This window comes from Mesocricetus auratus, unplaced genomic scaffold (assembly GCF_017639785.1).
Source record: "Mesocricetus auratus isolate SY011 unplaced genomic scaffold, BCM_Maur_2.0 Super-Scaffold_100011, whole genome shotgun sequence".
In the NCBI taxonomy this organism is placed as follows: Eukaryota; Metazoa; Chordata; class Mammalia; order Rodentia; family Cricetidae; genus Mesocricetus; species Mesocricetus auratus.
The window spans coordinates 48,901,512-48,973,600 of NW_024429195.1; the positions used below are offsets into that span (position 1 = coordinate 48,901,512).

Genomic DNA, 72,089 nt, shown 5'->3' on the forward strand with positions numbered 1-72,089 from the left:
CATGAACACTTGTACTTGGACCAGAGGAAGGCTTTGCCAGTTTTCGTGGGTCTGAGGGTTTGGCTCTTAGCATGGTCATGCCATGTCAACAATACAGAATCACTCGGAATTTCACCCACACCTAATGCATTCATTCAGGGATTCTTCATCTCCCCACAATCAGCGATTAAAGAAAAATACATTGCAGAGAAATCCCTTCACAGAAATAATGATAAATAATATCATAAAATAAACACCACGCAGAATGTTCGTACCAACATCAATAAAGTTACAAAATTTTAGTAGGATCTATAAAATAAAATTTATCAGGTATAAAAGGTTTTGCATAGGAAAGTAGTATTCCTTTTTTCAGTTTTAACTTTTTTTAATTTTTATTTTTAAATTTAAATCTAAATTAGAAACAAGGTTGCTTCACATGTCAATCCCAGGTCCCTCTCCCTTTCCCTCCCCTCCTCCCACGCCCTCCCACCTACTCACTCAGTGCCCTTTCCTTTCCCCAGGGAGGGTGAGGCCCTCCATGGTGGTGCCCATAGTCTGTCATTTCATCTAGTGCAGGGCCTAGACCCTCCCCCAAGAGTCCAGGGTGAGAGTGCATCTCTCATTGTTGGATGGGAGTCCAAAGTCCATTTGTATGCCAGGGATAAATACTGATCTACTACCCAAGGTCCCATAGATTGCCTAGGCCTCCTTACTGACACCCACATTCAGGGGGTCTTGATCAGTCCCATGCTGGATTCCCAGCCATCAGTCTGGGATTCAAGAGCTAACTCTTGTCAGGTCAGCTGTTTCTGGGGGTTAAACCAGCCCAGTCTTAACCCCTTTGCTCATTAGTCCTCCCTCTCTGTCACTGGGTTCCTTGAGTTCAGCTGAGTGTTTAGCCGTGGGAGTCTGCCTCTGCTTCCATCAGCCATTGGATGAAGGTTCTGTTTCCCAGACTCCCTGGATGTGGGATTGTAGGCTAGCACTCCCCAGATCTATGTCTAAAATCCATATATGAGGGAGTAGATGCCATGTTTCTCTTTTTGTGACTGGGTTACCTCACTCAGTATGGTTTCTTCTAGTGCCATCCATTTGCCTGCAAATTTCAGGTTTCCATTGATTTTTTCTGCTGAATACTACTCCATTGTGTCAATGTACCACATTTTCTCTATCCACTCTTCAGTTGAGGGGCATCTAGGTTGCTTCCAAGTTCTGGCTGTTACAAATAATGGCGCTATGAACATAGTGGAACAGATGTCCTAGTTGTATGAATGCACATCTTTTGGATATATGCCTAAGAGTGGAATTGCTGGGTCTTGTGGTAGGCTGATTCCCATTTTTCTGAGGAATCTCCATACTGATTTCCAAAGTGGCTGTACGGGTTGGCACTCCCATCAGCAGTGGAGGAATGTTCCCCTTTCTCCGCATCCTCTCCAGCAAAAACCTTTGTTGGTGTTTTTGATTTTAGCCATTCTGACAGGAGTAAGATGGTATCTCAGAGTTGTTTTGATTTGCATTTCCCTGATGGCTAGGGATCTTGAGCACTTTTTCAAGTGCCTCTTAGCCATTTTTAGCCTCCTCTATTGAGAATTCTCTATGTAGTTCTGTAGCCCACTTTTTAATTGGTTCCTTTGGTGTTTTGGAGACTTGCTTCTTGAGTTCTTTATAAATTTTGGAGATCAGCCCTCTGTCAGATGTTGGATTAGTGAATATCTTTTCCCATCCTGTTGGCTGCCTTTTTGTCTTGTTGACTGTGCCCTTTGCCTTACAGAAGCTTCTCAGTTTCAGGAGGTCCCATGTATTAATTGTTGACCTCACTGTCTGTGCTACTGGTGTTATGTTCAGGAAGCTGTCTCCTGTACCAATTCGTTCAAGGGTACCACCCACTTTCTCTTTTAAGAGGTTCAGTGTGGCTAGATTTATGTTGATGTCTTTCATCCATTTGGACTTAAGTTTTGTGCATGGTGATAGACATGGATCTATCTGCATTCTTCTACATGCCAGCATCCAGTTATGCCAGCACCATTTGTTAAAGATGCTTTCTTGTTTCCATTGTATATTTTTAGCTTCTTTGTCAAAGATAAGATGTTCATACATGTATGGCTTAATATCAGGGTGTTCAATTCGATTCCATTGGTCTATCTGTCTATGTCTGTGCCAATACCAAGCTGTTTTCAGGAGTATAGCTCTATAATAGAGCTTGAAGTCAGGGATGGTGATGCCTCCAGATGTTGCTTTGTTGAATAAGGTTGTTTTGGCTATCCTGGGTCTTTTGTTTTTCCATACAAAGTTGATTATTGTTGGAAAGTAATATTTCTAAGCTATTTTTTCCTTAGCTAAACATATAACACTGACACAATTCCAATGACAATATCATCACTGAGCTTTACGAAGAGCTTAAAATTTCATCTGGAAAACAATATGCTAGCAGTCACACCTGGAGAGCAAAGGAAGTTGAAAAGTAAGGGAACGGAGAACAAAGTTTATTTCTTTCCATTTATACCTGAGTAAGTTTCCATTTTTTACATCATGATGTAGGGTTATAATCGGCAGGAGTGGATAAGGTGATTAAGAGTTTAGAGTCCAAGCCCTCTCATATACCAGCATAATATGAGGCCACTGCAAGGATAGAAATACAAAACAGTGATGAAATTGAATACACATCCATAAACATTTTATTTCATAGTTTAGAATAGTTTAGTTGACATTTATATGATAAAGAAGAAGCACAGTAAGGAGAGAAACCACTACTCTCACAAAATGTGCTAATATGATCACTTGGCAGGTCACAACAACAACAATTTTGTGTCTCAACTCACTCCGTGTTCCCAAATCAAACTTGGGAGGACTGAGAAATGAAGAGTTAAGGAAGATAAACTTGAGCCCTTAAAAAGTTTGGATTGAAGGGAATCTTGACGGGAAATGTCACAAACCAAAGAGGAATAGATTTGACAACAAATGCTTTATATTTTCTCTTAGCAACCTGCAGAAAAACCCAGGGAAATAAAGGCATTCACAAACATCTTCTACTCTCCAATTTGATTCCCTGACTGAAATTGCGCTATATTGCCCTGAAATGTACTCTTGAGAGAGATAGGCAAGGCAAAGATTGGATAAAAGACACAAAGGCCACATGGCATGCTGTGTGTGCCATTGATCCAAATACATTCAAACTTCCTCCAAATGCACAGATCAAGACATGTAAAATGTTTCATTGGGCTGTGCTTAGATTGCAGAGGAGGAGAGTTGCAGGCAAAAACACCCCTCCACATGGGATCTTTAGCTGGCAAGGACATCTAACAGGACTCAGGTGGCCCTTGGGCATATTTGGAACACCAGTCCTTTTTCCCCATATGACCTCATCTGGTTATGTTATATGAGCATTTGGAGATACAGCTGTTTTTCAAATAGAAAACTTGAGTTTTATTCTAGACAGTCATGAAATTCTCTCTGTTGGGCAGGTGGGATGGCTCAGAGGGATACAGCACTCACAGCTAAGGCTGACAGCCTGAGTTCAGGAGGAACTGCAAAGCATCTTGAAGCTCACGCTGGCTCTGTGGCATGAGCCCCTCCCCTACACACACACACACATGTATGAGTATACACACGCATGCACACACTTGAGTGTACACATGCATGAACACATTTACACACATGAGTGTACACAATATACATACATGAGTGTACATGCACACACATGAGTGTACACAAACATAAGTGTATGCACACACACTTGCACATGTGCACACACATGCACACACACTATAAAACACATTCTGTCTCTTGTTTTCCCTTTCTCTCCAACTTATAAGAGTTAAAAGACAAATATACCCTGTTCAAATTCATATCTAAAATCAAATTTAGCTGTTTCATATATACTTACTGACTTGTCATGCTTATAAATTTGATGGGATATAAAGCTGAACAATACTCTAAGTGATAGCTTTTCATTAAAAATTGTTTCAAGAGGATTTATACAAAAGACACATGAATCGGGTCTTTTCTAAATTAAGATTTTTATGTCCTTTGTTAAAAACAGGTGTACTGGCCAAATAGCCTTTTTCCTTTGCACATGTACCCAACATGATTGTACATTAGGAAAGAATTTTAAAGACTGATATTTCCTAAGTAGGTTGCATTGATGACAGTGAGTGAAAGAATAATGAAAAGTTCAAATTTTGAATATAGTATTCATGGAATGTACTTTCTATTAATTTATCTTTTACATTCCAATCCCAGTTCCCCCTCCCTCTTCTCCTCCGCCTCCTCCCATCTGCTCCTCAGAGAGGGTAAGGCCTCTCCTAGGAAGTCTACTAAGCCTGTCCCATCATCTCATTGAGGCAGGACCAAGGCACCTCTCCAGCCCCCAACACCCCTGTGTCTAGCCTGAGCAAGGTATCTCTCCATATAGAATGACTCCAAAAGATACCCAGCCTACAATCCACAATCTAGAAACAGATGACAGCAGATGCAGAAATCCACAACTAAACAATGGGCCATGCTCCTGGAATACAATCGAAGTGAGGGAGGAGAGATAATATGAACAAAGGAGTCAAGACCATGGTGGGGAAACCCACAGAATCAGCTGCCCTGAGCTTCTGAGAGATCACTGACTCAGGTCTGACAAATGGGAAACCTGCATAGGACCGAACTAGACTCCCTTAATATAGGTGACAGTGGTGCGGCTGGGACAATACATGAGGCCACTGGCAGTGGGTCCAAGACTTAACTCACAGAATGTGTTTTATGTAACCCTTAGAGTCTCTAGAGCTCTGTTTGGAATGCATATTTTCCCTTGAAACTGGCGTCTATATACACTTTCATAATGCCCCTTTGGTTTCTGGAGACTAAGCATTCAAGGGCCCTTGTTCTTGAACCTCATCTCACCAGATCTGACGCCTTGGCCATGGGTCTGTTTTGTCCCAGGTCAAAGCACACACTTAATACTTCCTCACAGACTTCATGGCTTGTGTTACTCCCTAACAGGAGTCTTGCCTCCTCTGTTTAGGATATTTGCCATAGACACTCAAGAATGCTAACTCACAATATTTAGCATTTCATAAATTAAAACAGTTATTATAAATTCCAATGAAATATACCTCATTCTAGACAAGAATCAGTCAGTACAAACTGGTGTAGTACAAGGGCAGCAATAAAACTGAGTAGAACTTAAAGAAGAATGCATGGGCAACACAAAACATACTTCATGGCTTAAAAAAATAGGACACAAAGTTGGGTGGATAGGGAAGTGGGAGTGAATCTGAGAAATGGGGTAAATACGATCAAAACATTGGGCAAGTTCATCGAAGAACTGATGAAAATTCTTTAGAAGCTCAGTGATTAAGAGCACTGGCTGATTAGCAAAGGTTTGATTCCCAGCAACTTCATGACTGCTCACAACTGTCTGTAACTACAGTCCCAGTGGATATGATGCCCCCTTCTGGCCTCTATGGGCACTTCACACATGACATGCAGGCAAAACATCCATACACATAAAATAAATAAACAAACAAAATTTAGAAAGCAGTAATGGCTGTGTTCCACTACTCAGAGGAAAATATGAACATCATGAGGCAAGAAATGGAAGATAAAAGAAAGGAGCTAAATGAACATTTCATAGATGAATAAAATAAACTTTCATCCAAACACTGGATAGAATTAGAAAGATTAGACACCACAGAGATAAAGAACAATGGTCTTTAACATAGAAATAGAATAAATGTAAATTAATAGATGAAAGAAAAAAGGCCAAAAATATAGTGAATTGTGGGGTAATGCCCAAAGTTCTAGAGTCCCAAAAGGAGTGGAAAAGAAAGAATACTTGGGCAAAAGCAATAAAATTTATGAACTTACAGATCCAAGAGGCTTATTAAACATCAGCAAAAACAAAAATAAAACCACACCAAAGCATGTCATGATGAAATTACTACACACCACAAAAGACAAAAAGAAAAAAGGGCAGAGAATTTCACAAAGAAGAAGGAAGAAGTAATCACACAAAAGCAAGGACCCAAGGGCACAGCAGCACAGGACATTAGAAGCCAAGTCTGCTAATTTAAACTTTGACTCTTTACCTTATAAAACTTTTCCAGGGCAAACAAAACAACAGAAAATCTGAACACCATGGGCACACACTTCAAGAGTGTGAAATGAGGGGCTGGAGTGATATCTCAGAGGTTAAGAGCATTGGCTGCTCTTCCAGAGGAGATAGGTTCAATTCCCAGCACCCACATGGCAGATCACAACTGTCTGTAACTCCAGATCCTGGGGATCTGACACCCTCACACAGACATGCATGCAAGCAAAACACCAATGCACATACATGTCTCTTAAAAACTTACTAAAAAAGAATGTGAAGTAGAACAAAGGACATGTGGGTAACTCCAAAATATATGTGTTCATTTTTCCTTTATTGACATATATTAAGCACACAAAATAATGGGCTTCATGGGGCTACTTCATGCACATCCAAAAAACACTTCCATGGTGTTTTCCCTCATTACCTCTGCCAATCCCTCTTCCCTTGCTCCCTTCCACCTCCCACATATTTCTCCCTCTATCTTCACACAGTTTTCAAAACCTAGGTTGCCCATGTGAGAGAAACCTGTGCTATTTCTCTTTCTGAGCCTGGATTATTCAACCTAATAGGATGTTATAGTTTGCATAGGAAGTGTCCCAATAAGCTCATGTCCCTGAACACTTGTTTTCCAGCTGGTAATGCTTTTTAGGAAGATGGTGGAACCGTTAGGAGGTAGAGCCTCACTGGAAAAAGTGAGTCATGGCTTGGACCCTGAGTTATAACCCGGGCCACATGTATCTATCCACGCTCTGTTTCCCAACTGCAGATAGAACGGAGCAGACATCTCCAGCTCCTGATGCTGTGTTTCCCTGCCATGATAGACTGTCTCTTTGAACTGCAGGATGGAATAAACCTACTCACCCTTGAGTCGTTTCTTGTCAGGTATTTGGCCACAGTAATAAGGAGAGTAACTGATACATACGATGACCCTCAGATACATCCACTTTCTTACAAATGACATGGATTCATTCTTCATGACTTAAAAATACTCCATTGTCTATATACCATTTTTTCCATCCACTGAAAAGAATCTAGGTTGAGTCCAAGTTCCACAATAAAGGGGCACATGGGTGTGTCTGTTGTATGATACCTTTGATTCCTTCGGGTGTATGCCCAGGAGTGGGGCAGTTGGACTTTTAAGGTTTCTTTAAAAGTCAGGTGATTGCTAGGGGTTGTGGTGCATGCCTGTAATTTTTCTACTGCAGAAGAAGCTGAGACAAATCATGAGATCATGTCAGTCAGAGCTACAGAGTGATGTCCTGACTCTAAAAAAAGCAGAGCAAAGGGGGTGGGGTTGGTTATTTAACACAAAAATGATGGCGAACATTTCTAGGCATGGAACACATAGAAAAATTATTTGTGACAAATAGAATGAAGAATGTAGGGAAATGAAAGCATATGAGTGTGCGTGTATGTATGTTGTATTTTGTGTGTGTGTTATACATGTATGTGTATGTGGTGTGTGTGTATGTGGTATGTGTGTATGTGGTATGTGTATGTATGTATGTGTGTGTGGTGTATATATGTGTATATGTGCATGTGTATGTGGTGTGAGTTGTGTGGTGTGTGTGTGTAGTGTGTGGATGTGTGGATGTCTATGTATGTGTGTGGTGTGTATGTGTGTGTTATATATGTATGTGTGTGTGTTGCATATATGTGCATGTGTATGTGGTGTGATGTGTGTGTGTGTGCACATGCACACATGGTGTGGTGTGTGTGTGTGTGTGTGTGTGTTTCTAGTAAACAGAATTCCTCCATGGTATCTGCTTTAACTCCTTCCTCCAGTGCCTGCCCTGACTTTCCTTAGTGGCAGTGATGACTAGTAAACTGGGAACTTTGAGATGAAATGAACTCTTTTCTCCCCTAGGGTGGTTTTATCACAGCAAACTAGGGCAGTGTGCAAAGAGGAACGGAGAGCAGATGGGAGAAACACACAACTCGTGGTCAAGAAGGGTTAAAGACAGAGTGAAGAGCAGCTTCTGCGTCGACCTGTTTCAGTGCAAGTCTTCGTGTGCTATGTAATTATTATTCTAGTTTTTGATAAACCTTTCACACATCAGCAATATTTTTAAATAGAAATTTCAAAATCTCTTTCTTCCTTTCTGAGCATTCACTGCCTCTAGAATTTAAGCCAACCCCCAAACTAGCTTTTAGTCCATGCTGTTAAGATTCAATTTATAAAATAAAGAAGAAAACATTAGACAACATAGGTTTGAAGTTAATATGATTGGAACCTATTAGCCCCCAGGGAAAAGAACACTTACTGGAAAGACTATGAAGAGAGTGTTTTTGATCACTAGGGACCCCAAAGCCAATTTGATTATTTTTAGAAATAAATGAGCATAAATGACATTTTAAGGACCGGAAAACAGATGTGACCTTGGATACCTACAATTTATGGTGAGTGCCTTAATATAGACTAGAACAGCACTTATTTATTTCCTTGATGATAACTTAGTAAAAAGGTACTTACAAAGTTTAACTTACTCTTGCCATGGTCAAATAGTATAAACATTTTTGTATTCAAATATAAACCTATTAACAACTACAGACTATGGAACAGTTTTTCCCAGTGGTAGGAATTGAACCCAGAACCCTGACATGGGTGGGGGGGCAAGCATTCTACCACTTAGCTGCATCCTCAACCTATTTCTAGATCAGCAGAATTAATATGAAATATATTTCATCATTAAAGTGAGTTATAAAATATTTCAAGCTGATCTGCAACTTGCTTTTATTCCTAGAAATGCCAGTGCAGAATAAAATCGATTTATTTCAATATAACAATATAATAACATATGTGTGATATATATTATGTTATTTAATAATATTCTGCCACAAGCCTTCTTCTATAGAAGACCAAATATTAAATATAATCTTACTATATTTCAATGTCTATGTGAAGCTGAAGTCATACATTAGACCCAGGAAGAATAGGCTAAAATTGTTCTATTCAGCATAAAAAATTGCAGGACACAATATATTTGAAAAATAATTCCAGGGGGTTGGAGAGATGGCTTAGTGGGTAAGAACACTGGTTGCTGTTGCAGAGGTCCTGAGTTCAATTTAAGCAACCACCGGATGGCTCACAGCTATCTGTAAGGAGATCTGGTGCCTTCTTCTGACATGCAGGTATGCATGCAGAACACTCACACATAAAATAAATATAAACAACAAACAAATAAATAATAAACAGAAAAATAATTCCAAAAATAGATGCTAAACACTAGATATTAGTTCATCATAACTTTTTACAGTACTGACTTAAAGTGTTGATCAGCAATATATTTAATTTGGGAATCTTGTGATATAAACATAATGACTTTTGTGCATAGAAATGTTAATTTTTACAGATTACTAGCAATTCTGATGTCAGATTTATACATAAACTTATTTTTCTGTATTTGCTAATTTCATCATAGGATATTAAAAATAATTAATTGCATGAGATTCTGATTTTATTTTATTCAATCATAAACCAATATAGGCCTATATTCACACATTAATTATGAAAAGAAGGGGCTGGTAATAAATTTAGTGGTGAGGTACTGATCTTGAATATGTGAGGCAATCCCTGGGTTTGATTATCAGCAAGTACAAAAAATGGCATTTAAAATAAAACCCTGTAACAATGCATGTTTTATGCTAACAGGGGTCACGAGTGTACATTGTGATTCGTGACAGTGAAGTACAACTAAACGATGTTGTAGCAATATCCATTGGTGCCATATACAAATGGAACCACATCTCTTACCACTCAGCCCATTGGAGCGGTCTTGGGACAACTGTCATGCACTCAAACTGGCTGAAGTCAAACTCTAGTCAGCAATCCTTCTCTAAGATTGATTCTGTGTTACTCATCATCCCCACCCTTGCACCGGCTGGCATTGAAAGTCCACATGCAGGGGGAGGGCTTAGATACCGTGACTGATTCGCTTCTTCAAGGAGTGGCTTCCATGATGTCCCCAATCTACCTTGACTGTCTCTTACAGAACTGCTACTCAGTATGACTCCATTTATGCAAGTGTATAGGACCCTAATCTCGGATATGGGTGGTAAAAGATTATATTCAATTCCTCCCTACATAATACCTAATGATATTTTAGGTGGAGACAAGTGTGTAAGTTGTCAGTGCTGAAATGAGTTTAAAACTCTAGCTTTTAGAGCTTGAGAAGAATAAAGCTTGAAGCCAATTGCATTTCATTAGTTATGAAATAACAGATAAAGCTGTAATGTTTTAAATCACAAGTGCTTGTCTGCTCTAGAAACTGTGATAAGCTTGGCATAGACCAGCAAGTTGTTAAAATGACTTGTTTCTCTTCTTTCTTGGTCTCAACCAAACTTTCTTAGACCTGAAGGTGCTAAATCTTTATTGATGAAGATAATAACTGTGTATTTAGGTCAAATATACAGCTCGCCAATTTTCTGTCCAGTTATATTTCAGAGGAGATAAAGGAGAAATGACTAACTAGTTTCACACTTTAAAAATTCCATTAGGTATTGAATATGTACTGTAAAATGCTTACTTGTCATCATTTGTTGATACTTATCAACTGTTTTAAGAAACCACCTTTCCCTTCCTAGTAGACCTCTATCTAGCATATATCTAATACCCACATAGCACATTAATGTTATAGATCTGCAAGACCCTCCCTTAGATAACCTACAGAATAAAAAAAAATGACATACTTCTGCTGGACTGTAAACTCCATTAAACATACAATAGTTCTTCAGATCTGCCCTTTGGTCAAGGAGAGGAAAGTTTTCTATCCCAGAACATTTCCTGTCTTTAACCTACAGCTTCCTTCTTCTGAGACAGAAAGATGGCCTCTTCTAATGTAGACTGTTTCTTGGGGCTATATGCATGCTGTCTCTGGATGCACTACATCTGGAAAGTTTAGTATTAGCTAGATTACTTAAACCATAGAGGGTTACCCCAGTACCCTGCTTCTTCTTAGGCTTCCAGATCACTCCTTAATCTCTCAACACATTTAAAAGGAGGTAGCAACAGGATGCCATGATGAGCATATACAATAAAAACTATTTTCTGCAAATCCAGACTGCAATATCTATCACAACACTTTTTACCATAGAAAGGGGAGAAAACCCAGGTGAGTTGGTTGATGTCACTTCAGAGACACTCCTAGAAAAGGGGTAAGATGAAAAATGTTTAACTTGGAAGCACATGCTGGTATTTGGAAACAGAAATCATGCCAAAAAGCTTTGTAATGTTTTGGAAATGGGTTTAGAAAAGGTAGGACCTCGTTTATTCTAATCTACAAGCTTTAGTTTTTGAATAACTGAAGAGACATTGATTGTTAAATAGACTGACCATCTAACGGAGACAGGCTTATGGTCATGCTGTTATAACTCAAACAATAAAGACATAGTTGTTGGCATTGATGGCAAAGGTTGAACTATGATTTACACACACACACTCTCTCTCACACACACACACACACAATTTTTTACTTGGTGTGATTATTTTTTTCAGATTAAAAGGCAAGTGCTTTTCCGTGTCTCAACCCAATTTTATTTTAGGAAGAAGAACTCTAAAACCTAAGGGAACAATCTCTCCCAAATGTTTGGAAACAGTTTTTGACCTATTAACCCAGAGATTCCGAGGGCTGAGAACTTGGAAATGCAACAGAATGAAAAGGAGTGAAGCTGGTGATTCAGGTTACTGTGGTACCATCCAGCCAATGGCCTCTTATCTACAGGGTTAAAAAAAAGTCTGATAACACTATTAAAAGCAACTATTACTCTGAGGATTGCTAAATATCTGTGATGCATCATCAAACCACTGCTTGATCTTGAACTAAGTCGACAACAGAATCTCATTGATAAAAAAAGAAATGCAAAGCCCACAGCCAAGGAGTGTTGTAATTTCTCTTAAATGAAAAACGAAAGAATGTGATGATCTTGACTGGCGTTGGCTTATCTGCATGGAGAGCGAGTGCTAGCTCTGTGCTGGAAGACTTCTTTGATATGGGCGAGCCGGGCTCAGTAGTGGCTGACTTTACAGTGAGTCAGCAGATCTATATTTAAGTCTTCAAGTCCTCATCTCAGACACGAAACAAATGCTAGTGGGTGAAAAATAAGCTGGAATAAAAAAAATCTGTAGCTCTGAAGATCCCAAGAGTAAAATGAAAACAACTAGCTTGCTGATCGATGGCACTTTTTTTTAAACACCCACACATTTAATTTCATTTGATCCTCACAACGACCCTTCGAGGTGAGTGTTATCAAGCCCATTGTACAGTCCAAAATGGAGGTTTTACGTACTTTTAAGTATCTTGCTGCAAATCATACGTCGAATGAAGGAACCCAGACTAAGGCTTAGATGCCCTTTCCTTCTCTGTCTCCTGTTTCCCCACATCTCCGCCGACTTTTTGTTCTGGACCTGCTGTACGGACTAGAAATGGGAAAAATTAGTAAAATGTTTTAAATCAAACCTTTGGTGAGCATCTTATGTCTGGAGTTACTCTCGGAGACTTGTTAAAATCTATGAATCTAGATTCACCAAGTAGGTATATGTGGTATTAACATCTGTCTTAGTACAGGATGCCTTATGATGCTGGTCAATGTATGTGTAAATTATCCAAGAGAATGTCTGTAGTTCTCTTCTAGGCCTCTATAAAGTGTGGCATCCATTACGCAAATTATTGGCCTGTCCTTGACATTGTCAAACCTTTGGCCTCTTAGTAAGCATGTTCCTCAAAGTCAATAGAACATCAGGACTGTGAAGGAAGAACTTCCAGGTACCCAGTCATCTCCTTTTCATTGTCAACCCAAGCCTCCTGCACCTCCTGTTACATTCTATGATGTACAAATTGCAGCAGCAACACCGGTCTTTAGATCATGAATTCACTTTGTTCAGAAACAGTGCACATCACATGACTTGAAGCAATCAAGCCTCACTTACGTCAGAAATAAAAATACAACAGCAACAGCAAACAAAAACGTCAACCACAGAATATAAAGTCAGTACAGTTACAAACCAGGCTTACACATTTCAGTGTAGCACATTTTCATTAATAGTCTATGCAAAAGTAATTCAGCTTCTGGTCACAGCAATGAGGAAAACACAGCTAGAAACTATGTATTGAGCTGGTTTGCGGCTATCTCACATAAACTCATCTGCTCTTATGATCTCTAGCTGGATTCAGAGAGAATGGATTACAAAGCTCCCCTCCCCCGAGAGTCAGACTGCAGGGCTGTGCAGCTCAGGTGGAGACCGGGATGAATTTAATGGACCTGGAAGATTTAGGTGAGTCCTTCCACGTCCCTGTGCTGTTTGTTGGGCTTCGGTTGTTAGAGTGAGAAGTCTGTCCTCTGCTCATGCTGTCCGAGTCGTCCTTGGCGAGCTTTTGCACCACGTGCTGACAGCACGGGAAACTGTGGACACAGTCTTGCAGGAGGTGGCCACTAAAAAACATGTATATCCATGGGTTGCAGCAGCTGTTCAGCGAGGCCAGTAAGGCTGTGATGGTGATGGAAGGATTCTCTGAATCTGTGTGAGAATTGTGGGGAGATTATTTAAACAGCCAAAGCAAGACCCCGCATACCGCACTGGATTGAGCTATTTTCCTTCTGACTAATGAGTTAAAAAGTTGCATGTTAGTATAGAAATGAACATTTTATTTGCTGGGGAAACATTGGTGTTTCAGGGAAATGAGGGCTTTTTGGAAATTGGTTGTGAAAGAAAGCATCTAAAAGTTAGTGCAAATAGTTTACAGCAGTTACTGTTAGAGCAGTTCAATATAATGGATAGGAATTCCAAGAAGGTGAAGCTATTGAATAATTTATTTAAAAAACTGTATTCCGTACATTGGTGGGAGACTTTGTGAACAGGCATGGTAGATACAGACTAGAAATCTGAAGTGTTTATGACCACATACACCAAATTGTATTCATGCTAATAACTTAGGCACAGTATGCCACATGGACTGTGTTTAGCAGATGTGAGTGGAAACTCTATACAAGAGGGTAGTGAAAACCAATCTCCAAAGAATGCTAGCTTTAACTGAATGTTTGTGACTCATTAGTTATTTGGTTTGATTTTTAAAAGACCATCTTTGATTGTAGCTTAAACAACTTATAATGAGAGAAACATCTGGATTCTATGTGACCCTGTTCCAAATAATAAAAACAAAACAAAATAACATAATTAAAGCAGACAGCAACAAAGGCCCAAGTAGCTGAATTAGAGATTCAAATAGGACTTTAAAATATTCCATGAGTTACCCCTGGTAAACTACATGACTATCACAACTCTTCAAAATGAAACTATTGCACTGATCATTAAAAAAAAAAACATAGGACAAACCACCAACCACCAGATTGCTCCTGATTTCTATATAGACTTAGGTCATTTCCCTTTTAACATGGCAAAATAAACTTTAGACCAGTGGTTCTCAACCTGTGGGTTTTGACCTCTTTGGGGTTGAAGAACCCCTTCACAGGAGTCACCTAAGACCATCCTGCATACCACACATTTACATTACAATTCATAAAAGTAGCAAAATTACAATTACAAAGTAGCATTGAGAATAATGTTATGGTTGGGCACCATCACAGCAAGAGAAACTGTATCAAAGGGCCACAGTATTATGAAGGGTGAGAACCACTGCTGTAGACCATTTACTGCTTTGTGCTAGGAACTGCACAGGTGACCACAAGCCATGCATGGTATTAAAAATAATAGACATCCTCAATATGCACGGCACAAGCAAGGACCTTAGTAATTATGTCCAAATTTCAATGAGCAATAGAATTTTAAAACTTGCTTGGCACTCTGAGAGGCTTCTAAGCAGGGAAAAGTAAATGAAAAGGACTTTGCTTTATTCCTCATTATTAGCAATATAGCCTACAAAAGTATTCATTTAAATGAAATTTATGAGCATTAAAAAATAATACTCTCGAAATGCATTGCATTTATTCCATGCCTCAATCCTATAATTACAAAAAGATATGGCTTCTCCCAAATGTTTCTATCCTGACCAGAGTTTTCATCAGGAACACTTCTGTAACACACTTGGTTTGGAAAATGTCTTTTTTTATAAAAAGACCATATGTGATAAAACACAAAATGAAATAATAGCCTCTGGGCGGATGGCTTTTTCTGGTTTGTGAAGGAACTAAAATGAAACCGGCCTATGGGGTGGGGAGCTTCCGCGGTGAACTATAGAGCGATTTGTGTGGTGTGAAGAGTTCTGTTGCCAAATAGTGCTGAAAGAGACTAATGAATGAATCCAATGAATTTAGGTGATCAACTCTCCTGCTCTGGAGTACCAGGAAAAGAAAGTTGTTATGGTTAGAAAAATGAAGATACTATAATGAGGAAGGATGAATGAACTAAAGCCAGTTTAGACTTCTTGAACCCTCTTCCAGCCTTTTCCAGAAAAGTGTGTCTGTCTCTATCCTTGACCTTGGAGGAATTTCATTAGAAGTTTTCTGTTAATTATGATAGTTTCCTAAATCCAAGAAAAAGCCACCCTGACACTAAGAATATCCCCTGAGCCTTGATGGGCTTGAAGGTGGGGTATCCAAGAAGCCTAAGTAATTTGGCAAAATGTCACTATTGTTTTGCAACTAGTAGGCATAGTGCATGGCGTTAGGATGGTCATACATGCTGACACCTGGCCCCTAATGTATCTGGGGTGCAGGCCTCAGGAATTTGCATTTTTGCTCATTTTTCCTCCATGATGTAGACATGTAAGACATCAATTCTTATGCATGTAGAAGCTTAATTATTGAGCAGGTACTATGAAATCTCTCTCTCTCTTTCTCTCTCTCTCTCTCTCTCTCTCTCTCTCACACACACACACATACCACACACCACACACACACACACACACACACAACCTCCATGTTCTCACACTCACCGGTCCAGATGAAATTGTCATCCCAGACTGACCACATCTGGACGATGAAGAAAGGCGCCCAGCAGAGGATATAGGCAGTCACGATCACAAAAGTCATCTTCACCGTACGGATCTTGGCTCGGGAAATGGTCTTTACGCTGCTGACACAAGGCGTGACCAGAAGCCCCTTGTGGAAGGGAGCCTTGGCTTCCCCAGAGCCCTTGCTGCCCTTGCTCTGACGCGACGCTGTCTTCCCACGGACATTGCGCCAGATGTGGTAGCAGATGAAGCCATAGCAGGTACCTAGGATGACCACAGGTACCAGGAAGACACCACTGGTCATCCAGGTCACGTAGGCGCGGGTACCCCAGGGCTGGATAAAGGTAGCCCAGCAGTCTTGGGTTTTGGTGCCGTTGTTCACCTCGATTTCGATCATAGAGAAGATGAAGTACTGAGGCGTGCTCAGTACGAAGCTCAGCACCCAGGAGGCGGCTATCATGAGGCGTGAGCGGCGCGCGGGCTGCTGCAGGGTCTTGAGCGGGTGGCACACAGCGATGTAGCGATCGGCGGTCATGACCACCAGCATGTAGGCAGACGCGAACATGGCAAACACCTGCAGGTGCTTCACCACGCGGCACAGCCAGTCGGGCCCGCGGAAGCGGTAGGTGATGTCCCAGCACAGCTGTGGCAACACCTGGAAGAAGGCTACCGCCAGGTCGGCCAGGCTGAGGTGTCGGATGAAGAGGTGCATGCGGGACGTCTTGCGTGGCGTGCGATGCAGCGCCAGCAGCACACTGCTATTGCCCAGCAAGGCCACCACGAAAATCACCGCCAGCACGGCGATCTCCAGCTTGGCCAGCTCCTCGTTGCGTACATCCCCTGGAGGGTCGCTGCCTTCCCGGTGCCCCGCTGCCTCCCGGCTGCTGTTGGCATCCTCGGCGGCGCTCAGAGGCCACCACGGGCTGGAGTTGCTCACCGCTCGATCGTGGGGACCTCGCGGGAAACTCATGCTGTCGGGGCAGTGCCTGGAAAGCCCTGGCCCGCCTGGGCTGCTTCCTTCCCGCAGCCTCTGAGGACCCAAAGACCCGTGCCCTAAACTCCAGCACTGTCCTTCCTTCCTTCAGTCTCTCGGCTGCGCAATCCCAGGAGCGCAGGGCGAGCAGTTGGGGTGGGATGTTCAAGCGTGCGTGTCCCAGCTCCTGCTGTTTCCCTTCCAACACTCAGAGCTCACAACACACTCTTGGGCTGTCAGGACTCTCTCCTCTCATGTCCTAGTGGCTGGAGACTGTCCCTACTCCCCTAACCCCCACCCCTCCCAGTCGTTTGTGATTTGTCCTCTTCCCTGGCTGCAGGGGTGGAGCGAGACTCTTAGATTCCTCCGCAGAACTAGGCGCTTTCCCGCTCTGCCCCAAACTTCTCTGGTCTCCTCCGGGTTTGCTCCAGCCCCATTTTCAAACCCATTTAAAGCCTCACAGGACGTCAACAGGTGCAAATACGTCCTTAGAGATCTGCATCTGCTGCGGCTGCGAACTCTGCGCACCTGAACCCGGGGCTCTGTCTGGTCTCACAAACCCGGCGTTTCCCCTAACTCTGCGCCTAGGCTATTCACACAGGTTGCTTTTATTCCCTGCTTGGTTTCCCTGCTACATGTTGTCTGGGGTAAAATAAATCACATGACTCAGAGCTCTCTCTCTTTCTGGGGACTTCGTCACCCTGCTTTTGCTCGCGAACAGGAAAGACCCGCTCACTTGTACCCTGCCGTCTTCTGGATGGGTGTGCACAGTCTACCCTGGTGACTCCACATGCTCAGCGGGGATCAGCTATGAACAGGGGCTTCTCTAGAAAGCCCGATTCTCACAGCGGCAGGGCAGCAGGGTGGCGAGAATCGGGGGGGCGTGATCTATCTCCATCGCTCTGTGTGTGTGTGTGGTGTGTGTGTGTCCGTGTTCGTCTGGGCTCTTAACCTAGCAGCTAGGGAGAGGGAAAGAAGCATTTAGAACAGACGATCCACCCCCCCCCACCCCCGTAATTGTTTGCTCTACACGCCTAAGTCCAGCTGTGAAGCTTCAGGGAGATGTCAGGTGCCTTAACTCTGGTGAAGGGACGCTACCAAGGACAGCAGGGGGAGCTATTTTGAAGAAGGAACACACAAACTTCATAGGTACAGGTAAAGGAGCCTTGGGCATTAGAACATTAGGGTATTTGTGGCAATAGTACAAATCTGATTGCTTCTGGAAAAATGTGAAGTGCAATCACAAAAATAATTTTTTTTCGGTACAGGTAGCATTGCTACATAATTTCATGCATGCCTGTAGAAACCTCCGGACTGTTACATTAAGAGTGCAGGGTTTGAAGCATGGAAACAGCCTAGTTTCACCGTGGTTAGATAAGCCTCTGTCTATATAACTTGCAATGAAAGTACTTGTTGTTCTCATTTAGGAAGTTAAACGGAGAATCATGTGATGCCATGTCCTGGTGGAGAAATACTGTGAAGATGGGACTCGGTGCTTACGTGGGCTTTTCTCCACGAAGGCCAGGAAAACATCAAAAGTTAGTTTCCAAACCACTCATTTGAGAAAAAGGAAAGCAAAACCTCCAAGAAATTTGATTATAGTCACTGTTCCAGAGTGGCAACACCCCCCTTTTTGAAGACACAAATTGCAGTATTAGAATTTCTCTGCTGCTCTCCAGGGATTTCAGATAGCTTGTTTTGGAGATGGGAGTGAGATGACGAAAAGGAAATGACAGAAAATAAAACATATATGGCCTGGAATCATTGCTGTCTTTCATTTCCTGTTTTTTTTTCTACCCAGAATTCCAGAGGTCCAGTTAATGGAAGCAGCAGTGTCCTTCCCTTACTGAGACTTTGTTTTAATTTTTGAGCTTCAAATGCTTCAATCTATAAAATATTTGTGAGAAATTCATGTATTTGCTTTGAGGATCACATAAGTGATTGAATTTTGGGTATTTAATGGGTGTTCAAAGTATTCATCCCTCTTTTTCAAATACGCAATTCTCGATGTTACCTGCTATCTTGTCACTGAACCTTTTCTTCCAAACTAAAGCAACACACCTCTAAATTGTTTTATATTTAACAGAAGGTTTGAATATGTTGTCTCTGATTAGAATCCAGTGGTCACATGCCATGGGAGAGGGTTGTGTATGCATCTCATCCTCCCGGGAAACCTGTTTTCTTAGTTATTTTTCTATTGCTGGGATAAGACACCATGACCAAGGCAACTTATAAAAGAAAGTGTGTAGCTGGCTTACAGTTTCAGAGAGTTAGAGAAGCTGTAATGTAGCAGAGAAAAGACATGGTGCTGGGAACAGCTGGAGCAGCAGCTGAGAGCTCATGTCTTGATCCACAAGCAAGAGGCCGTGAGAGGGAGCATGAGGAATTCAAGAAGTCTTGAAACCTCAATGCCCACCTCGCCCAGGAACACCCCTCCTCCAACAAGGCCACACCTCCTAATCATCCTCAAAGAGTTCTACCAAGTGGGGACCCAGCATTGAAACATGTGAGCCTGTATGGAGGCCATTCTCATTCACACCACCACCACATCACTCATAGAGAGAATCTGAAACTCTCCCAAAGGAAAACTGCTCAACTCTGTCTGTCAACGTTTCCTCATAGACTCCCTACCCAACACCCCACTGTTTCCACTTCCTGGAAACAGGATTAACATTGCAAAGGCAATAGACATAGTACCTCTAGTCGTTCTCAGTCCAGTCATTCCAGCATCAGGAGGAAATTCACTTAAAGGAAGTATTTCCCAATCAGTATTTTATAAAAATAACATTTTATTAATTATTTGAGAATGTCATAAGATGGGTTTTGATTGTATTCACCTCCTCCCCCAGCCCCATACCACTTCAGGTGCTGTGTTGGTCAACTACTTTAGAGTGTGGTCTATGCACTAGAGGCCACTTTTAGAAGACCAGTTTGTATTTAAAAGTTACTTGGGATTCAAAGCTTTTAAAAACTACATTAAACCGAATGACTATGCTTAAGTCTTTGGCTCTTAATATACTGATATTCACTTGGATTATTTACATAGTCACACTCGGTGTCTTTGATAGTCTTGAATTTGATGATCTTCAAGACTCATTGTCTTAGGCGGCTGGCCATTTCCAGTATACCTTTCTTTGGTCCCTTTTATGAGAAAAGTTGTGTGAGCTAACATAAGAAGTTTTGATGGGATCAATGACCTTTTTCTGGTTTGAATATTTTTTTGTAAAATGAATGAATATTGTCTATTTTTAAATGTCTTATAATCTTCTTACTTTGGTTTGAACAGAGGTTAGTTTAGAAGAAATACATTCTATTTTTGCTTACTCCCTTCTCTTCCTTTCTCTGTCTGACATTTCACGCCCTTGTCAGATATTTCCAATTTCCCCAAAACCTCTTTGAATATGGAGTATGTAACATTTTATTTTGTTAGGATTTTTCAAAGTCATAATTGTATGTTTACAAGCAATTTATCCCTGAACAAAGTAGACATGTTGCTTGAGATGAAGAGGCTAATTCACTAACACAGCAGTTCCAATGTGCACATGAGAATTTCCAACATAATTATCTATTTGAGATGAGGGTATAAAATACCGCTAACTTAAAATATTTGGTGATTCACCTTGATGTTTCCAATTACATTTAATCTGACTTATTTTTACTATGCAGTAAATCAACAGGACTTGGAAAACCAAGCAGGTACTGACCTGGAGGCCTCCTCTCTGCTGGCCATCTCTCAGTGTCAGGCTATGGAGGAGGAGAATTATCAGCAGTTCTACGGAGCTATAAACCCTGCAAACTACAATGAATGCCTAGCAAGTTAGGTCCAAATGGAGCAATATTGGCACTGATATCTTGCAGAGTAGAGGTAGCCAACATCTGTCTGCCTGGACTCAAAACCTACTCAGTACAAGGGGACTCAAGCCTGGGATTATAAACATAGCCAACCACTCCTGACTGGAGAGATCACAGACCATGGAGGAGAACCTACTACTTCTATTTTGCTAATCTGATATAGTAGCCCGCTGAGTTCTAAACACTCATCCCTGACCCACAGGTTAGCACAGTTCTCACCCCTCATTCTACATACTCATCCTTTACCCAGGGATAGCACAGTTCTCACCTGTCATCAGAGAAGCATCTCTTTGCAGCAGATGGGGATGACTATAGAGAACACTACAGAGGAACAACAAATGCAGAAACTAAGAGACTGTGGTGTGTTCAGTCCCACAGGGAACAGCTATACCACAATCCCTACACCTAGGGCTCAGGGGACACAAGACTGTAAGAGACAGAAGTTTTTTCTAAAAAGTAGTATTTTCCCCTACCTAATGATAAGGTTGATGACTTCCTTATATAACATCCTAGAACCTTCATCCAGTAACTGATGGAAGCAGAGACAGATACAGCTAAACACTGAACTGACCTGCAGGAACCCAGTGACAGAGATGGAGGAGTGATGAGCAAAGGGGTCAAGACCATGATGGTGAAACCCACAAAGATAGCTGATCAGACAAGGGGGAACTCTTGAATCCCAGACTGATGCCTGAGAGGCCAACAGGGGACTGAACCAGACTCCATGAATGTAGTGTCAGTGAGGAGCCCTCGGAGATCTCTGGGTCCTTGGGTAGTAGATCAGTGTTCACCATGGCATAAAAATGAATTTTTGGAGCCCATTCCACATGGAGGGATGCTCTCTCAGCCAGGACACATGGGGAAGTGCCTAAGTTCTGCCCTGGATGAAATGACAGACTCTGGAGATCCCCCTAAGGCAGGCCTAACCCTCCCTGGGGAAAGATGTGGGGATTGGCCTTGGGGGTGGGGGGTGAGGGTGGAGCTGGGAGGGAGAAGCAGAGGGAGCTGGGATTGACATTTGAAGCATGCATGTTTCTAATTTAAATAAATAAAAAAGTAGTATTTTCTCAGTTGGCTTTGTCATATAGAAGTCAATCATTTGAGATAAACTATTCAGGTTTTCTTTTTATAGTCATAGTAATGAAACACTGTTTTTTGTTCAGAAGCTTCCCTGAGCCTCTCCTCAAGCTTGTTTCTCACATTAACAATTAAAGTTAGCATAATTCATTCACCTGTATAATAAACCCTATGTTGTATTGATTTTTGTAATAAGCCTTTTAATCACTATAATATATATTATATAACCCTATTGTATATATATATGTCTATAAGTAAATGATATATATTTTAGTTCTTAACTTTTTCTAGTTTCTAATATTTACAACTATGTGGACATTGTTTTAATGTGTACCATATGAATATAAATATCAGAAAAAAATTTTGGTTTTGTTTTGGGATCTGCCTTTAACCATAGACATCTGTGTGATCATTGGATTGGAACCACCACCTGGAGCCTAATAGGCTCATCAGTTGATATACAACCTAATATACCCCGTGCCTGAATCTGTCAGAAGCAAATAATCCAGCAGTTAGGGGTAGGGACCATCCCTAAGTCCCACCTCCATCCAATTCTGATTGTTGGCAGCTGCATTCTTTAAAACATAAAATAGATATTTATGATGAACATATTAGGTACAAAGTCAATGTAAAATATAAATCTATATAGACTACATTTAAAATTATGCTTCATTATTGTATTTTTATTGTGTATCTTTGCTGATTTTTTATTTTTATTTTTTATTTTTAAATTTAAATTTAAATTAGAAACAAGGTTGCTTCACATGTCAATTCCGAGTCCCTCTCCGCTTCCCTCCCCTCCTCCTGTGCCCTCCCACCAACCCCCCACTATCCCCTCATTTCCCCAGGGAGGGTGAGGCCCTCCTTGGGGTGTCCATAGTCTGTCATTTCATCCAGGGCAGGGCCTTGATTCTCCCCCCAAGAGTTCAGGGTGAGAATGCATCTCACATTGTTGGATGGGAGTCCAAAGTCCGTGTGTATACTTGGGATGGGTACTGATCTGGGCCCAAGGCTCAATAGATTACCTAGACCTCCTCACTGACACCCCCATTCAGGGGTCTTGATCAGTCCCATGCTGGATTCCCAGGCATCAGCCTGGGATTCAAGAGCTAACCCTTGCCAGGTCAGCTGTTTCTGGGGGTTAAACCGGCCTAGTCTTAATCCCTTTGCTCATCAGTCCTCCCTCTCTGTCACTGGCTTTCTTGTAAGTATTTAAAAAACAATAAACAAGCTAATAAAGTCCACTGTGTTGTGCATGGTCAGCTTCAGACCCACATAAAGTTGAACACGACAACCACCTCGGGAATAATACAGCCCCCCTCCTTTCTCAGGAGTGCCATTTCTCTCCCGCTGTGTCAGTCTCAGAACAGAGGGCACAGTGCTGCATTGGGGCAGCAAACAAAAGCATCCTCTCCCAACTCAGACAAATGTCCCAGTGAAGACACAGAAGGGCCATGGTCTTTTAACATTTCCAGCAGCTGTAACATCTTCTCTTGAATGCTCCCAGAATGCCTCATTGCTGTGAGAAACTTTAGCTCTTTAGCAAAAGGTGAAAGATTTATACGATCTGAAGAGAAACCAGAGTAGCTTTAGCTCTTTAAAGGTGGAATTTTTACCATGCTGCATCTTCTTTTTCATACTTTGCAAGCATGGTGTAGAAGATACGTTATCTCTAATTAGGCAACCTGCTTCAGTTTTTAAATCAGGGGTTATGAAATCATTGGCTGGACCTTTTGTTTCTTTGTCTTGGTTGTTTTCAGACTTTAACATTCCTCTGATACTCATGCCTCTCTCCTGAATTTTCTGGCTCTAGATTGACACTTGTTTCTTCAGTTTTGACTTCCTGGGTGTATCCCTTGGTTGCATGAGCCTCCTCAATATTTTCTCCCAAGTTAACTTTGTCTTGACTCTTCCTTGTTAAAATATCTATGATTGTGTGTTGCATCTCTTTAATAGGCTGAGACCCTGCCAGAGTGGTCTTCTCGTAGAGTGAGATAATATTTTCAATAGGACTTGTGACTGGTTCAGTACATACAAGTCATATCCAATATTTAACAAGTTTTTTTGTCATCTGGAATATTACGAATCAGGTCATTCAATGTGTCTAAAGTTTCTTCTTTGGGACATCCCTTCTTATTGATCAGGTTCAGGCATTCAGAAATTGTTTGGTTTACTTTTTTGGTAAGTCATCTCTGTTTATCTTCTTCTGCCATGGTAGTCCAAAAGGACCCAAATGGGTTTTCCTTTTGTCCTTTTGACTCAGATTGATTAGCTATTAGGTTAAGAGGCCTTTTAAGCCTTCTTCCTTTGCCAGTTCTCTGGAGATTTTCTCTCTAGTGGCTTCGTTGGGCTGAACTGATCTAGGAATGGTTGCTCCTGCTACTGTGTATCTGTGCCGGTTCATATTTTCTGACTTTTCTATAAGTCTGGTATTAGACAAATGAGTCCTGGTTACACCTTCAGATGCTATGCTTCTTGATGGTGCCTTTTCTCTTTTTGTGTCTTTAAGGTGACATGCCTGGTCTGATGTCATAGTGCGACCTTGGACATCATCTCTGGTTGATAATAACTGCACAGTTTGAACATTATCCTCAAGTATTTCTGAACTGGTTGCTTCATCAGCTTTTAATGGAATGCAGTTTTTTAAAATTGTGTTTTCAATATTTTCTTTATCAGCCATTTCTATTTTGAGTTTCAGAACTTTCTTCCCTACTTGTTTCTTCAGATGTCATCACTTTGTTCTCTCTGAAAGCCGGATGGTCTCTTTTGGTCAGGAGCAGCTGCAGGTCCCGGGGGCACCGGCAAGGTGTTGCTCCCAGTCCAGTCTGGGCAGCATTTCTTGGACTGGCAGATGCATTCTTTTTTTTAATTTAAAAATTCGTTAATTTTTTTATTCCTGGTACCACTACAACAATTTACAGGGCAATATACCTGATGTAACGAAAAGAAAAAGACAAAGTGACAACAGATAAAGACCAAAATTACCTCTGCCACCTCCAAAGTTTCCTCCACAACCTATAAAGTTGCCAGATCCATCTCCACCACCTCTCTGCGATCCAGCAGACTGCATCTCTTGTTTAGAAAGGGCCCTTCTCACTTTACAATTAGGCCCATTAATAGTGTGGTATTTCTGAACAATAATTTTGTCAGCAGAGCCATGATCATCAAAAGCTACAAAAGCAGATCTTTTTTCCACTCTGCCAGTTTTCCATAATTTCTATGGTTTCATTCTTGCCATAATTTTCAAAGTAGTCTCTCAGATTATATTCTTTAATACCACCAACAAATTTTTTCTTCACAGTTAAATGGGCACCAGGCTTTCCAGAATCCTCTCTAGAAACGGCTCTCTTTGGTTCCACCACATGCCCGCCAACCTTGTGTGGCCGAGCACACATTGCAGCGTCCACCTCTTCAGCACAAGAGTAGGTCACAAAGCCCCTGGAGCATTTTATTTGGGGGTCTCTCAGAGATCTGCCTGTCTCTGCCTCCCGAGTGCTGGGATTAAAGGCGTGCACCACCATCACCGGGAATTGTACAAGTATTTTTAGCCATGTGATTTTTCAGTGTATAATCGAAAAGAATATACATATATTGTAGGAGGCGGATCTATGAATGTCAATCCAGTCTAAGTGTCTGATAGGATTGTTCAAAAACTCAATGGTTTCAGTTGTTTTCTGACTCCTTATTTATGAATGATTGACAAAGAGGTCTAGAAATCTACTATTACAATTGTGGGCCTGTATATTTATAATATCATCAACGTTAGTATATTTTGATGTCTGTTGTTTTTACTATGAATTTTTTAGAGCATATTATTTGCAGTGAATCTTCTAATCTAACCCTATAGATTGTCACTCATTCTGGACTTTTTATTTTGTATACAGCAGATTGTGTGGAAAATAAATTTTAATGCAAATGGAAACTGGCCCGTTCATTTTGTTGTGTATGCGAAAACAAATGCACACATTCAGCCTGAAAAGGAAATTGTAACACAACCCGAAGGCCAGCAGGATGGCATAGTGAGTAAAGGTATTTTCCACCAAGCCTTATGACCTGAGTTTAGTCTCTAGAAACCATGTGATGGAAAAGAGGAAACAATACTTGCAAATTGTCCTCTGACCTCCTCATGCATGGTATTGCTCCCCCAACCCAAGTGAATAAACAAATGTTAAAACAAAAACAAAACTCGATGAGTAACATGATGTGAGACAACTCTGTACCACAAATTCCAAGGTGTACTTTGAGCTGGGCAATGAAGTAAATGCCTGTAACCCCAGATCTAGTGGGACTGCTGCAATGGACACCGAGTTTGAAGTCTGCCTGGGCTGTATCACTATCTAAACAAAACAAAACAATCCTGCGTATTTTAAGAGCGAGTGGTTAAATACCACACCCTTCAGAAATACTAAGGAAAACAATATCAAGCATGTGAACGCCCTTCAGGGTTAGTGTCAGGAAGATCACTGGTGATAGGAGTGAAGGCTGGTGTGGACGCAATGAAGGAGGCGTCCGGCTTGTGCTCTGCTGGGGAATAGGTGCAGGCAGTTAGTGCACCGTTTTTCTTAGGGTTCAAATGTCGTGCAAAAAGGCACCCAGGAAAATGACTAGACCATTACAGGTCCTCCATAAATGGCTGTCGTCACTCCTCTCTCCACCACCATCGTTTCCCTTACCAGTTTCCAGCAATTATATGGGGATCAATTGGAGTAAAATCGAGCATTGAAAAGTTAATGGTAGCAATAATAGTAATAATATATAGCTAATTTGTAAAACTCAGGCTTCAAATTGCTGTATAACTCTTTTACGTTGTACAAAAATTCTATGATCCAAGAAGTATTAATAGTCCACTGTGTAGATAAGTTCTGCACCAACAAGCAGCCTTCCCTAGACAGCAGAGTGCTAACCTGAAGCTAGGCATATGAAACTTGCAGTGGTCACCTTAGAGCATACTAGAAATATGACTCTGGGAAAACTATTTAATATTCTTGATTATTTACCTGTACCTGTGTTTGTGATCAAGCAGAAAAGTTCATGTAATCTTTTAATAAGTCCTTAATAAAATTATTTTTATGTATCTCAGTCACCATCATATACATATCTATAGAATTGCATTTTCTAGATGTGCACATACAGCACAAGGGGAAACAATCTCATTGCACAAGAAACTTGGGCAATGGAGATGATGACAGAGCTAACATGAATTTTAAGTCCTTTCCCAAACCAAGGTTTTCAGTACAATTACAGCATGAATAAATGTAGATATGGTGCTTCCCAAGGGGGTTTGGAATCTTTGTCATCACAGAGTGGTGTGAGGGTGGTCTCTCACCTTAAAATATAACATTTGTTGATGCTCTTCTATGCACAAACATTCAGGGAGTTGTTATGTTCCCATTCTTAACAGATGGGAAATCAGAGATCCACTTTTATTAAGGAGTTTATCAAGGATCACACAGCTTCTGTTTTATAGGGCTGTTGGCTTCTACCCATGCTTAGCTGTCCACCAAATCTGTGCTTTTCCTCCATGGCATCTGCAGAGTTTACTGCTGTGGGAAATGGTTGAGAGGTGGGGCCACGCTTAGTCTTTCTGAGAAAACAACATTAGGTTAAAACCTGAGCTTCTATGTCATTATCAATAGGTGAGGCTTCTTCCTCTCTTCTTGTAGGGTTACGATGAATTCTTGGCAAGAAGCCAATGCCCTTATAAATGGAATCAAATCCAAGCTGCTGCCCTTCTCACACACCCCAACCCAACTCCCCAGTACACGAAGTGGTCGCACAGTGAGGCTACAGAACAGACGTTGAAATACATTGCATAAACTTTCAACGCATCTACTATTTAGGAAAAGAGAACAGTATGCTTGGCTTCCTTTTAGTTTGTTCAAGTTACAGGTAAAATCTCTCCAGCTCCAGTGAGGTAAAACATGCTAGAGATGTTGCCACCTATCACTGGAAACATCTGGGGAAATCTGCCGAACGCAGTTTGTTCAATCCAAATGCATTTACAGGAGAATGCAGGCCCCCCCTTCCTCTCTCCTTTTTCTTCTCTCATCTCATAATTTTTTATCCATTGAGAACTTCTCTGTCATAAAATGAAGACTGTGACAATTACCAGGTTGTATGAATACTGGTGGGAGACTAATAGAGATAAATATAGTTATGCCTGGGGTTTATTTATTATGGTTTTTCAGTGACAAAGCACTTCCCATATACATTGTACATTTTGTCTCCACAATAGTTATGAGAGGTATAAGGGTTTTTTGTACAATGACCTATTTCCAGCAAGGTTAATATCAATCTTATTCTTCATATGCTTATTAATTGAACTTCAGAATAAACTTGCAGGCAGAGCCAGCAACTCTAAGCCAACATGTCTGACTGCATGTTTTCCTGTCTACTTTTAGCAAATACATGGATGTTTTGTAGGGAAGACTAGCAGCTGGTGTCATTTGCAGATATTGTGATTCTATAGATAGACATATCTTTTAATTTTCATAGCTAAACTATAACTCTGATAGTATAACTTCCACTTTACAATTATAATTAAGACATAATCGTATATTTAGGGTTAATCCTAAGATCAACAAAGTTATTTTAAAAAGAGCGTAAGTTTGTTTCTGTGCTGTGACAGTAAGTTTTAATTGTCAACTTGCATTCTGGAAGGGAGTCTCAGTGTAGAATCTGTGGAGGATTGTCTTGATTGCACTGATTGCTGTGGGAAGTTCTGCTCATTGTGGGTGGTGGATTCCCTGACTTTGGGTCCTGAGTTGTATAAGAGTGGAGAGAGGGCTAATTGAGCACTAGTCATGCATGCATTTCTGTTCTTTCTCTGCTCTTGGATGTGATGCAATTACCTGTTGTAAGTTCCTACTGCCTTGACTTTGATGGACTGTGACTGTCTTGACTGTGATAGGCTGTGGCCATCTTGACTATGAGGGACTGTGACTGTCTTGACTGTGATAGGCTGTGGCCATCTTGACTATGAGGGACTGTGGCCATCTTGACTATGAGGGACTGTGACCATCTTGACTATGAGGGACTTTGATGGACTGTCACCATCTTGACTGTGATAGACTGTGACGTGGAATTGTAAGCTTGTAAGCTAAAATAAATCTTTTCTCCCTTAAGATTCTGCCTCATATCAGGATATTTCATCACACAAACAGAAATGAAACCGGAACACATGTTTACATAATTCTAAAGTTTGTTCTTCCCATTGTTTTCCAGGTCTTCTTACTGGGAACTCTATTACTAGTATTATCAGTTTATGTTTTTGTTCCTGTTTTATCCCTTTGATGGGAAACTACTTCTTCCCAGCTTCTACTCCATACTCTCTTAGTAATAACCTTCTTTGTTAAATTTTAATTTATTTTGTTTTCTATCTGCAATGCAAGCATGAAACATGGTGATCAAAAGGATAGTAGTGGGGATTTTGGAAATATCTGTCCCTACTTCCTCTGTAGCTCTCTCATTACATACCTATACGTTGATTTTAATGTTCATGTACAAATGCTTTTATGACTAGAAATCCCAGGATCCCTACCATTCTATGAGTTCCCAGTGTAACAAGAATCCTCCATTTGCCAATTGCATATGAGATTTGATTGAAAGGTGAGTTCCCTTTATGACCACTGCAGAGCTAATCACTCAGATTCAACAGCGGACGTGTGACTTTGCTGAGAAATCATTTGGATAAGAGATGCAGTAGAATACAAGTGAGTATAGCTTATCTTTGTTCCAACAAAGTTTAGGGTCTCAGTCAAGAAGACTCCAAGGCTAGACTGAAATCATGTAGCTCTCACCTGCTAAGGCTAGGTTGAAATCAAGCGGATCTCACTTTCTCAGCCCATTGGGAGCTGATGACTTTCACAGAGGGAGATGCTGACTGGATATGTGTCATGGCCTCTCCCTCCATATGGCTATCAGGTTTTCTCACAGCAGTGTGACAGATTAAAGAGGAGACTACAGAAAAACGCTTCTATTTTTGCCACTCTGATCTGTTATCTGTATCTTTCTAATCACAGTCCCATAGAGACTGGAGGGGAGAATTGCAGAAGATGGCACAGGGAATGCAGGTGTCATCATCTTAGGAAAATACAATTCACCCCTTTTAGATATTTGTTTCAGTCAATATCAAAGAATAGCCAGAGTTTTAACTCACATATTAGTTGTATTTAATTATACATTGATCCCCTAGTAATTTACACATAATTTGCCTCATAATGTAGCTGTTCTACTAGGGTGTTTACTTTTCTGGTCCCTTGTGGTTTATTTTTATCTTTGCTGTGTTTCTGCATGGTTCATATGTACTGTATTTGCACATTGAAAGCTCGGTTGGTAATTGGCATGATCAGGTTTTCTGGGAACAACAGAAGAATGAGAGTATTCGCTTCTAAGCTATTATTCTAAGGACTCCTGTGTCATTTTGAAGGTAATAATTTTCCAAATAACCTACAAACAGAATTCAGGAGTGCTAAATGTGACACAGGGACTGCCTGGTGAAAATCTTACTTTCATTTTTGTTCCTTGAGCTGTTACAAATTTGAGCTGGTTCATGATGTTTATTGACCACAACTAGCAGGAAAGTTAATAAGGGTTTTTTTGCATGTATTACCTTTTTAAAAATCCTCATGTTCTTGAAGAGGGTAAACTGCTTACTATATTACAAATGAGGATGGGGGATGGTCTCAGGTAGGCTAAATACATTTTCCAAGAATATAGATTACCTGTTACTGTGATTGTATGATATTCTTGGATTTGATTATGATATGTTAACTCTTTCTGTTTTTGAAGTTTTCCTTTAGAGAGGCAACATTTATTTTATTGATGTAGTTTTTAATCATGTTCATCATGGAGTCTCTTTGTCCTAGAAATTCACTTAGCCCAGGGGACAAGAGAGTATCAGCTAATGCCCCATTACTATAACAAAAGTGCTTAGACATTCAGCTTACCAAGAGAAAAGGTGTATTGTAGCCCATGGTTTTGAAAATCTCTGGCCCTGGTTACTTGGCTCCATTTTCTTTGGGCCTGTATTAAGGGCTGCATCATGGCAGGGAGTAAAAGGCAGAGAAATTGCACACGTGGTGACAGAAAAGCAAGGGAAAGGACTAGGAAAGGACTAGGGTCCTACTGTTCTTTAGGGGGATGCTTCCAATGACCTAAGGACCTCTCACTACCTTCTGCCTCCCAAAGTCCTGCCACCTCCCAATAGCACCATCTTGACCAAACATTTACACGTATGCTTTGAAGGGACATTTAACATATGAACTAGAGCAGAGTCTGAATGTTGACACAACTTGTGGTTATGTGAGCATTATGGGTTCCTGACATGAACAGATAGCTTTCTACATGACAAAGAGCAGTCCAGAGTGCAATTTGTCAGAGAGTAATGAGGGAGTAGGACACCCACTACTCTCCAGGGAATATAAGAGGTAGAATGTGCAGGAAGTACTTCCAGATATTCCAGAAGTATGCCATAAGACCCTCATGTGAGGGGTGGCCTAACATCTGAAGAAAGGAATGCCTTACCTCTGAAAACATGAAGACCTGGAGGAGTACCAGATATAAAAGCTTTTCTAAATTTCCCCCACTTCATCTATACATCTGACCAGCCATTCATCAAACTTCATAACAATCATTTCTGGGGTCTTTATCTTCTGGTGAAGGCCTCCACGTCAAAGACAACTCCAGGACATATTAAGTAAACGTATGCATCCTTTAAAATCGGCTACATTAGGGGACCATATTAAGTAAGCGCTTATTAATTTCTCTTTTGTTGAGTGGCATGGGTCCTGAACCTATGACGGTTGGGGAAAGATCTTGTATATATCTGAAGTAGGCAAATCCAAGAGGAGGAATGCCAAACCTGCAGTGGTTCTCAGCCTTCCTATCACTGCAACCCTTTAATACAGTTCCTGGTGTTGTGCTGACCCCCAACCATAAAATTATTTCATTGCTACTTCATAACTGTAATTGTGCTGCTGTTATGTATTGTAATGTAAATATCTGATATGCAGGATATCTGATGTGAAACACACAGGTTGAGAACCACTGCTTTAGATAACCAGTTCAAGGTATGTGTCCAGCAAAGAGTATAGCAGTCTATGTGGAAACATGAAACCTGTGGAGTCTTCAAAATTAAGATTGGTCCTATTACTGAAAAAAGGATGAGATGGGGCTAAGCCAGTAAATTTACTAATACATATGTATAAACCAGTAAATTACTAATATATGTATATATTTGTATATGTTATATGACACATATTTTATTATTTATTATACTATCACTAATTTGATATTATTTATTACATAATATATTATATATAATGGTTATTTAAAATCAGTGAAAGAATTTTCTTAAAACCAGAGAGAAAACCTACTCTTTGTAGTAGTCAATAAATTTGGGATAGAAGTACAGTGCACTGTGTGAGTGATTGCTGAATGATTTATTTAAAGTATCAACTCTATCTCCTTCAACTGACCACAGATACATTTTAAGCCAGAAAACAGGAAGTGAGCTTGGAGCTCTTTAGAAGAACAGTTCTCAACCTCTTTGGAAGAATTGATGGGGAGTGAATGATGCATAGACACGACATTTGAAAACAATATAAAGAATTCTACGTGGACACAAAGTTTTAAAACAATTTAAAGAATTCTACATCCTTGGTGTACATTCCTCAAGAATCAGACTCTGTGCTGATTTAGCTATGATATAAAAGGTTGGTGTGTTGAGAGCAGGCTGCAGTGATGGAAGGGAAGGGAGATGCCATTCAGGTTTGCTTACTGTAGAGAGGCTCTACAAAATGCTTACATTTAGCACATAGGATTTGTTTGTTTTAGCTACCTCTTGGCTGTCAGTGTTGCTCTTGACTATAGCTTAAAGGGCCACATGCCTAAGGCAAACCATGCTGATACTTTCCACAGTAAAGCCTCATTCAATGAAAATATGGTCCCTTAATGTGGCAGATTTTAAAAGATGCAATTCTTTATTTTGCCTTCCATTGAGTGGAGAAGGGCTCATGTCCTCTTCTCTTGAATCTGGATCCAGTGTGACTGTTTGAACCTTGCAGCATGCAGAAGTGATATTGTTGAAACTTCAAAGACCTGAAGGAACCGACAGCATTCTCTTTTCTGTATTAGAACATTCTTGGAAGCTAGTAGCTCTATAATACCCCTGACTACCCCGGGACCACCAAGCTGTACAAAGCACAAGGGACAAGGAAAAGCCTACAGCGCGAGATGCTATGTGGGGTGGGACAGGGGCTAGAGCAAGGGATCGCATACCTGAGTAGGGAGGCCACTCTACACAGCTGTCCTGGATGAGGGATCCCCAGACAAGATACCCACAGAGCCTGTCCTCTCTTCTAGAGCTGTCAGGTCTTTGGGTAAAATTAAACTGTTGTTTAAAGCTTCTGAGATGTGTGTAACACAAGAGAACCACAGCAGGACTTATGTTATCCAAGCTTACTCTGCTATATGTGAGAAGAGGAAACTTGGATGGCTTAATGGACTTGATAGAATGAGGGCACATGCATGCCACTTGTTGGCACCTACGCTAATCTGAGTGCCTCAACTCTGATCACATCTACTGAGAGGCCATTTATCTCACTCCTTCATCTCTAAATGAACTCAGCTGTGCTAGCTGCACAGCAGTTGCTGAGCTGTTAAACTGTTGTTCTTTCAAGGGTTTCATCAGTCTTTATTTAGGGCTTGTCACTGTGACTAGCATATGGCGGTGAACTGACTCCTTTTCAAAGGATTTCTCGAGTATAGTTTAGGAAGAAGAAGGCATGCATATGAAGGGAATTAGAAAGCAATGATTTTCACAACAAGCAATTTCTAAAATACACATGATGGGCAATAAGCACTTTGCATATAAGGAGAAACCCAGCTGATTACAGTAATAAGAAAGTGTTACACTTTTTGTAAATTACAAGTGATGGCTTTGGATAATGCACAGATAAGATGGAGTTTGAAGGGTAAGGATTTTGAAGTGAGGTTTCCGATTAGCACACCTTACAAGAAGTGTTGACTTTGGGGAAACATCTTCAGACCTTCAGATAATGTTGACTTTCTTCTAGCCACTTCTCTTCTGGAACAACACACTTAACTTAATGCTTAGAAAGAAAAGTTTCCTCTGAGTTTCAGTTGATGGTTGACCTGGACTATCAGGAAAGTTATCCCTGCCTTGATAGTTCTTAAAACTTGCTAGCTGTTTCGTTTCTGCCTAGTCTTAGCACACTCTAGCTGAGCTTGGCTGACCTGGAGTCACTCAGGAACCATCTACCATGATCCCTTGCTTTCCTTTCCTTTTCTCATTCACCAATAGATACTTAAATGGTAATTAATGAGCATCTATTTAGTCTTGGGAATTTAGAAATTCTCCACCATCTGTGCTTGTATTCATAACTTTAAGTTAATTTTAAAGAGATATTTATGAATTACATAATTCTTTAAATATAGAATATTTGAAAAATTAAAATAGTATTGTGTTAGTAGATTTCCACTGGTCCAATCTCAGGATGCTCTCCAGCAAGCCTAAAGTCTCCAGACTTCTTTGAGCACTGGTTTCTGTGGACACTTCAGTAGATACTGGAGGACACAATACATCATAGGCTTCCATATGGGCCAAATGATTTGTTTCCAATAAGTATTATTGTGTAAACTTAACTTCAGAGACTCAATAATTTAAAGCAAATTTAAATTTTAACTGCGTTTGGGATCTCTACTATAAATTATATTTAAAAATAAATTTTTATAATGAAAATAGGTTTTAATCAATTTGGAATATTTTTAATATGAATGAACCGAGATCTAAGTGGCAGCTAGAAGCACCGAAACAGCCTCTGAGCCATGAGGGTGGCACTGCATTGGAATTTGTTTTCATGTGTTAAAACCAGGCAATAACTGTACATTGTTAACAATTTATCTGAAAAACTTAAACTGATTCTTCACATGTTCAAGATAATATGTGAATAGTGCAGGGACCCAGTGGTTCAAAATGTTCATATGACAGGCAAAGAGAAAGATACTAAAAAGAGAAGAAAGAAAGTAAATAAAGATTCCTGAGGAAGAATGCTAAATAAAAGCCACAGAGGGTTGCAATAATCACATGTTCAATCATAGAGACATTAGAGACAGACAGTCTGAGGCACAGGAGAAAAGGTTAAAAGGCTTTTCACAAGGGAGGGACACAATCATCTATATAGCTTTAAAGATGACTCTAGCTCTTTCTGCAAATGATTGAGGATGAGACAAATGCAGAGATACCAGGTTGAGTTACCACTACAGGCTGAAGGCAACCAGGTAGGGTTGGGAAGGGAAAGAAGAATTGTAGAGAGTTGATGGTGAGGTATGACTGGACATGCTGGAATAATGGAGCTTACATCTCTGCTACCCCACCTGAAGATTGCTCCTGTTCACACATCACTGCATCTTGATGCTTCCCAGGCTCTCAGAGGCCCGTGGAACAGGCACTGCCTCTGCAAATGAGGGAGTCCAGACTGGGGAGTCCCGCCTGCCTCTCCAGTCTTCACAAATGGTAAAGGGCACAGTATGCAAAAGCCTGCCTCTAATATGTGGTTCTGCCCAGGGCTTCAGCAAAACTCCATACACTGCCACTACCAAAGGTTCCTTCACAGAACTCAGATAAAGTCCACATCTCCCCCCAACACAAGGCCACCCTCAATCATTCCTCCCCCTCCCCAGAGCTTTTAGTCATAAGCAATTCATCAGCTCTGTGGGTAATTTGAGTTAATTACCTCAGCAAATGATTCCATCAAACCACGTTTAGGGTCTCTAATGTGACATTTCTCCCAGCCTGACTAAAGGCTTTACAGTACATTTTAAAGCTGCGTGTAGGCAAATGGAGAGGAGGTAAAATAGAGCAGGTTTCTACTTCTTGTTCAGAAGTCATGTTGTAATCTCCTTTCCTTCTAACTAGAAGGAAACAGGCAGAACAGGACACAACGGGGCAAAGAATCCCATGGGAATAATGTAAACTGAGAAGGGAGATTTAATTATGATATGTTTTCTTTCTGGATAAGACTCTGAAATAAATTTGAAGGTGTTGATCTCAATAGAAGAATCAAATGAAAGAATTAATTTCCCATTGCAAGCTATTCATTTTAGAGAGTTTTTGCGTGGCGATGGGTAGTTGATTAGAGTAGTGCAGGCTCATACTTTCTCTCACCAGGTGCCCATTACATACATCATTCATGTCTTGTTTTCAGAGCTTCTATGCAGACTACAGAGGTTGGGGTAGCATATACAACTTACCCATCCTAATGTTAAATGCAGACACGTTGTCATTTGACTGGGATACAAAGATGAGGACACAGAATTGACAAATCCCCTTGATGAAGATGTTATTCCAGTGTTCTAAAGTCATAACACACAAAACACCTGTCACCAGGTGGGATGGAATCACCCCGATGGAGCTGGGTGTGGACCAGAAGAGACTGGGAAATCTGGGATTCTGTCCTGGCTTTCAGGTCAGACTATGCGACCTCAGGCAATTATCGGGTACCAGGTTGTCTCAGCTCTTTTAAAAATCTTAAAATCTTTTGGAAAAGAGATTTTTCTGTGAAACTCATAGTGTAATAGAGTCTCAATTAATAGTGTTGTTCTGCTCAGGCGAAATACTAGCGAAAAGGAAACAGCATAGAAAGATGAGGTATTAGGGCTCAGGATAGAGGCAAGCAGGCTATTTATGTGTGGACATTAAAACATTACCTTTGCAAAGTTGCTTTGAAAGTTGCAGAAATGCCATCAACACAAATTACAGTTTGTGTGTGGTGAGGCAAGCCCTGAAATACTTAGGTCCCAGAATATGGCTTGAAATCTGTGATGGCTGATGGACAAGAGAATCAACCCATAGTTGTAAACAAAGAGTAACGATGGATCAGGCAGTGATGTACACCAGTTGCTAAGTGACAGTGAACATGATTGACTGATTGTGTGTATGTGCATGTGCACAAGTATATGTAGAAGCCATAATACAGCATCTGCTCCCCTGGAATTGGACTTACAGGAGGTTGTGAATTGACCGTGGTGGGTGCTGGGAACCTAACTCGGGACTCAACAACAAGCCTTCTAAACCACTGAGTGACCTCACCAGTGCCCAAACTGACCTTTAGTTGTTTCTTAGTGGTGTGGGTGGGGTTAGCAGTAACAAGTGTGCTCCCATGGTTGAGAGGTGAGATAACCTACTCAGCAGGGAACACTTGCAGGGGCTGCACGTGTAGAAAATTAATTTAGATGAGAGGCATGGTGGAGGCAAGGTCAGTCAGCCAGGAGGCAGGAATGGGATTTCTTTCTCGTGATGAGAAGAAATGCCCTAAATCTCAGCAGCTGCAACACTCCAGCAGAACGTCTATCAGAGTTGCGAGAGCAGGACCAGGAAACATAAATTAAGCCTCACCCAGGCACCAATGGGAACCAGCAGTGATGGAAAGAGGGCCCTATCCTAAAGCCTCTTCTGTATGGTAGATGGGATCCCATCTGGAAGACTAGCAAGGAGGAATCGTCCTAGATACGGAATTTGAACTAACATAATATTTACCTACAAGACTAAGCTAATCCAATAAAATTAAAAGTCCTACCAGTGTACATTTTCATATTGGAAGAATTACTCAAGAATTACAGCCACTTAATGGCCAGGATATCCTTCTAGCACTGAGCCTCATGCACCACAAACCTAAAATAAATAATTGCTGGCAGGTTGATAGTATAACTCAAAATGGAGTTTTGGATGTAGGAGCAAACTGATTGCTTTTGTTCAGGCTTGTTCGTTCTTAGCTTAGAGAGTCAAGTATTTTGAGAAAGTTTTGTGTTGTTTTTACATATTATGGTCTCAAAGGTAAGGCCAGATATGTTATTCTGATGTTATGGGTAAGAACAGTGTCTCAAAGAGCATGACATTTGAACTCTCTGCATGTTAAAAATAAAGTATCAGACATTCTTAATGTAACAGGAGCAAGGCATTTTAAAAAATGAATGGGTCATTCACTAATTAAAAATGGCAAACCTGCCACAGTCATGTTTTTGCATTTGCCAAAGAGTAAATTTATTGCCTGCTAATTTGATTTCCTAGAGATGTTCCCCACCACAGGCAGGTCTTTAAGAACACTCAATTGATATGGAGGGTGTGGTCCGAGACCAGAACAGCTGTGGTTTTCCACATTCTAATAAATCTCCCTACCATGGCTCTATTAACATGCAATGGGATTATAGGGATGACTTTGTCTCTTGATGCTTGTTTTTATTTACTGTTTCCCTTGGTGACTCAGCTCCGTTCATCTCTTCTAAAACCCCGCAACTTTGCTGACAGTGATGTTCTGTTTGCAACATTCGAAACTGATCTCTAAATACCTAGAGCTGTGCTCTGCACAGCATATTAACATTAAGATAAATTATATTCGGTTGGATAAGGCATGTTGATTATCAGCCCTGGGTGCACGCGAGAATTTCCTGGGAAGTATTTAAAATTACAGATGATTATAAGACGTTGCTGCAGTTGAGAATTGCTGTCAAAGAGAAATCCACAGACTGGGACTCATTGAGTTTTAGAGAAAGAAAAATCAATATCTCCTTTTCTTTATACATACCTTACTTATTCTATAGCTTTCTTTTTTCACCACCAGTGATTTGAATGAGTGTGTGTGTTTCCAGGTATATATTCTCTTTGAGGACAGAATAAAGAGGGGGTAGAGAAGAGTAGTGGTGGGGGAAATGTTGCAGTGAATGGAATCATCATTGCTATAGTTAACTAGTAAAGGCAGGGGGTTCTGTCTTTGGGAAGTAGAGACAGAGAAATGGATTGGATGTTCAAGATCACCTTTGCCTACATAGCAGATGTGAGACCACCCTGGGACACAGGAAACCATGTCTTAGAGGCAAACAGCAAGTGAATATTTCACATAGACAAGTTATTATAAAATATAAAGACATCAAAGAGAAAATTCTTAACATTTGAAAATAGAAAGACAAAAACAAAAGAATTCTAAAGAAAATGGAGTAATATTGCTATAAAATGTTAGAACAGAGTCATAAGAAGTAGGGTGATGATACAGTATGCTATAGGTGCTGAAAAGGAAAAAATGGACTTAGAATTCTATAATCAGTAAAAAAAAGTAATTTAAGTGTGAATTGCTGTAAAGATAGTGTCTTTGTTACTTTCCTGTTACTGTAAAGACCACATGGGCGAGGCAACTTATCAAAGAAAATGTTTATTGGGGTCCATGACTCCAGAGGGTTAGAGTCCATGACCATCATCACAGCCAGCAGGGAGGCATAGAGCTAGCTGAGAAATTGTATCTTGATCCACAAGTTGGAGGCAGAGAGCTAACTGGGAATGGCTTGGGCTTTGAAAACCACAAAGGCCACTCCCAGTGATCACACCTTCTCCAGCAAGGCCACACCTCCTAATCCTTCCAACACAGTTCCACCAACTGGGGACCAAGTATTCAAAACGAGCCTATGAGGGCCATTCTCATTCAAACCACATTTTGCCCTCTGACCCCCACAGGCTTGTAGCCATCTCATAATGCAAAATTCATTTACAGAACTTCAAAATTCCCCAATTTTTCACAATCTCAACACAGCCTAAAAGTCCAAATTCTCTTCTGAGATTCAAGGCAATGTCTTAACTGTAACCCTCTGTAAAAATCACAAGGGAAATTACATACTGTTAACATACAATGATCAGAATAAATTTTACCATTCCAAAAGAGAATAGGGACATAGTGAGTAAATACTAAAAGCAAGACCAATAGCATGCATGTACCAGAACAGAACCTTCAACTCAACAGTAGTCAGAAGAAATGAGTATTTAAGTTCCAGCAAAATAATCAGTCACCTGCTGCGGATGGGAAAGATGAAAGTTAGGGTGGGAAGGGTACCAAGCACTGCACCAGATGTGGGGGGGTTAGGTACCCCACACCCTGTTGGCTGGGAGAAAAGGCCTCCTGATTCAGGCTTGAGTGTGTTTTTATATTACTCAGTGGCCTGGCTGCAGATTCTGTCCCTTCTTACATTTCTCAAAGGCACATGCATTTCTCAAACATCTCAAGACTGTAGTGCTTCCAACAGTCTCAGCAGACAATTAATGTGTGACACCCACGAAACAAAAGACAGAGTGTATTCATTTCATGCAGCTACTGTTCTTCATTTGAACAACCAAGAAATCAGTTCCTATTTGAAAGTATCAATTACAAGAGTTAATTGTTTTCCTTAAGGAAACTGAGTAATGTTATAGTCAGTGCCTAAAAAAAAAAACCTAAGCTTTCTATAAGCACGAGCTATAGGCAAGATGCATAGGATGTGACAGAAAGTTAGCATAATCACGTTTTTGTAATCTGGAGCTTTTGAAGTGCTTTAGGAAGAATTCACTATTTTGACCCTATATAGAAAAGATGGTCTTTCTACTAGAAGCTGGGAGACCTATGTTAGCATTCAGGCATCTGTACTGGCCTGTCTTTGGAGTTCTGACAGGATACACCCTCAGCTGCAGCCACTAAGAGCACCTGTGCACATTTGCTATGCCCTTTTAAAAGAGCTCTGTCCACCTCCCATCCCTCTCTATCTCTTTCTCCCCTTCTCTCTGTCAGTCGCTGTCTCCCTCTCTCTCCCTCTCCTCCTCTCTCTCACTCTCTTTCCTCTCTCCTGTTGCTCCTGTCTCCAGAGGTTGGTCTCCCCTGTCTCCTTTCCCCCTTTTATGATCCTTTTCCCTAATAAAAAACCCTCTGCTTGAACCCTGTCACACAATGTCTTTCTCTCGCACATTGCTTTTCTTAATTTATAACATCCTACACCAGAAAGGAATGTATTGTTGGATGTTTCCCTGGCCTCCGCTGTCAGGTACTATTCCGGAGAGAAATCACTGGGTCCCATGTTCTGAATTGGGGTTGGAGGCTTTAAACTCCACTCCGAGATACTGAGCAGCATTTGGGGAAAGCCATTGATTTTTCAGAGCACAAATTGCTAACACCAAGACTATAGCAAAAAGAACATTTCTGTAAAGAATAGGGAGTCTGGAAGTGGGCCAGGTATTGTACTGGCAAATGCCTTTTGCATTGACCATAACAGGGTTGGGTCATTTATCAAAGACGCAAAGTAGTAAGTAACAGAATTATATTTCAGGCCTTTTCTCTCTCTAGTGCATTGTATTGCCTAAGAAATAATGTGGTGGTGACAAAAACAGAGCAAATATGCTGAAAAGCCTCCCCAAATATATTAGAATAGGTCCTTAATGTCTTCAACATCATTTTATGGTCTGGCTTCCTGCTGCCCCTGCTCACATCACATTCTCCTGTGAGACCCCATTATATGTGTTTTCCTTCTTAAATATGTGGCATGTGCTATTCTAATGTTTACTTATATATGCCTCATCCCTCTTAGACCACTGGGTCTTTAAGGATAGTCACAAGTTGTCACTTATTTATGTAGCATAGAACTAGATACAGATGGTAAACCTTCAGTGGCATGGTGCCTTAAGTAGCACAAGACTAGTACAAGTTAGTAAATGGGTGAATGAGAGAATTAAAATCACCTGATTTCAGTAACTGAGTCTTGAAACCTTGAAGCGAGGGTAGGAAGGAGTCTACATCTTTCTGTGGTTCTATGTAAACAAAACCTAAAAGCAACATTAGTGATACCAATGAGAAAACAATCTACCTCTGCAGCGTCTGAGCAAATGGAAAGGCTACCAAGGACAGCTTCAAGACGTGGCAGATTCCATCCCTGAGCTGTTGTGGAAATATGACTGGGTGACCAGATAAGGCCTATGCTGAGTTGGCTGGAAGCCAGAAGTCATAAAACCAGCAAATGATTTCTCAACAGTCCACACAGATTCTACAATGTAATATTGAGGAAGGGCATCATACAGGCTTCAGTTATTTGAAAAAACCCCTCCTGGCCTCAGCTTTCAGGATGCTCAGACCCTGTGCCAAGCACCCAGTGACTAAGTCAATACTGTTAGGATGAAGTACTTCTAGAGATGGCAGATAGTGTTTTCCTCTCTGCTTTTTCTTCTCAACTTAGAAGAGAATGAGCTTGTGCTCAGACCTGGAGGACCATTTCCAGGGAAACCCAGTAGGATAACACTTGTTAGGATTAGAATCGTGACTCTAAACAGAGATGTGTTCTTAGTGCACCCCAGTATAGAAGAGCCTTGGGAAAAGGCCTTTGTTTGTCCATACAACCTCCAAGGGATACTCACTCGGTGGCCATCAAAACACAGCACTAAAATAAGATATAGATAGTGGTCATCCAAGCACAGCACTAAAATAAGATATAGACAGTGGTCATCCAAGCACAGCACTAAAATAAGATATAGACAGTGGCCATTCACGCATAGCACTAAAATAAGATATAGACAGTGGCTATTCAAGCGTAGCACTAAAATAAGACACAGACAGAACAGCGGGGCTGTTCATTACCCATTATTATAAAACCTAAAAAAAGTGCACATAATCCTACACTTCATTTTATAATGAAGAAAAATATAACTGAATGAAAGATATTGGTCACAAAGCTTGTCTTCTCTCCCACAGGCTTCATTCAAGTTGGAATTTGACAGCCTTTCTCCCTTTTACTAGAAACATAAAATAATGAGTGTCTCAAGAGCTGCGTGACACAAAAACAGAAGGATGGGAAAGGAGAGGCGATATTCGATGTTTGGCTCAGAACACTCTTATTCCATTTATTTTAATGTATTCTTGCACTTCCAGTGATTTTTTTAAAGAGTTGCACTTCGCCAATTGGGTTCTGTTTTAGCTGTGGAAGCATCACAAGATTCACTGTTGGTAGGAAACGGCGAAGGGTTAGTGAAAGGAAGCTGCTCTCTCCTTGAACCAGATTATGATGAGAAGAATTCCTAGGCTGCCTTTTTGATAAAGAAAAGCTGATCGATCGTCTCCTAGTGCAGTTTCTTCCATTTATCCTCCACTCACACATGAATTCCTAGCCAACTGCCCATTCAGCAGATGTTTGTTTCAGTCTTGATGATGTACAAGGCATCAACCCTGTAAGAAAACAAAAGCATGGCGGTGTGGGAAAGGCAGTATATTGTCTTTACCTTGAACCATGACTTCCTCTCCTTTTGACTTGTCTGTAAATAACACACCGTGGGGGTGTTGTTGAGTTTGCATAGCCTGACATACTGCTATGTCTAGAACAGTTCACAGCATATGGAAACACTCCACGTGTATTTGCCAGTAGCACCCCTTGGCTTTTTAATGAGTATTCTTTCTGACTGGAGTAAGAATTCCAGTCTGAGCTGTAGTTAAGGTGATTGCACACTTAAATTCTGCACATACTATTCCATGGAATGACTGGAGATCTGCTAACTTATGCTTTCAGCCTCTAGGCAGGCCACAAGACCAGGATTCTCTGTCACCCATTTCCATGGCACCACCATCAGCCAAGACATCTCCTTTTAGATACTGTAAATTGGACTTTCAGCAACAGACTTCAGTAGTTTTCCTGTAAGCTTAGTTAGTCCGTTCAGTAGTGGTCTCAGCACATTTCACCTGAGACAATCTGCCCCGTGTATGCTCAAACTTTATCATGACAGAAGTGTAGAAACTATGATAAAACGATGCTGAGTTGAAGGCCTCTGATGCCATACTTTAAAAGTTAAACAGATAAGTTACCAAATATGATGGGAATGACTCAGAATGTTGTCCATGAGCAACTCAATGGATTAAATCTAATGAGCTAGCTGAACTTTAGTAAGAGTATTGAATATCAGTTTTTGAATGTGAATACCAAAAATCCAAGTATTCAAGTAGAGTAAGGAAGATAATAATATGCATGAAAAGTTTAAGTTTTAGCTGATGATGAATTGGATTTTAGTCTAAACTAGAATGACTATATGATTTCTGGAGTAAACTGAATAATAACCCCCCCCACAAAAATATCTGGAACCACCCAGATAATCCCTGACTTCTACTTTATATAGCAGTAGACATTTTGTGGATGTTAGATTAAGGCTGTTAGAGTGGAAAGATGGTTCAGTCAGCAAAGCACTTACCACACGAGCATGAGGACTAGAGTTTGATCCTTTAAACCATATTAAAAAGTCAGGGCTGCACATGATTGTAACCCCAGATCCCTGGAGTTCATCCGCAGGCAAACTAGCAGAATTAATGAGCTCCAGGTTCAAAGGAAGATTTCAGTCTCGTAAAATAATATGGACAGAGATAAAAGAAGACAGCTATACCAGCCTCTGACCTCCACATGTACATGTAAACACACACACACACACACACACACACACACACACACACACACACAAAGTACATATGCCAAATACAGGCAGACCAAGGAAAGAAAAGAAAGGAGATCTTGGGAAAAAAACAGTCTACCGTGTTTCCCCAATGAAGATTTTAAGAATAACTTTTATGAGAGTTTTCCTTATGAGGAAGATTAGAGGGGTTTACCTACAGAAGAGTAACAATGTATTGTAAGAATAGAATCTGGGGACAAGGAAGGCTTTGGGACATGTAGAGGGCTCACAAGCCACATGGGTGACTTTCAGGAGCAAGTACAAACAATGATACAGATTCTTGTCTACAGAAAGGACCTCATGGTAACATCTTGATGTCAGCCCTATCAGGACCACTGTGGACTTCTAGAGATATAAATCAGTGCTATTTTAAGCCAATACATTTGTGGCTGTTTATTGTCACCGTCATAGAAAAATTAATATAGACTTAAACTCCATTCCAGTTAGACCACATCTGATGAGCAAATTCCACTGGGTCATTTGCATGCCAAGCCTGTAATTATATTGGAGTGACTCATGATTATAAAAGAGCTTCAAATCATGTCATGACAATTTTGGACATAGATGATTTTACTAAAAGTAGGGCTGCTTTAGCTCAAAGATTTTGAGTGTCATTATTTTAGCCTTGTCTTGGCTGTCCCTGAAGAGCACAACTAGTTGTTTATACATTTATTGGTCTGATTATTGATTTAATGCCTTTCTCCACCACTTAAAAGTAAACTTCACAGTGACAAAACATACATCAAACTCTTTTTTAAAAAAGCAGGTGTGGTGGCTTACAGTGGTAATTCCATCACTCAGGAACAGAGGCAGATTGCTATGAGTTTGAGACTAGCTTGTTCTACATAGAGCGTCCTTGCTAGCCTGAAGTACAGAGAAACTTTATTTGAAACACCAAAAAAGAAAGAAAGAGGAGAAAGAGGGATGGGGGAAGGAGGGAGGGAGAGTAGGAGAGAAAGAGATAGAGGGAGGACCAGGCAATAGACTGCTATGATTTAAATGTGTCTTCCTGGGTTCATAGGATGAAACTTAGCAAATAGCTTTTGGAGGTGGAGCCTTTGATTAGGATTAGATGAGGTCACGCGGGTGGGGCCTCTACCGTGGCAGTAATGGGTTTTTGAAGGAGAGGAACTCGGGCTGCTCTGTCTTGCCACATGATGCCCTTCACTCTACCATGGCACAGAAGAAAGGTTTTCGACAAAACTGATGTCATACTCTAGGATTTCCCAGCCTCTCTAACTGTACAGAGGAATTCTTTCTAAGTTGCCCAGTCTTATGTGTTTTTCATTACAACAGTAAACAGATTAACACACCAAGTCAGAAAAATTTAGTTGTATACTGTGAGAATTAGATTAAAAAGGAAGCTGTATGTAGCAAAGACAGCTAGTGACACTGGCTTCAACAGATTGGAACTTTATTTTCTTCTTCCCGATGGGTCAAAGGAAGAATGAGCTTTCCGAGGTGATCAGGCCTGTTACGTCTGAGTACCCATGTTTCTTCCTTCTTGCTGCCTTGCCATGTCTGAAGATGGTGTTCTTGCCCTCATGGCTGACTTTGGCTCAGGGCTACATTTATATACTACTTAGTGGAGAATATAAAGAGGCAGGTATCTGATTTACCCAGCAGAGGGCACAGAGATGTTCAGCTCGATCCCTTCACACACCACCAGACTACTAACTATAAGGAAGACTATGAAATGGATTTTTGCCAGGTTGGTGGGAATGTGCCCAGTTAAAATGTGGGGTAGCTTACTGATAAAGAAAAAGAGAAACCCAGATATAAAGGTTACATCAACATTTTATTGCCAACTTAAAAGAAAGCAGATTGAAAGATATTTATATTCTTTATGTTTATTTATGCTAAGTTCTAGCTCACCTTCCTTGAATGTTTCCTTCCTTTTCTTTTGAAAACAGTGCCTAGGGAGGTGGAATGGAAGTTACTTGAAGGCTAATTTTATCTGCTAGTTCTTATAGGTTTTAATCCGATCAGATTGATACTGATTTTTTCAATTACAACAATTAGCATTCACATATACTAGATTGATGATCACTAAGTACATTTGTACCACATAAACTAATCGAAGTAACCCTGCCATTTTAAACCAATTTTGCATTGTTAATTGACCCGATTTGAATAGTACTTCCATTCCATGGCATAGACAAAGTTATTTATTCAGAAGCATAAAGTGATGTGAAACCACGTGACTTGTCACTGTATTGACATGCTACCATGTATTTCAGCAGGCAGAAACTGTGAGTCATTTCAGAAGGTGATGTCAGAGAAAGATAAGAAGTAGTAATGAAATTACAACTAGATGCTTTTTTATCCAGAGCACCTTCTAGGCCAGTGGGTCTCACCCTTCCTAACGCTGCGACCCTTCAGCAAGCCCCTCATGCTGTGCTGACCCCAACCTTAGAATTATTTTCATTGCTTCTTCATGGCTATAATTTTGTTACTGTTATGAATCATAATGTAAATACCTGATACACAGGATATCAGATATGCTACCCCTGTGAATGCAATTGGTTGCTGTAGTATTTAGGCATTGTACTGGCCTGCCTTTGGAGTTCTGACAGGATACGACCACGGGCTGAGAACCACTGTCAGGCAGAGCACTTCATTTCTGCTATTATTGAACTTAGGCATGCCTGTGTGGCAGTCTAGATGCCTGTGTCATCCCCTCTCTTGATCCGTATAACGAGATTTTATCACAGTATGCAGGTGGCACCTTTGTAAGGTGCTCAGGACGAGGGCCCTGAGCCCGAGGGTTGGATGACTGTCCTCATAAAAGTGGCCTCCACGAACACCCCCTTGACCTTCTGACAGGAGAAGGCATAGTACAAAGAATTGTCTGTGAGGCAGGAAGCATGGGCATTTGCCTGAAACCTCACCTGTCCCTTATCTTGGCCTTCTCAGCCTCTAGATTGGGATGTAATGGTTGTCTGTTGTTTATAAATTATCTAATCACAGCATTTTAGTATAGCAATCCCAGAGAACCAACGGCTGTCTTTCAAGATGCATATAGAATGGGAGCATGACAGCGTGCAGGCAGACACCCTGCTGGAGTGGCTGAGAGGGCCTGGTACAACTGAGGAGCATTGCATCTCAGATGTCTGGACACCATACATTGTACAATTTCATTAGATCAATGGATTGGAGGCCTGGGGAAGATCTGAGTGCTTGAGAAAAATTACCTATTCATTGAAATGGTGTATGTCTTAGTCAATGTTCTAATGCTGTGAAGATACACCATGACCATAGCAACTCTTCTTTTGTGTGTGTGTGTTTCAAATTTCCTTTATTAACTTTCTTCTTATTTATTCTTTGTGTTTTTCACATCATACACCTCAATCCCATTAATTTATCCATTCCATCATATTTGCCCTCTGCCCTTGCAAATGCACCCAAGTAAAATGAAATTTAAGAGAAAAAAAGGAAAACTAATCTCATCATGGAAGCTATGTTGAAACACAGTGAGTCACAAAGTAAATTCTTTTGTCATTATATCTTTACTTGCAAGTGTTCATTGCAATGAGTCATTGGTCTGGCTTGAGGCCTCTGGTTTCTGCTACTCTATTGATGCTGGGCCCTCACTGGGGCTCCTCTTGGTTATCCTGTTGTTGCCCTGTGTTGTGGAGATCCTTCCGCTTTGGGTCTGTAGGACTGACCCTTCACATGCTCCAGCAGATTGTAGATGAGGCGGATGGACCTGGCCCTGCCCCTCGCTGCTGCAACACTAAGGAGACTGGTCCTGCCCCTCACTGGCTGATGTCCTCAGGGGTGGACCTACTCAACTCCAGTTCTGGGCTTGGGTAGTTAAAGGTTTGGTCAGTCTACCAGCTCTCCCCTGTCCTCACCGCCAGGGTGAGCTTTCCAGCATTGCCCTGGCTAATTTACCCCTTGCAGCAATGAGCAAGAGGCATGACCAGTTTTGCTTCCATGTCCTCAGGATCAGCACTCCTACACCTGAACCATCAGGGACAGCTCTACTGTGTTGCCCAGGGAAAGTGCTGAGGCCACTCTCCTCAGTGTTGAAGTGCGCTCTCTCTCTCTCTCTCTCTCTCTCTCTCTCTCTCTCTCTCTCTCTCTCTCTCTCTCTCTCTCTCTCTCTCTCTCTTTCTCTCTCTCTAATAGTGCCCATCTTCCCAGTACCACAAGGTGCCTGGTGGACCCATGTTTTCTCTTTGGAACCCCGGGGCATACCAGGGGTCTCCTTGTCCCATTCAGTCTATTATAGCAATGGACAGGACCATGCTTCCTCATCACAGAGAGATTATAATAGTGCCCAGCTGCCCAGCCCATCTGGGGGCTGCCGGTTGGTGCAGAGGTATTGCTGGAATCCTTTCTCAAAGGGGCTAGAAATCCCAGGCTGTTTTTGACCATGACGACTCTTATGAAGGAAAACATTTAATTGGGACTGTCTTACAATTTCTTAGGTTTAATTCATTATCATCATGGCACAAAGCATGCAGATGTTACTAGAGTTTTCTTGTCCCACCATGTTCTGCTGTGTCAGCCCCAGATGAACACACAGAGACACTATATTAATTATTAAACTGTTGGCTGGTAACTAGGTCTTCTTACTGACTAGCTCTGTCTTAATTATTAACCTATACCTACTAATCTATGTATTACCAGAGAATGCCTGGTGCATCCTATCTTCTGGTCTCCTTGAGGTGCCTCTCTGCCTACCTTTCCCAGAATTCTCCTCATCTCCTAGTCCCACCTATTTTCCTGCCTCTGTTGGCCAAACAGTGTTTTATTCATCAACCAATAAGAGAAACATATATACAGAAGAACATCCTCCATTACACAGGCATGCATAAAGACATGATGCTGGATCCATGGGCAGAAGGTGAAGAGAAACTGTGGGCCTGGCTTGAGCATTTGAAACCCCAAAGCCACACCTCTTAATCCTGATCAAGTTGTGCCACTCCTAATGACCAAATAGTCAAGTATTTGAGCCTGTGGGGGGTCATTCCTATTCAAATCACTGCAGTATATTTGTCTGTTTGGATGTGGAATTTGTAAGTCCGTTTTGCAAGTGAGCATTGGAGTTGTTGAGAGAGAAGTAAGTCCTCATTGGAGAATATTCCAAACAAGTTTGATATGCTTTTTTAAAATTAAATTAAATTTTATTTTATTTTATATGTGTTTGTGCCTGTGGAAGGCAGAAAAGATGTCAGGTCCCCTGGAACTAGAGTTACAGATGGTTGTGGGCTGCTTGCTGTATGGGTGCTAGTAATGGAAGAATGGCCAGGGCTCTTCACCGATGAGCCATCTCTCCATGCCTAATGTACTTTCTACAATGGAGATGAGTGAGAACAGGTTACAGAATGCAGCAGGAATGGTAAAGGGACCCCAACACATCACCACTTAACTACCTCTGAAGAAATGGAAATTTACATGGTAGAAGAAGAAAACTTTATTTGGACCTACTTCTGTGAATTCAGCCAATAGCTAAACTTCCTTTTCTCCTATAAGAGAATGACATAAAAATGATTATTTGGAGCTACTTAGTTGATTGCCAGTAAAGCCTAGGGGTGAGGTAACGGTCCCTGGTCTGTGAGCAGACAGTGAGCTCCTTCTGAGCTAGGGGTAGTGGTATACACCTTATTCCCAGCACTCAGGAGGCAGAGGCAGGCAGATCTCTATGAGTTTGAGGCAAGCCTGGTCTAGAGAGAGAGTTCCAGGACAGCCAAGTTTACACAGAGAGACCCTGTCTCAAAAAAAATGCCTGCCTGCTTTCTTCCTTCCTTCCTTCCTTCCTTCCTTCCTTCCTTCCTCTTTTCTCTTTCTCTCTCTCTCTCTCTCTCTCTCTCTCTCTCTCTCTCTCTCTCTGTCTCTCTCTCTTCCTTCCTTGCTTGATTTAAACCTGTTATATTGTTAAAAAAATAAAACCTGATCAAAATAAATACACTTTAAACCTTTCATATATATATATATATATGTATATTGTATACATATACATATATATATATGTATATGTATATTGACCCATATATATATGGGTCAATTTTTAAAAAGATGGTTTAGATAGATACCAAGAGATTTGGTCCCAAATGCAAAGCATTATTGCATATTTAATCCCATCACACAATCCCTAAGGGATTTTCCAAATTTTCTATTCAATTATTATGTTTAATGACAATGGTAGACTTAACTAGGAACAGGATTCCCTGCTACACTGAAATGAAGAGCAGTAGAATTTTATCTTTATATTGATTCTGAGGTTGTCTCTGGAATCTCATCCCTCTTATGAGAGACCATTACTGCCATACATCTGCTCGAGTTAGCAGGGCTTCCACAGTCGTGTGTTTCTGAACTTTCAACACAGCCTATCGATTGTGTTGATTGATGTCTTAATTGTTCTCCTTGCAAAGAACAGGATCTTCTGCCAAGCTGAGCTACACCCTCCTTTCCTGCCTCAGCCTTTGGAAGGAATTCACAGCAATTCCCAGAACCCCTTTAATTACAATCATTTTGATAGGAGAATTACTATCCTTTCTCTCGATTTTCTTTTTTTAAAATAATAATTTTCTATTTAACTTTTTACACATGTTACTCTCAGTTCCCTCTCCCTCCCCTCCTCCCCTGGCCCCCCCCATTCCTCCTTTAACTGATGTCATCATTCTATTTCCTCTTCATTATTTTCTAAGTAATCTACAAATTGAAGTCATAGTATGAGATGGATATATTTTGTGGTAAATCTATTGATCTATTTGTGTTTATTTGTTGTAAATCCAGAAAAAATAGAAAACTTATTTTTATTTATAGATTGTTTAAGATGTTAAACTACAAAATATTTACAAAAGTCTATTGGTCTTCAATACATACATTATAATGAACTTGAATAAGTTGGCCTTTTTGGCTATAAAACACTACATCATAGGAACATACCTGCTTATACATAATAACACCGAGGAAAAATATTCTCAACCTGTGTCTATAAAGCATCAGTGACTATGATTGTGGAAGCCAATGAGGTCCATATGCCTTCTTTTCAGGAGACTTTTGAGGATTTATCACAGTTTCTCAAGCATGCTTGGGAGGTACTTAGGGTTTAAGATACATCTGTGTCTCGAAGCTTGGGTGAGCAATTAAAAACAAGGGGCCCGGGGCCAGCATCATAATGGACTGCTGTTACTCTACTGTGCCGGTTCTATTAGAGAGCTTATAGGGGTTTCTCAATCCACTTCTTCAAGCCTCAAGTTTTGTGCTAACCACAGAATGTTCTCTGTGCATCAGCACAGGCTGTGATGAGTGAAAACTACTCATGCCAAAGCCAGAAGGAATATACAAGACCCCTGGAGAAAAGGACACAGTTTTGTGCCTCTGTTTCCAACAACAAATAGATTGGCACATGGAACCCAAGTAAATAGAACTCTCAAATTGAAATTTCAAAACAAGCGACACATGAGTCGACTCTTCGTGAATACAAACTTGAGCAAGAACATAGGACACACAGCAAAGTAGGTCAGGCATTTTAAAAATGTCCCCGCACACCGGCACATGACACAGGGTAAGATTTAAGGGAAAAACCTTTGCATCCACTTTTTAAACCATGTTTAATATTTAATATACAGGCCACATGGTATTAAACTGGATATGTGGGAAGTACAATGTTTCATGGAATAATTAGCACTGTCAGCTAGAAACATAACTTTGGAGGAATTAGGCCACTGAGTTTTATTAAAACTCACATCCTGTCAGGAGGCAGTGGTGTTAGGGTAAACATTTCTCGAAGTTGTTGCCCAAACACCTGTTGGAGCCCACATCAAACAAAGTGGGTATTTCAAAAGACCAGTCTAGGCCAAAAATAGATTAGGTTAATAATTAGGCAAATTTGAACTTTTATGTTCTGAACAGGGGGTAGGTGTGGGGAGAAGGGAGGGACAGGAAATTAGTACCTGTCTCTCTCCAGCCTTGTTCTACTATTTGGATATGAATTATTAGACACATTTTTACTTTTGAAAACAACAGTACTCATATGTCTGATACTCATAACTAGGCTGTAAAAGCATTTGTGTGCAGCAAGTAAAAGTCTCATTGTGTAACACTAGGTGGCCTGGAACCAACTGGAAGAAGACCAGGCTGTCCTTCAGCTCAAGTAGATCTGCCTGCCACTGCCTTCCTAGTGCTAAGATTAAAGGCATCCACCACCATGCCATGTTTAATAGGGTTTTCCTTTTTGTTTTATTTTTATAGAGAAAAAGAGCAGGACATGGTGATCTATAGACCTTTTTTCCCTAGTATTTGGGAAACAGAGGCAGACAGATGGCTATGAGTTGGAGGCCAGCCTGGTCTATACAGTGAGTTCTAGGCCAATTAAAGCTACATTGTGAGAATTTATCTCCAAAAAACCCCTAAAATTAAAACAAAACAACACACACACACACACACACACACACACACACACACACACGGGGGGGGGTGTCAAAAAAAGGAGACACTGAGGTCTTTGGATTCACAGATAAACACTAGGGAACCCTGGTTAAACACACAGGGTTGTTGCTTTGAGGGAAGGAATGCATTACATGTTAACTGCCCAGAAGGTTGGGGTGGTTGTGCCTTCTATGCTGGTGACCTTTGCACTACCTGTGTGGCTAGAGATGTTCCTGGTACCAGGTCCTCCCCCAGACCCTTGTCCTAAGCTTGGCTTTCTCGGTCAATCTATAGAACCTGTCTTTATGAAGTTTACAAAAAGGACCCAAGTAAACCTTTACAGAAAAAAGATTTAGTGTAGTCACGTCTAATCTGTATTTATCTTACTTTGTTCCTCAAGAAGACTTGTTGTGTACTCAGGACTGAGTTAATTAACACTAAAATAATTTTCACCAAATTGTGATGAAATATGCCTACAACAAACCACTCAGGGTCAGACACCAGAAGTTTGAACCAACAATAGCTGCCGAGTCATGTGACTTGAACCAGCTTCTCACCTCCTGTAGCTCATTACTCTGCAGGCTGTGGAGGTCGCAGAGACCCCTGCATGCTTGTGCTGAAGAGGTGACTCTGCAGTTAAGAGCTTTTGCTGCTCCTCCTGAGGACCCAGCCTGCTTACTAGCACACTCTTTGAGGCTACCAACAGGGAGTAACTCCAGTTTCAGGGTATCCAGTCGGACAAGTCTTCTGGCTTCCACAGACACCAGGTAAGCAAGTAGTACACAGACACCAGGAGGAAAATCACCCATCTGCATCATCATCATCACCACCACCACCACCATCATTACCATCATCATCACCACCACCACATCATCATTACCATCATCATCGTCACCATCACATCAACACTACCACCACCACCATCATCATCATCATCATCATCAAAGAAATAAAAAGAAATGCACAATTAGTTATTTGGTGGGAAAATGAGTACTTCAGAGTTATATTAAGAAGTATTTGAGAGCCAAGCTTTTTGCTTGTTCTTGGTTTTCCTCTTTTGAAAAGTCCTTTTGAGAATTTAGCATACATTTTCCAGTATTGATGGTAGGTGGAGGGGGTGGGTTGACAAAGAGTATTTAGCGTTTAGGGTTCATGACACATTTGTGTCTAGAATCTTATTGAACCTTTGTCAAGGTGTTGACCCCCAACCATAAAATTTGGTTTATATTTCACAACTGTAACTTTGCTACAGTTATAAAGCATAATGTAAGAATATGATATGCAGCCCCGTGTGGGGTCGAGACTCACAGGTTGGGAACTATTGCTCTAAAGTCTCCCTGCAATGGCATCTCTCTCTGTGTACTGTGTTCAATGGCCTGAGGAAAGATGATGATGTGAAACTATCTTTCCTTGTCAATGGATCTCGCCTTTTTCCTGTACTACCTTCAGGTGCTATAATCTCCCACCTGGCTTCCGCCAAGGTTGTAAAAGTATTTTTGTGCCTGGACACTATTCAGAAATTCTTACTAATGTCCTATCTTGATTAACTTCCACTTCCAAATGATTCTTGGGTCAAAATGTCTTTGGAAAAAAAAGTCTGGGTTTACAGGAAATTTATTAAATTTATAAACATTTTTTCAGGGAAAGATTCCAATCTAAAAGTATATTGTGTGCAGTCTTGGAAGACAACTTCAAATATTAACATATTAGGTTAATAACAATAGACATTGTGCCAGTGTAGTGCCCTTTCCTGTCTCCTGTGGTCTTTCTGATGACCTCTCATCTTTATCAAGCACATATTTGAAGTGACTTGGACTTGTTTTTCAATTGAAAATTTCTGAAGTGCAACAGTCAGCTATCTTTTATTTTCTTTTTGCCTCACGTATCCCAGTCTGGCCTCATGCTTGTTAATCCCAGGATGACATGTCACCTCTCATCCTCCTGCTTCTACCTCCCAAGTACTGAGATTACAGGTGTGTGCTATCATGGCTGGCAGCTAAATTTTCTTTAAGGGATTCGTATGAAGTTGTTTGACATAGGCTGAAAAGTATTTTCCAGTGGCAATGGGAACAAATTTTGAAATTTAAGTGTGATTGCCACCAGATCCCTGACTATGTATGGGTTCTAGCTCTCAGTAGGCTACAATTTTATCATTGTTTCAACACCGATTAAGTAGAGGAATGCTGCTAAGGGTGATAAAGTGAAATCAGACAAATTAGAGATCAGACAAAAAGTACCAAGGGAAGTAATTTCAGGAAAAATGACCCTTCCTTCGTATTTTAAGCACACATATCTCCCTCAATTCTGATTACCAACTAGTAGGAGTAAGCATATTAAGCATGCCTATGAGTGTTTCATAGGTGTTATTAATGAACTTGATAGCAAAATAGTTATAGTAAAAATTACCAGAAAAAAGATAGACTATATATATTGTGAGATGCACCAATGGGAAGATTGACTAAGGACCTTTTAGGATAACATGTACGGTTAACCAAAGGAGCTAATTCTGTTATGTTCAGTTAGGATTTGAGTTGTTAGAAGAAGGGGCCTGATTTACAAATTACACTTCTGAAATAATGTTATTTCAAAAGCACATTTTTCAAAGATAAAATTAAAAGTGATTCAATTGATATGAAAACTTATTTCAGGATTTTCTTTAACTATTTTAATTGAAAATATTAAATATAGACCAACAAAGAACAACAGCACCAATCCCAAAGATCTGCCCCCAGCTTCAACACTCATGACAACATTCCTTTAGATCTAGGTCCACCTACTCTCTTTCCCATATTCTAGGGAGAGATTAGATCTCCATTAATTCTTTAGTATATTATCTTTCATTATAAAGACTAAGAACTCAACATGAAGTCATGGTTAAATCAATACTGCAATGCTCCTAGCATCAGGAAAGTTTCAGACAACATTAAAACATTCAATATTTCACAAACCCTGTTGACTCTTCATAGTTTAATTAAATTTTTAAGTAAGATTCAATTTTATACTAGTTAACATATCTCCTAAGTACGTTCTAATGTGTGGATTTCTCGGTGGCAGAAGGGATGAAGAAAGTCCCAGTTAAGTCTTTAAATAAACCAATATGGACTCACTTAAGAAGAGGTGGAAAACAAAGAGGAAACCACTTAGGTTCTCCTGAGACAAGCAATCTGCTGAGAGTTAAAATTTCAGGAATTGAGTATGTGGTTTTCTTACTCAGGTCCATGATAGCAACAGTTAAATGCAAACAACTGATGTCACATTTCTAACCCAACTTGCTTATAGATTGTTTGACATACAGCTTTAGAAAACATCGAAAAGATTCCTGGAGAATAATGCAATGTAGACGTTGGACAATAAGTGAACGTAGACTTGAACTTAATGCTCACTACAAAACACAAACGATGGATGGAAAATTTTGTTTAGGTGAGTCATGAGAGAAGTCCAGCTTCTAAATTATTAGTAAGCTTCTTATTTTTTGTGTTCCTTGCTGCTCTCAAATAGGGTGAGTCATTCCATTGTGGCAGCATGCCTACTGTTATCAAGCATCTGTACAAAAATCTAACCTGAGTCTACTTTGTAAGTAGTGTCTCAGAGTGAACTATCCCTAATGGAACCTTGAGTCTCTTGTGCTATACTTTGAGAAGACTCTTGTGGTTAATCAGTGAGCTGACAGTACAGACCCAACTGCCTGTCTTTGAGCATTGTGTGTTCTGTCCTGGACATTTGCTGTTCTTTTCCCTAAAGTGGTAATATGTAGGGTATGCCTAGCTATATTTTTCATAGTTGGAACTACTTTTAAAAAGATACATTACTTGAAAATAGGTTTCCATTAAGCAAAAATATGAAGGCCATGACAGGTAATCTTCACTGTCACCATGACTATTGGAACTACCTAGGAGACACACCTCTGGTGTATCTGTGAGGATGTGTTTAGGGAAATGTAACTGAGGAGAGAAGGCTCACCATGGATGTGGGAGATACCATCCCATGTATTGGGGTCCAGGACTGAGCAGAAAAGGGAAAAGGGGAAAGCTAGAAGACCACAGTTACTCACTCTCCCTGCTTCCTGATCTGCTGAGCTATGAGCAAGAAATTCACACTTTCAATGCCATGGAGGCACCTGCTGCCATGATGCACAGTATCCCTTCAAACTGTCAGTCAAAACAAGTCCTTCATATAGGGTGCCTTTGTCAGGTATTTGTTCATAACCATGAGAAGAGCAAGGGATACAAAGCTCTTAATATGCCATGTAATAAGATGATCTCCTCACTTCATGATTCAGAACCTCAGGGCCCTATTTAATCAATCTATTTCAACATCATACAATTTGTTAGTTTTTTAAATAACAAATTTTTGAGCTGTTTGTTTTGTCTATTTACTTGTGGTGCTAGTTATGAAACCAATCATCTTACACATTAGTCAATTGCTCAGCACGCTACATCCCCAGACTTGAATATGTTTTAATGTATCTTAGAACATCCTCTTCCCATCTTTTTTGAGGTTTTCATTTATTATACAGTGTGTTGCACTATGTATTTATATTTATCAATCATCTGTCTATGCATCTCTAACATCTTGATCTCTATAGTTTTATGTCCTGTGTTTTCCAGTTAGTGTTTTGGAATTCTTTTCTCCTTTGGAATTATTTTTAATAGTTTCTTTCTTTTGGATATACAGCAAGATAACAGTAAAGAAATTAAACACAATAGTTATGTTATGAAGTTGCTACATTTAGCTAAATGTCTTTGGGAAAACACAAGCCAAGTATCTTATTTGACTGTTGATTCTGGTTCAGCATCACTAAGTTGAGGACCCAGACAAGATTCTATGATTGCCACAGTCCCCCAAGTCATCTGAATACAGTGGTCATTAACTCACATCTTGAATAGCAAGTCTGTGGGAAAAATCCCTTTACATTATAATTGATACAATATCAGAAAATGTTTTATTTTATTCATGAAGCTGACAAGGCTCTTGAGAATCTTTGAGTGACCATGGAGGTAGTGGTGACTTGGGAAAAACCAGAGAGTAGTGTGATTGGGAGGGATTATAACTAGTTGAGTGATCACAGGCAAATGATATTTGAATTAGTGTATGATAGGAAATTTCTAGAATCTTGAGATCCCTTCTGATTCCATGTAGTCAAATAGCTTTAGTGATCATTTGGGTAAGAACACAAGAGTCTTATCAATCCAACAACTAAGATCTGAGTGGAAATAAAGACAATAAATATTGATGAATAAACTAGAAACTACTCAGTGTGAGTCTGCCAAATTGGTGTTTTGGGGTTCACTTTAAGCTTGAGCAATTTGAAATATTGTTGCAAGAAAAAAATCCCAAACATACTCAAATCCAATGACATAACGAAGCTCAAGTAACTCTGATAATGATAAATGCTACATTAAAATATTGTAGGATCTAATGTGGACATCCCAATAGTTCTAAACAAAGCAAGATTGTGTTGGAGAAAACATGGGGTGTGGGGTTCTATGCTGTCCCTGCCCCCCCCCAGATCTGCCCACCGGTAGTAGGTGAGTCATTCCCACCCCAGAACATCAATTTTTCTCAAGCAACATTAAAACTCTCTAACTCAACTGGCACAGATAAAGAAGCAATGGTTTCATCAGAATTTGGAGGGTAAAATAAGATTTAATTCACAGGGATCAGAGTGAGTCGGTTAGTGTGTTTTCTGCCTTTGATAGGACCTATGTAATTAATAATGTGAATTGGTTAGGGAAATATTACTCAGAACTGCAAAAGCTAGTGTGGCCCCAGACAAGGCTAGAATAGCATAGGGAAAGTAGGCCCTGCCTTGACCTACTCTGACACCCAGCCATTTGCAGAATTGTGTTTAGGCTCTGCACACATACTTTAGGACATGTCATAAACTCATGTTCAGAAGACACTGAGAGACCTAGAGTCTAAGTCATGGAGAAATGCCAAAAGTAAAGAGTTTCTACAAAATAAAAGATTTGGCTGTGACAGTACATGCATAGTTATGAAAAGTTTCATGTCATGTTTTCAAATATCTGAAAGATATCTAGGCAGGCAGAGTGCTGGGTCATCCTTTGCAGGCCTACAGAAATAAACCAGACCCAATAGCTTCCCACTATAGGGAGAATAATTTCTGGACCACATAAACATAATCTGTAGCAACTAGAGTATGCAAAACCTAATGAATCTCTTTTGAGAGGAAATGAATTAGCTGTCTCCGGTGGGCATTTAATTAGAGTTTGGGAACATTGTGATGGAAAATGAAACATTGGCCTCCAGGTTCTTGTTTGTCTCTTGTTCATTCACTCACTCATTCATGTGACTAAGTTATGCCGTCATTCCACCCACAAAAGAAGTTTAATAGAAAAAGTATTTTCATAATTTCGATCCAATTTATTTAATTGGGAGGGCAACAACACCACAAAGTGGGTCAATTATTGCAGCTTATTCAATGTATCTCCTAAGTAATGAATTCTGGACAACTCTGCATAAGAAGTAGCTTTGGTTCATGGAAATTTTGACGGATCAGCTTTGTTGCTTATTGGCTGTAACCTGTTAAAATTCAACCAAGCACAATAAATATGAGGGCGGGTGCTGAGTGGCATACGAAGCAACATTCCCTGATGGGGGTTTCCGAAGATGGAAAATTTGAGGCATTTCTTACTAGAAAAGAGGTGGTGGGCATTGGTAGAAGACACTGTAGGAAGGAGAAAGTCAATTAGGATGTCTTTTGCCATCAAAAAGATATATTATTTTTCAAATGTAACTATTCTTATAGCATTGAATTGAAAATTCTGTGGGTATTTTCAATATCAAAACAATTTACTAAATTACCATTTTCTCATCTTGCTTTTCTTGTGTTGTGTGGTTATAACTTTGGGTTAATTACACTAAGAATATAAGCATGGATGTTTGCTTTGGATACTCTCTATATAATTCCTTGAGAGTTTTAAATTAATTAGTTTTGCTGCCACCCAGCATAGTTACATACATTAAAACATAACTCAACGGTCTGAAATAGAAAAATTAACCTAGAAAAGTTTCTGAGTTTGTGGTTTTTATTAAAAATAAGCTAATTTTCTTAATATCTTTTATAAAATTGAGTTGAATAATATCAAAATAGACTTAGATTTTTTATCAGTGTTGTGTGAAGTGAAAAATATCTACCTAGAAGAGAATATCAAATGCATAGCTACACTCTAGGATACCCATTGCCCAATATTATTTCCTGTTGTAATAAAAATAGCTGATCTCTGGATTGTCCAATAAGGCAGCTTTAAGACCTCTATGGCTGCTGAGTCTGTGAATGTGGTAGTGCAACTGGGTGGGGAAAAAGTTATAACTCTTACCAGGACATCTGACAAAAGACAGCGAAGCAGTCTGAAACATAAACCAATACTGAGAGAAAGAAATGACAATCCATAGGCTAGGATGTGAACGTGCAATGCAAATGTATGTAGTATGTATGTATGTATGATGGATGGATGTATGATGGATGGATGGATGATGGATGGATGAGTGGATGGATGGGGAGGCAGACATAATCTGATAATTTGCATTCTGAACATACAGTGCATTCTAAAATTTTTAAAAATAAAATTTATGATCAGAGCTTTTGAAAAGTCATTTCATCAAAGAATGGCATAGATTAAAGAAATGCATATGGCAATGTGCTGGTCTCTAGGAAGGGATGCAAATCACTACCATGCTGAAACATCCCAAGGCACTGACTGAATGGCTGAAGGTTAGAAAGAGTGGCCATATTGAATTTGGGCATGAGTGTGAAAAACTGTAGCTCTCATACATAAATAATAGGATGTGAAAAGCTATAATCACTTTTTTGACAGTTTCTCAGGTTAAAAAATGTATGTACTACATGACCCAGACATTCACTTCAATATACCTAAAAGTTATGCAACACAATGTCATGCAGTTACATGTGCATAAATGTTCATGGGATATCTTTAAAATAATAGCTAAACATTAGAAATAATACCACAGAGGGTGAACAGATAAGCAAATTATGGTGTGTTCATCATCTAGAGTACCATCAAAGCATAATGCCTCACTCTATAGGGATGGATCTCAAAATACTCCTGCTGATCCTCCCTCTGTAAATTCAAAACTTCTCAAAAGACCCTCATTGATAATCTCAATAGTTCTGTGGAGCAGACAAGTGATAGAAGTTACTGACTCTATCATTTTCAAGAGGCACTTCACCGACAACAGATTTTAGGCCAGGAAAAGTCTAGAAATTATGTGTCCTAGCTGGGCGGTGGTGGCCCATGCCTTTAATCCCAGCATTCAGGAGGCAGAGGCAGGTGGATCTCTGTGAGTTCAAGGTCAGCCTGGTCTACAGAGCAAGTCCAGGACAACCTCCAAAGCAATACAGAGAAACCCTGTCTGGAAAAACCAAAAAAGAAAGAAAGACAGAAATTATGTGTCCTAATACTAATCAATGATTTGGTGACTTTGCCAGTCCATCAAATGAAATATCTTGGATGAATAAAGTAGTTGCCATTCATTGAATGGAACAAACCATTATGTGGAGTAAATAATGGCATGAAAATCTGATTCTGCTGCTGGATTGAAGGTTTCCACGCAAGAGAAGGAGGAGAAAATGGATAAGCACTGCACAGGGATGGTAGCTTACACTGTTAATTAATATATCCAGCATGGCACAGGATGCAAGGGGATAGAGGAAGACCTCTGGGGAAAAGTGACAGAGTTAGCTATCGAGAAAGACAGATGTCACTACAAGATATTTTTCTAAGACTACTTCAAATTTCACTCACCACCACCCTTCTACAGACTCTTTCATTTTTATGCAATCTACTTTAAATAATTGCTCTACTAAAAACACACACTACTGGTCTATGGAACCTTGTATTATGTCCCCATGTTGTCTATTGCTGTTGTTTAATGAGCATGTACTTATTGAAAGCAAACTAATTGATGTTGTGGAACATTATTTTAATCAGGCAAAGAAGTGTTACATTTGTTTATGCTGTAGAATATTATTTTAACTATGTGAAGCTGTGCTGCATTTGTTTCTGCTGCCTTGTTAACAACGTAAAGATGTGTTACATTAGATTGTGTTGCATTTGTTTAATTATGTAAAGATGTGTTGCATTTGCTGCACCTTTCTGACTAAGGCACCTGATTGGTCTAATAAATAGCTGAACGGCCAATAGCTAGGCAGGTGGGGGATAGGGGGGACTAGCAGGCAGAGAGAATAAGTAGGAGGAGAAATCGAGGCATAGGGGAGCGAAGGAAGAGAGAATGAGGGAGAAAGTGAGGGAGACACCGATGGCCGGCCAGCCAGCCACCAACCAGGTAGATGGCACAGGAAATGCAGAAAGAAAGAAAGGGAGAGAGAGGGGAAGGGGGGAGAGGGGGAGGGAGGGAAAGGGAGAGAGAGAGAGCACGTGCCCTGAGACAAAATATAGATGAAAAGAAACAGTTTAAGTATTAAGAGCTAGCAAAAAACAATCATAAGAGAAGGTCAAGCATTCATAACTAATAAAAAGTCTCCGTGTCATGGTTTGAGAACTGGTGGTAGCCTAAAAGAAAGCCTGGTACACACTGAGGTTATCCGAATAGGATTTCCTTTTCTATTGTACAAACCTGAATGTCTTGATTTGTTCTATAAGCTTCTGGTATATCGCTCTTGAATTCTAGTCTGGAGCAAGGATCGGGGAATAGCTGATTTCAGTGCTCAGCAACCATCTAATCCTTAGGAAATGATGACTATACACCCAATGATCCCTCTTCCCGTCATACAGCAACGTGTCTATGTGTGTGGAGAACTTGAGAGCAAGGACGGGAACCTCTATTCAGCATGAAGTAGCATTTCTCTTCTTCTTCACCCATCTGTAACATATCAGAGCCTTTTTCTTAATTTGCTGGATTTAGGAATCTGAAATTCCCTTCTTTGGGGACTTTCCAATCTTAGTGTTGGAAGTGATTGGCTTGCAGCTTGAAGTTTAAATAGCATTGTTTTCCCTTGGGTGCATTGCTTCCATAAACAGTGATAAATACAGCTATAACTATGAATGAGCTCTGTGGGCCCCAGGGCTTCCTCTCCACTGGCCACACTGCCATCTGAGTGCCACACTGCCATCTGAGTGCCACACTGCCATCTGAGTGCCACACTGCCATCTGAGTGCCACACTGCCATCTGAGTGCCACACTGCCATCTGAGTGCCACACTGCCATCTGAGTGCCACACTGCCATCTGAGTGCCACACTGGCATCTGAGTGCCACACTGGCATCTGAGTGCCACACTGCCATCTGAGTGCCACACTGGCATCTGAGTGCCACACTGGCATCTGAGTGCCACACTGGCATCTGAGTGCCACACTGGCATCTGAGTGCCACACTGGCATCTGAGTGCCACACTGCCATCTGAGTGCCACACTGGCATCTGAGTGCCACACTGCCATCTGAGTGCCACACTGCCATCTGAGTGCCACACTGGCATCTGAGTGCCACACTGGCATCTGAGTGCCACACTGCCATCTGAGTGCCACACTGCCATCTGAGTGCCACACTGGCATCTGAGTGCCACACTGGCATCTGAGTGCCACACTGCCATCTGAGTGCTACACTGGCATCTGAGTGCCACACTGGCATCTGAGTGCCACACTGGCATCTGAGTGCCACACTGCCATCTGAGTGCCACACTGGCATCTGAGTGCCACACTGCCATCTGAGTGCCACACTGCCATCTGAGTGCCACACTGCCATCTGAGTGTCACACTGCCATCTGAGTGCCACACTGCCATCTGAGTGCCACACTGGCAGTTGCATATTAACTGTGTCTTAGCTGTCAGCCATCAGGAGTGATGCTGTGTTCATGCTGAAATCAATTTGCTATACAGCAACATTGGCAGATTCAAACTCATTATATTTATAGTTTTAAAAATGCTATTAATTCCACTATAGAGTGAGTAACTTTTACCTTGGAAAATCTGAGTGGATGGTTTTTCCTTGTATCAGTTATTTGTTTGTTTTTTTTTTTGTAACTTTGGGGGGTCTGAAACCTTTGTTGTTGTAAATACAATACAGCCTTACATGATAGTAAGTGCAAATGCTCCCTAAATGCATCGAATAAGTAATGAGAAAAGTAAAAATAAATTAAAATGAAACCAATCAGTCTGAATATGTTAAAACAGTTAAAGGAGAATATCTGTCAGAAGATATTTTGGGTAGCAATGAAAGATTTTTAATCACTAAGACACATTCTGTCTTCATCCAGTGACTGATGGAAGCAGAGGCAAACACCCACAGTTAAACACTGAACTGAATCCAAGGAACCCAGTGACAGAGAGAGAGGAGCGATGAGCAAATTGGCAAAGAATGGGCTGGCAAAACCAGCAGAGACAGCTGATCTGAACAGAGGAGAGCTCTTGGATCCCAGACCGACAGTGGGGAGGCCAGCATGGGACTGATCTGGACCCCAAAATGTGAGAGTCAGTGAGGAGGCCTGGGCAACTTATGGGGCTCTGAGCAGTGGATCAGTGTTTATCCCTGGAATACAAACAGACATCGTGTGTCCATAGCACAAAGAGGGATGCACTCTCAGCCTGGACTCTTAGGGAAATGCCTGGACCCTACCCTGAGTGAAATGACAGACTCTAGATATCCTCTATGTGGAAGGAATTGGCAATAGGGTGGGAGGCTGGGAGGACATGGGGGGTGTGGGAGGAGGGGAGGGAACCTGGATTGACATGTAAAACAAGCTATTTAAAATTAAAATAAAAAAGACACATTCTGTCAGTGCCTATCATTATTTTCTAGATCCAATAGTAAAAACCTGAATATCATGCCTTGCTCTATAAGCTTCTGATACATCCCTCTTGAATTCTAGTCTGGATGGGGGAGTAGCTGGGTTCATTGCTTGGCAACCATTTAACACTTAGGAAATGTTGATTGGCCCCAAAGTAATATGTGTCCACATCTAATTATTTATTCAAAGTAACCTTCTATTCATGAGTCATCATTTGGGTTCTGCAGCTGTAAGAGTGAGCACTATAGACATTAACCTCTGACATCCCAAAGCTCATTCCCATGGATCTGAAACCTTGAATCTTCTGAACCACTCAGTTCCCATGTCCTGGACCCCAGGGTCCACGAAGCCTTTTTAGGTTTAAAGGTGGTTTCCATGTGGTCCCCAGGTATAAACAGAACTTTCTGGGTTATGAAGGTATCCACGGCAGGTTTCCTTGCTTATTTCCACCTCAATAACTACTGCTCCTTGAGCTACTGTGGATGAGCTGATCCCGTTCCGGACTAACTAATCTTGGAGCGCACAGATTTTATGCCATTTAACAACTCAGGGAATGGTAATGGCCCTATCTTTAGCACTGGGTCTTAGTGAGATAAATATTGAGAGTCTTAGTGGAAGCCATTTAGTTATTAATTTCTAAAATATCTGTACCTCTTTGACTTCCCCACCTCCACGGTCACCTCTATGACTATAATAACTCATTGGTAGTTTAGGCTGAGCACTTCCATCAGTAGTTAAACTTCCGTTTTCCCGCGGGGAACCTCTTTTAGTTATTTCCATAACGGCAAAAAGTGTTTTCCCAGAACTTGACATGTGCCAGGTGATAGTTCATGGAAGCAGTTCACACAGGTGGTCCTGTTTCATCTTTAAAATGACTTGGTGTGATAGTGGCTCAGATCGTCCACTTTTTCTGAGTGCATAAAATAAGAAAATTTAAAAATAAGAACATCTAGATGACTCACCCAAGGTGGGCTAGCAAGTAGTTAGTAGAAAGAAGATGTAAACTTGGGCAAGCCTAGATCCAGAGCCCCTGATCTTTGGCCCTGTGTTGCCCTGCTTTTGGCATTTATGCCATTTCCTGCCATCCCCAGATAACCTGCAAAGTTAGGCACTGTTATCTTTTCTATTGTAGACAGGAAAATGGAAACCGAAGGAGAAGAGACCATCTTTTCAAATGTGATGCCAAGAAGGGAAGGAGATGGATGTGAACTAAGATATGTATTCCTATTTATCCCTAGTACATGCTTGGCATTCTTGTTTGCTTGTCATTCTCTTGTGAACTAAATCAGTATGCAAACCCTCCAAGTCAAATATGCTCTGGACACCAATAATACCAAGTCCCTGCATGTGTGAGCCCATGGGTCAGGGGAAATTTCTAATGATGATTTGGAACACTGAGCACATTGGCAAATCCACTCTTTAAATTTGTATTTCCCTCCAGGTGAATAATAATAACTATGAAATCATTCGGGGGATTCCTACTGCAATTATTCTTTGTGCTCATTGTTCTGTCTCTGAATAATTTCTGAATGCTACTGTAGACTCCTACATTATGGAGAAGAAAGGCAGGCTGATATTTACCCATGAGGCTTTCTCTCTGTTGCAAAGGATTTGTGCAAAGCATAGAAAACACTGCCACTCCGAGATTGGGAAATGATAGTGGAGTGTGGTCCAGAAGGAAGGTGAGCCTGACTGTGGATAAGACTCTCAGCTTGAAGGCAATTACAGGATTATTGCATTGCCAAGGTGGCTGGAATTTGTGGGCAGGGTAGACAAGAAAAGGGGAATATGCAGATAAGGAGTTTTCAGAATCTGCACAGGGGGCCTCCTGGGTCATTGGTGTGCTCAAGAGCTCCATAAGGTTGGGCAAAAACCTTCCAGAAAAAAAAGTGACACTAAGTGGAAGGCTACTGGGTCCTTAAATGATCACCATGTGAGAACTATTGAAATTCCACTAGCCAAATCATTCTCATACACTATCAATATACCACTTAAAGTAAAATCCCAAACCTTGCAATACCCGGAGACAAATGGATGGAAATAGATATAGGAAATATATAACAAAAATTATAAACACTAACTTACTCCACTTGTTTGAAACTGTTTAAAAGATATAAACCAAATTAATTACAAGTAGACAAATAGTTGCCTAGGGTTCTGATGCAGTTTGTATCATTTGCCAAAAATCAGAAAGCTGATTAAAATGGGTGACTTTGATGTTATGAAATATCTAACTAAAACGAAATAGAAATTTAAGATTAAAAATATTTCTTCCTTTTAATCTCAGTGCCTTGGGGCAGTCCCCGCCTCCCCGACTCCACAGTTTAGTGTCTACTGACTTCCGTCTACCCCTCCCATCTCCCCATTCTCTTTACTTACTGCCTATAACTGTCCATTGTGAGAAAATTCTCTGTCCTGGTCTAAAATGTGCTGTAGCTTTAAATAGTTTGCTAGCCAGTGATGATGGTGAGGTGTGTTTATACAGTGATGTTCTCTGGCTGTGCATCTCCAAGGCTCCCACCAGGCACAATGGGGCCATATGGCTTCTATGACATCTCTGGCAACTGCGTCTGGTTTTCTTGAATTGTTATTTTCTCAGCACTTCCGTATTCCATATTCTGTGCTCCCTCTATATAGGGCCTTCCCCCACATCTTTCAGTTATTCTGTTTTAGAGGATTCACATCCAGTCCCTGATTTCTAACAATGTTACTACATGATGACTGCCAACTCTATATCCATTCTGTAAATCTATGTCCATACTGCAAATTTCCCTTTCCTGGCATGCCCAGGATTATCAGTTTTGTTACAAGATGATGTTTGCATTACTAAGTGAGTGTCATGGTGGAGTGAAATAAGCCACATGTTATCAGAAAGTTACAATATTCATACTCTTCCACACCAATGTGTGAAAGCTGATGGAGACATGCATTAGTCAACTTCTCACCATGACAAGGAAACACCAGAGGCAACTGACATGAAGAGAAAAGGTTTGTCTTGCCTATACCGTGGAACTGATAGTACAAGATCACATGACACTATTGTTTTGGGTCTTTGGCAAGGGGCCCAACACCACAGGGTATCATGGAACAAAACCTTTTATATCATAAGCCAAGAAGGAGGGGGAGAGGACGGGGTATTTCCCACAATCTACTTCAAGGCCATGTCTTCCAAGACTTTGGGGACTTCCTGTCCATTGCATGTCCTTAGCACTTCATGCAGCTTCAGTGTTCTTCCACCCCAGCACAAGGTCCGGTCATGCTTTCTCCCACACACTGTAGATTCTGAAAGTCCATAGTTGGGCTTCATTCATCCACTTCTCTATCTGTGGACAAATGTATTAACAATTGCAAATTTGATTTTCTATCAACTCTTTTTTTTTGCATCCTGTCTACAACAGGATCAAAATTAATTTTCTTGGGACTGGAGAGATGGCACAATGGTTAAGAGTACTTGTGGTTCTTGTAGATGACCCAGGTTCGATTCACAGCACCCATGTACTGGTTCACAACCATTCGTAATTACAGTTCCAGGGAATCCAACACCTTCTTCTGAACTCTTTGAGCATCAAGTATACTTAGTAGACAGAAACACACAAAGGCCTAAGCACATAAAATAAGATGAATAAATCTAATACAAATTTTAATGTATCCATCTCCTTTCATGACTTATGACACTGTCTTAGTTAGGGTTTCTATTGCTGCAATGAAACATCATGAACAAAATTCAAGGTGACAGGATGGGGTTTGTTTGGCCTGCACTTCCGTATCACTGTTAATCATCAAAAGAAGTCAAGACAGGAACTCAAGAACCTGGAGGCAGGAGCTGGTTCAGAGGCTACAGGGAAGTGCTGCTTACAGGCTTGTTCAGCCTGCTTCCTTATAGAACGCAGGACCACCAGCCCAGGTGGTCCTGATCACTAATTGAGAAAATGCCTTACAGCTGAATCTCAATGAGGCATTTCCTCAACTGAGGCTCATTTTTTTTTCTGATGACTCCAGCTTGTGTTGAGTTGGCACAAAACCAGCCAGTACAGGTACATTGTACGCATTCTGTCCCCATCTACCCAACCTCAACTTTTGTCACTCCCAATCTAACACTTATTTTCAACTCTGAAATGAAATATTCGTGGTCCCCACCCACATGCCACCAGTTCAATGACCGGGTCTCCCCTTCCCTGTCAAGAGGAGCTACACCTGCCTTGAGCTGTCATGACACAGAACAAGGGTTGCATCGGTCTTTACCACTGGATCCTGGATCTTGACATATGTTTAAATACAAGAAACTCAATGAATAATAGAGTACTATTCAGCAGAAAAAAACAATGGAATCCTGAGATTTGCAGGCAAATGGATGACACTAGAAGAAACCATCCTGAGTGAGGTAACACAGTCACAAAAAGAGAAACATGGCATGTACTCTCTCATATATGGATTTTAGACATAGATCTGGGGAGTGCCAGCCTATAATCCATGGCCACAGAGTCTGGGAAACATAAACATCATTCAGTGCCTGATGGAAGAAGAGGCAGACTCCCATGGCTAAGCACTGAGCTGAACTCAAGAAAGCCAGTAACAGAGAGGGAGGACTGATGACCAAAGGGATTAAGACTGGGCTGGTTTAACCCCCAGAAACAGCTGACCTGACAAAGGTTAACTTTTGAATCCCAGGCATCAGCTTGGGAATCCAGCATGGGACTGATCAAGACCTCCTGAATGTGGGTGGCAGTGAGGAGGCCTAGGTAATCTATTGAGCCTTGAGCAGTAGATCAGTACTCATCCCGAGTATACACACGGACTTTGGACTCCCATAGAACAATGTGAGGTGCACTCTCACCTGAACTCTTGGGCAAGGGTCTAGGCCCTTCCCTGGAAGAAATGACAGTCTATGGACACCCCCATGGAGGGCCTCACCCTCCCTGGGGAAATGAGGGGATAACGGGGGGGGGGTTGGGGTGAGGGCACGGGAGGAGGGGAGGGAAAGGGAGAGGGACCTGGAACTAACTTGTGAAGCAACCTTGTTTCTAATCTAAATTTAAACTTAAAGATAAATAATAAAAAAGAAACTCAAGGAATATTTGTTATGAGTGAATGTTACAGGAAAGGGCAGCCTAATTGAATATTTCACACTCCAGCATTCACATGCTTCCCATTTATTATCTTCAGGCAAGTTTAGCTGTTCTACTCAGACAAGATGAATTATACTTTTATAATTACTACTATTCTCTAGGTTTGTGCTGTTGCTTGATTTTAGACAAGATGTGACTGTGTTTTCCAGGCTGGCCTTGAATGCACAATCCCTGCGTCTCAGTCTCTAAAGTAACTGGGACTGCAGGAATGTACAATCATTCCTGGGTTGTAGTTGTCTTTAAAAACAGCTATAATTTTTTAAAAATACACTTGTATAAGCGTGTATCTACCTACAAAGTTACCTTGATCAGAACATGTTTTTATTTTTTTAGTTGCTCCATTTTTAAATAAATTTATTTGTTTATGTTCAGGCCACAAGCAATTTCCCCTTCCTCCTCTCCTCCAAGTCCCTCTACCCATCCCTCCTCTGTTCCAACCCCGCCCTGCATCAACAAAAATGGCATATCAAGTTTCAGTAAGACTAAGCACCTCCCCATGTATTAAGACTGGGCAAGGCCACCCAGTATGAGGAGTAGGGTACCAAAAGCCAGTAAAAGAGTCAGAGACAGGCCCTGTTCCCACTGTTAAGAGTCCCACAAGAAGACCAAGCTACACAATTAACATATATGCAGGTTTCCTGGTTGTTGGTTCAGTCTCTAAGGACCCAAGTTAGTTGATTCTGTGAGTTTTCTTATGTCCTTGGCCCCTCTGGTTCCTACAATCTTTTTCCCCCTCTTCTGTAGGATTCCCCAAATCCCACCTAATATGTGACTGTGTCTGCATCTGTCTCCATCAGTTGCTGGACGAAGCCTCTCTGATGACAGTTGGGCAGGCCACAGGGCTGGTCACAGAAGATAGCTCACATTACTTATCCACTATTGCTAGGAGTCTAAGTTGGGGTCCTTCTTGATTCCCTGGTAGATTCCTTGTGCCCGATTTTTACCTGGCCCTGAAACGCATGCCCCTCCACATTCCTATAGTCTTTCAGTACTCTCCTGTCCCCTTTCCCTCCTGAAACCTGATAGTTCCTGCTCCTATCCCCACCTGCTCCCAGTCCACTCAAGAAATTTCTTCTATTTCTTCTTCCCAGGGAGTTCTGGGTGCCCCCCATAAGCCCTCCTTGAAAAGCATGTTTTTATAAGTAAAGAATCAAATTACTGTATAATGTCCTTTAGTTTGAGCCTGAAGGCATCTTTTGGTATTTCCTGTAGGACAGGTCAACTATGAAAGATTATCTTCCCTTCAAAAATCTAAGGATTTTGTAATTCCTCTTCCGTTTCTGAAGGATGGCTTTGCTGGACATAGGACATGTGGACAGTTTTTATCTCCCAGCATTTTTAGTGTGTCATGCACTGCCTGCACTGTGAGTTGTTCATCAGTTTATAATAGCCTTTCTATGTGAAGTCACTTTTCATTGGGGGTGACTCTCCAAACTCGGTCTTGGTGACTGGATTACAACGTGTCTAGTACTCACCTTTCCCCTTTCCTCTGTGTGCTCTGTTGACATTCTTACATGAACAAGTTTGTGTTTGCCATCAAATTCCAGGATGTGTTGGCTCTTTCTCAAGTCTTATCCTTTACAAATTTAATGGTATTTCACAGCCTCTTGGAGGCTCTTTTCCTTTGTTTTCATGTCTGTTGCTCAAACTGGATAAATATCAACAACTGTCTCCCACTGTAATGGGTAGATCTTATCATATTTAAGTTATGCTTCACTCTACTTGACTTCCTAAACAAACAAAATACTAATTATTTTATCTTATATTACTCAGCACAGTGTTGTTGCATATATGTATGGCAGTTTACTTTTCAGTACTTACATTGTTTTACTTTAAGATTTGAAAATATTTGGAGTGCAAAGCTCCCAATGCTCAAGGATTTGGTGGCACTTATGAGCTTTAGTGAAAGCTTTGCTCCCAAGCAGTGATAATTTGCAGACAAATCTTATTTTCATTGGGATCATTTAGTGACATTCTCCTCAATCAATCTAAAGCAGTAAAGAGAGGGAGACACTCATGAATTTTTCATCAGGACATAAACAGTCTGTTGGATTTAGTTGATTAACTGTTAATAATCTGAATATATTTTAAATCGCCATCCTTCTTCTTTTGTGACGATTTAAATTTTCTTAATTAGAGTAATATATCAGGGTTTTTACAATAAATTTACTTGCAACCACCAGGCTTGAAATAGAATGAAAGGCTATGTCCACCAAGTAAACAACATTAAAATCACAGAAGGTGAAACATTCTTTTGTTTATTTTTGCTTCAGCTTTTCATATTAGTTCTAGTCAGCCCAGCCCTCTTAAATCTGCTGGCTATCAGAGCATAGGCACCGAGACACAACCCACTACCATAGTGTCTCAGTTTAAAAGCCACAATTTGGATACCTGGAAAACTTGACCCATTAGTCCACATTTGATAACGTAATTTCCAGAATCTCATTTAGGAACTACTCATGATCTGGTGAAAGGTACTCACTTCAAATTTCTACATCTGTATCTAGAACTGAAACATTTGCATCACTCAATTACTCTCATCTCAACAGAGAAGCTAGAAGCATCAGATTCTCAACGGTCCAGTGGCGATCCAATACTTTAAAGTTGTATTTCGTCTTCGTTTTTAAAGAATGTGTTGACTTGCA

General features: G+C 40.7%; 1 protein-coding gene and 1 pseudogene across 1 annotated transcript; both read right to left on the reverse strand.

The window, feature by feature from the left end:
- Positions 1-12,911: 12,911 nt before the first annotated feature.
- On the reverse strand, positions 12,912-17,179 carry Avpr1a (arginine vasopressin receptor 1A). The gene is made up of 2 exons (XM_040754794.1): positions 15,946-17,179; positions 12,912-13,571 (listed from the first exon to the last, which is right to left on the reverse strand). Exons 1-2 carry the CDS (start codon positions 16,931-16,933, stop codon positions 13,285-13,287), a joined length of 1,275 nt encoding a protein of 424 aa, XP_040610728.1. The 5' UTR covers positions 16,934-17,179; the 3' UTR covers positions 12,912-13,284.
- Positions 17,180-23,404: 6,225 nt separating this feature from the next.
- Positions 23,405-24,545, reverse strand: LOC121143124 (annotated as a pseudogene).
- Positions 24,546-72,089: the final 47,544 nt, after the last annotated feature.

Excerpts from the sequence above, each read along its gene's own strand:
- Avpr1a (XM_040754794.1), bottom strand. The coding sequence starts at position 16,933 with ATGAGTTTCCCGCGAGGTCCCCACGATCGAGCGGTGAGCAACTCCAGC. Across the intron at positions 13,572-15,945 it reads TGACAATTTCATCTGGACCG|ATTCAGAGAATCCTTCCATC; the intron begins GTGAGTGTGAGA and ends ATTCTCACACAG.